At 41.1% G+C, this 72,089-nt stretch overlaps 1 protein-coding gene across 7 annotated transcripts; it reads left to right on the top strand.

Moving 5' to 3' along the window:
- The first annotated feature begins 18,439 nt into the window (after positions 1-18,439).
- Positions 18,440-47,922, top strand: tle3b (TLE family member 3, transcriptional corepressor b). Of its 7 annotated transcripts, none has more exons than XM_061739793.1 (21): positions 18,440-18,811; positions 19,187-19,421; positions 19,998-20,098; positions 20,332-20,395; positions 22,058-22,102; positions 28,669-28,731; positions 28,980-29,054; positions 34,744-34,945; positions 37,082-37,098; positions 39,598-39,720; positions 40,436-40,486; positions 40,883-41,038; positions 42,253-42,388; positions 42,592-42,764; positions 43,115-43,191; positions 43,288-43,537; positions 44,287-44,534; positions 44,692-44,839; positions 44,948-45,098; positions 46,190-46,266; positions 46,563-47,922. In XM_061739793.1, the coding sequence occupies exons 2-21, from the start codon at positions 19,398-19,400 to the stop codon at positions 46,668-46,670; spliced, it is 2,289 nt and encodes a 762-aa protein (XP_061595777.1). In that variant the 5' UTR covers positions 18,440-18,811; positions 19,187-19,397; the 3' UTR covers positions 46,671-47,922. The 7 variants fall into 7 exon arrangements, with proteins under 7 accessions (XP_061595777.1, XP_061595751.1, XP_061595768.1 ...); XM_061739767.1 differs by having other exon boundaries at positions 34,744-34,946; positions 37,041-37,098; XM_061739784.1 differs by having other exon boundaries at positions 34,741-34,945.
- The last annotated feature ends 24,167 nt before the right edge of the window (positions 47,923-72,089 follow it).

Below are 72,089 nucleotides of genomic sequence, written 5' to 3'. Positions count from 1 at the left end.
ACTGAGGTGGCACTTTGCAGAGCAACGAAAGACAATCAACTTCGGCTGGAAGAATCTCCCGGGGAATGTTGGAAGGTGCTAATAACTCTCTGTCGATGACAAAATGAATCAAATTAGATTTCTCTGAACAACAAAACCACATTAATACTTTTGTGTGTCTGAAGTTATATGATTATTCTAATGGTATTTCTGCTTAGCTACAGTCAGTTCCTCACAAGTGTGGAAAAACAACCTGATGAAAGAAACAAGATGTGTGTTTTATATGGAAATGCCTTTGATATACCACTAAAAGGTAAAACAGTTATGATCTGATGTTTACAGAGCACAAGAAAACCACAACAGTTTTACACTGGACATAAAGGTTTTTGCCCAGCATTTCACCTTTGTTGACATATATAATTTCTTGAGTACCACATCACCGTCCCTTACCATTATTTACATGCGGTCGTGTCGCATTTTATTTGTCCAAACTGAGGGGCAAGATCGGGTTTTTGAAATTGGAGTTCATCACATGACCACTTGGGCATGGCTCCATAAGTGAGTCTGTTTCCATTGACCCCATGCTAAAGTGGGGTGAGTGGAAACGTAGCTGGGGTTGAGGACAGGATAACCAGCCGGATGACCTCTAGCTCACGGCCTCAGCCTCCTGGTCCAGGAGCAGCCAGAGCAGCTGCCTCCTCCAACCAAGCCACCTTCTTCTCTGGTCCTTTCCAGGTTGGGAAACCAAATATTCCTCCATCAGATGGCCAAGGATCCCAGCAGGATTGAACTGGACCTCTGGCAGTCCTCGTTTCAGTTCCAGAACTACTAGTTTCAGATGTTGTTACTGTAGCCACATCTGAAATGAGGACAAAATGGACAGATTTGATCAGAATACGTATAAGGTCACGTGAGTTAGCATTAGGGGTGTAACGATACACTAATCTCACGATACGGTACGATACATTGAGGTCACGATAAGGATAGGATACGATATTATAGCAGTAATTTTTTAACAACCTTGCATGGGGAACATATGACTGGAAAAAAATTGTCTTTTATTTGAAAGACACAAAATACAAAACAATGCTGTGCATTTGCCCTATTGTTACAGTTTGTAATGCTTTATAACTGTTTAAGTTTTAAAGAGAAAGCCAGGCCAACAATTTTCCACAAACTGAACTAAAAGTAAATGTCAGGTTTGCATTATGCATCTTCAGTTTCATACAAGTACAAATATTTTGCCACAAACTGAATAGTTTCTCTCATGTATGACTTGACTTTTTTCTTTTTTCGGATGCACGTTACTAGTCAACACAATAGATTAACATTAATATTCCAATATCGCGATACACTTTGTCACCTCCACGACAAGTATTGTGACGTTTCTGTATCACGAAATTTTGTGGCACGATATATTGCTACACCCCTAGTTAGCATCCATTATAGGTTAGCATGAGCTAGGCTGAAACAGCCAGCTTGGTATCTGAGGTGAGTGTGTGTGTGTTCCAACCAACTACGACTGTGACCACAGTCATGCTGCCCAGAGTCTGCAGAAACTGGGCTTCAAAGCCACTCTTCAGGAGACACGTGGGTGATGTCACAGAGGGCTTGTCCTGATCTTTTTATACAGTCCAAACAACACCAGCTTTCTGCTTATGATGTGGCTTTCCAATAAGTAGGTTGCTCCTCTCTCTCCTCCACTTACAGAGAGCACCTCCCCAAAGTGTGAGGAGAAATATGAGGTGACAGTCCCTAGGACTTGCGCTCCATGTTGTGATGCAGAGCGCTCTGCTACCGTAGTAGCAGCATTAACATTGCTCTGCAATGCTGTTGTGCTTTTGTGTAGTGTTAGAAGTAACGTAAAAACTATTTTGAGATCGGAAAGGCCAGAGTGGCCAGACTGAGATGTAGCAGGAAAAGTGTCATCAATGTCAAGCCTGTGGTTTGAAAGTGAACTTTTAAAACTCCAGTTTGTGTTTTTGGGGTTCAATAACTAGTGCAATTGGTAGCAATTACTCCAGGCCTATACATTAATAATAAACAAAAAAAACATTTGAAGTGTGTCATCTGATGGGAGATAGAGATGAAAAAAGGCGAAGCAGATCCGTATAATAGTTTTATGCGTTTGCTTACTTTCGAACAGAGGTGCATGACTGGTAAGATCAGATCAAGTATAACTGAGCCGCGGATACAGCACAAAATGTCTGTGGTTTTGGTTTGGCTCCTTTATTCAAAGCAGTCAAATTCACAAGGCTGTGGTAGGTGAGAGGGGGAGTAGGAAAGGAAAGAGGAAAACCAGCTAAAAAACAAATTGGGGAAAAAAAAAGAAACATCACAGAAGACTGGTAACACAAGTCCACTTTACACAGTTTCTTTTCAGAGCTTTATGATTTGCTGTTCAGTTTTCTCTTGTTGAGCACTGGGGTGAAACAGTGCAACCGTCCTCCTGTCTCATGGAAAGGATTATCAGCTGTTTGGATGCTATGGTGCTAAAGAGAAACTCTGTGTGGGCCAGCACGTGTTTCCCTGGTGGCATCATCAAATCCCATGGCTGGACTCCCCACTTTGCTTAATATCCCTTGTCAACAACTGCTTTGGGTTCAGTTCTCGCCGCTGGTAGTCTAATCAGCCACTATTATGGGCTAAACCGTTACACCGGCCCCGAGGCCAGCTGCTGGGCATGTTTGGATGTGTTTGGATATCTGCCTGCATTGCAATGGCCTGCCAGCATGTGGGCAGCAAAGTTTTAGACTTTTTTTTTTAAACAGACGATCACAGACACATGACGTATCTTCTGAGGAGCAAGAGGGTGCTCAGAATTTATTAAAACATGTTATATTTTATGGCTACAAGCCTTGAACCTGATTGTAGCTTCTTACTTGTATGTTAGAATTAGTGAGCACAGTATGTCACTTTGGCTGTAACAACTCACAGCATCACAGTAATCAAACTAAAGACCAAGCATACTTAACTATTACTCAACATACTGCAATCTATGATTATGCTCAATTATGGAAAAATATGATAATCACTGGTCAACACTGAAATCACAATTATATATATATATATATATATATATATATATATATATATATATAAATTCCACTGACTTATTAAACATGTTACAGTTGTCAGACATAACATAAAAATGTTCAATTGTGAACTTAATTTGTGGACAAAGTGAAGTTTTATACTAAATAAAAATGATTACGGTCAAAAAACTAAACCAAATATTTGGTTTAGTTGTTTTTGCTTTTTGAAAAACTTGAGAAAAATATGACTTTGGGCATTATAATAGGGTGATGACATGCTGGTTACTCAACTATTGTAGAATAAGTAATATGTTTGTTAGTCCAGATTTAAGACATGTAATTCGGTGGGATTTTAGCTGATATATGGTTTGCACATGTGTTTTGAAAGTCTGCCCTTTGTGGAACTAGAATAACAATTCACTAACTTGATAATTCAGTTTTATCAACAGGCTTAGATCAAAATACTGCTGGAAACAATTGAATAGAGAAACAAAATACGAATGTTATACCTCCACTCCCTTAGCTTATCTATGGTGCTCCTTATGAAATAAAGAGTTTTGATTTACCAATTTATCCAGGGCTGAATGAAAACACATTTATATAAGAACCAAAACCAGATGTATTCAGGTAGAGTACCAGCTCTCATATTTGCCCGGTTCTAAAGTTAAGTCAATGTAAGTCAGTTTTTCGCTCTCTTTTAGCTCCATATTTGATTTCTACCAAACACAAGGCCATTTGGCTGCTTGCTATTGGCAGTAAAGAGCAGAAATCTGTGGGCCATGCACCTAAACATGAGGTGAAACTCCATGTTACAAATAACTTAACACCATATTGTGTGTAATTACATTTTTGCCAAATTTCTCAGCCCGAAAATCTGGACACATGAGCTGTTACCTTTCTCAGAGTGAGGGGTGGGGTGAAAGACAATAAGTGAAGGGGAGTGGGCAGCGTGCCAGACTCAGTGATAAGTGGTCTGCTGCAGCAGTGAGACTGTGGAGAAACCAGATAGCAGCATGGCAACACTCAGCACGCTAGAGGTGAGGGACAAAGGGAGGGAGGGCACAACACTGACAACAGCATTACTTTTAAGTGGACTGCTTAAAGATATTAACACAGGACACTCTTTGGCTGTGTGTGGCGCGTTAATGACACATGAAACAGAAGTGGTGCTGAGAGGAAATTTAACTAGAGCAATACGTGAAGGTGAAACTCCAGTCCCGTGCTTCTTTCTATGCTTTCAGCGTCTTTGTTTCAAATGCAGTGACGTGTCTCTGAAAGCACAGAGCAGGTTTGCAATAGAGAAAGTATTTATGTCGCAGTACTTTCCTGATACAAGTTTCAACTCATGCAACATCTTTAAAACCACTCTCTGCTTTGACTGGTTTGTCTTTAAAAAATTCCTGTGGTGCTTCCTTAAAATAGGTCGTTAGCATCTATTCTGACTCTAACAAACATACACAGCAATGGCAGCGTTTCAGACTTACTCCAGACCTCTAAATTGCTTTACACATATCACTATTTATGGATTTATTCAAAGGTATATCTGCATATAGTAGATTTCTTTTTTTAAATATTCATCCATCCAAAGATTTCTCTGGACTTTACACGGCACTGCGTGAATTTTGTGCAGTAATTACTAGAAATGTAATAATACAATCACTGAATGGATAATTTACACTGGTTGACGCAAAACCAATCTTTGACATTATTTAGGAATAATATCAGAGTAAAATGACCAGTCAGTGCTGTACTCTAAAGCTGAAAAAATCTCTATATTTGAAATTCACTTGGTAGCACTGCCCCTTTGATGGGATTTTCCCATTTTGTGTCCTTGTGGACTACATGATAGACTCTGAATTTATTGCAGTGGGTGGAGCGATGTAATTAGAGCTATTGATCAGACTAAATGATAGCCTTCACCAAGTGCTGAAGGGCATGTGCTCAGCAGGCCCTGGTGTTATCTGATGACCCGTGAATTCAGTGGCCTGGCTGCATTCTCCCAGGTGATTTACCTCATTTGATTTATCTCAGAGATGAGCAGCTTCACATGAACGAAAGCAACTCACTATGCTGTGTAGAGTACATAGTAGGTTTTTCTATAATCATGCATAAATTCTGCACACTTCTCGCTGAGTTATACATGAGTAAAACACCTCATCTTGCCTACAGTCCTAAGGCACTGCCTGTAGGGACTTGTTCCCTTGGAAACCACATTTTGCTCTGGTCCATAATGAAGTCAGTTCTTTAGTTGCTTGCTGAGCAACTGATGAAAAAAGATCATTACATGGAGGAGACATTTGAAATGTCACTAAGATGTCAGGCTGTTCTCACTTACTTTCTACATCTTTCTTTTCTTCATTTCTAATAGATTTTTACATTGTAACAGGAAGGCAACCGTGGTTAATGATGAACTTCCAATTTGGGTTTCAGAGATGCCATGAAATAATGAGCAGACATAATGACAGGTGAAAATAGAAATTCTAACTGGACAGATAGATCTTACAGAGTTTAGACTGGTAAACGTTAAAATGTTCACCTGGTGTCTCTATGAAGTACAGATGAGGAATGGGCGACTCCTCGACATCCTTCCATCCATCCATCCATCCATCCATCCATCCATCCATCCATCCATCCATCCACCCATCCATCCATTTTCTATACCAGTTTAATCTTGTACAGGGTCACTGTGGTGATTCTACCATTTCTAATGTCAATTCTCTTTGTTTTTCACAATTTAACTTGACTGCAAGTATTCCTTCATTAAATTGAATATTAATTACAGAATTAACCTAAGAAAAGTTTTGGCCCTAGACCAGGGGTCAGCAACCCGCGGCTCTAGAGCCGCATGCAGCTCTTTAGCGCCGCCCTAGTGGCTCCTGGAGCTTTTTCAAAAATGTTTGACCTTTTTTTTTCCTTTTTTTCTTCTTCTTTTTCTTTTTTTTCTTCCTGTTTCCTTTCCTTTGTAATCTCAACATTTCAACTTTTTTCTCGAAATTTTGACTATTTCCTCGACATTTCAACTTTTTTCTCAACATTTTGACTTTTCCTCGAAATTTTGACTTTTTCCTCAAATTTCGACTTTTTTCTCGAGATTGTACTTCAACATTAATCTCGACATTTCAACTTTTTTCTCGACATTTCGACTTTTTTCTCAACATTTCGACTTTTTTCTCGAAGTGCATAATGAAAAAAAAAATCTTCCCCTAGTTATAACTAATATAGCTACATGCAGCATGTGTTGCCTTCATTCTAAGGCTTATAAAAGACTTCATTTTTTGCGGCTCCAGACATATTTGTTTTTTGCATTTTTGGTCCAATATGGCTCTTTCAACATTTTGGGTTGCCGACCCCTGCCCTAGACCATTCAGAGATTAATAAAACAACAACAAGATTTTAAAATCTATTCTGTGACAGACTGGAAATCAGTGATCTAAGAACCACTCTCTTGGTCTTAGTAAGGACTCGGGCAGCAGCGTTCTGAACTAACTGCAGCTGTTTGATGGATTTTTTATGCTGTTCTCACAAAGACCTGTGAGAACAGCATTAAAGTAGTCCAGTGTACTTAATATAAAAGCATGGACACGTTTTTCTAAGTCCTGCTGAGACATCAGTCTTTTAGTCCTCTATGTTATTTAGGTGATAATAGGCTGACCTCACTACTATCTTAATGTGGCTGTTAAAATTCAGTTCTGAGTCCAGCACCACTCCCAGATTTCTGTCTTGGCTTTTGGTCTTTAGCTTTACCGCTCATAGCTGAGTGCTTATTTTTAATCTTTCTTGCTTGACAATATTATTTCAGTTTTGTCTTCATTTAACTGAAGAAGATTCTTGCACATCCTCTCTTTAATTTGATCAAAGAATTTGATTTCAATTGGATTATAGTCTCCTGGCGAGATGGTTAAATAGATTTCTGTGTCATCTGCATAGTTATGGCAACATCCGATAGTAGTTACCTAAAGAAACAAAATAGTCCCTGTCTTTTGGATACGACTCCAACCAGGTAAATACTGTGCCAAAAGGTCCCACCCAGTTCTTCAACTGGTCTATAAAGATGTTATAGTTGACCCTGACAAATGCAGCACTGAGATCCAGTGGGACCAAGACTGAAACGCTGCCACTATCAGTATTGGAGTGGATGTCATTTAGGACCTTTACTAGAGGTGTCTCAGTGCTGTGATGTGGCTGGAAAACATCAAAACAGTCGTTGAGTGTCAGGAGGTTATACAGCTGTTGAAAATGTGCTTTTTCTATGATTTTACTAAGAAAGGGGAGGTTTGATACGGGTCTAAAGCTGTTCACGAGTGACCTATCTAGTTTCTTTTTTTACCCACAGGAACCCACGGGTTCACATAAGAGCATGTGGGATTTGAGTTTTGGGGCAGAGTTTGAGGAGCCGAAAGGCCAATTTAAGCTTTGCCATCAAATTGACGGCATCAACATGAACCTCTGCGTCGCCTGACGTGCACCTTCAAAGTTTTCCGACAACGCGTTGACATAACCCAGACAGCAAGGGCTGTGACTGCATCATTTCCAGCACTTCACTTTTCCACTTTGTTCGTTCTGTTAGATTTCTGCCAGTAAAGATTACTGTTGCTCAACATTTATCAAATCCAGCTCACATGAGATGTGCTTAATTTGCTTCGTTGCCATGTTTGAGCTAAATGTAAGAAGTAAACAAAAGAAAGATCAATGAAAGCTACAGTGCAGCAGGAAAGACCCTGCACCACCTCCAAGTGTTTGGTGTTGGAAATACTGAACAATTACTGAACAACACAAAAGACACCAGATAAGCATAAACACCAAAAACAATGTTTGCCCAATATGCAAGCTATGTATGTAGTTACTACATAGATGCATAAATAAGGCTTAATCAAGTAAGTGTCAAATGTTGCTATAAGTTGACGAAGGGCTCATTTTTACTGAGTTATATTACTCATGTTGGGTTAGTACGGCAGAGTGTGGAACAGTAATCCCTGAGATGGTTTGCATTTCCACCTCCAGGTGTGTAGGTTGGATGGTTGTAGCTATTTATGCAACACGTCATACCTGTGTGAAAATAAGTCTCTCGTCAATAAAATAATAGAACCTCTAAGAAGATTAATTGAAAAAAAACAACATAAACAGTGTCAGAGAATGAGTAACTCTGAGCTAAGTCATAAAAACTGAGAAACACACATCAGTCACTTGTACTCTTCCTATGCTCACTGTTTTTTGTCTAGATTTCTTTCTTTTTTTTCTGTTTGCGCTATTCTGGCTTCTGTGATCTTTAACTTTTCATATGCTCAACTATAGTTTCTTAGGCCGCGTTCAGACTGCCAGCCAATATCCGATTTTTAGCCCATCCAGATTGAAACTGGATGACTCTTTTGAAGTCTGAACAGTCCCAAACCGCATGATATCCGATTTTTGCAAACCAGATGGAAACCACCTCCAAGAGGTAGTTTCATATCCAATCCATATCTCATTTGGGCAGATGTGTGTCAGTCTGAACAGTCCAAACACTCAGATCGGATATGACTGTCCCAGACGCTCCAAACCACCCGCACATTTCCAGTTGTGGAGCTACTCATCCTTACACAGAGAGCATGTACAATCTCTGATGTCACGTCGAAAACTATTATTTGTAGTTTGAGTGTTGCAAATTCACATTACAAGTCATGTTTTAATAGCAGAAAAAAAGGCTGCATTTCCACGTACGGTGTGCGTCGCCGCGTACCCTACGCCGTAGGATCTGCGTCGGTGTAACGCGGAACCATAAATCAGCCTTCAGTCGCGCTGTGAGCCTGAACCTGCAGCCCGTCAGCCCCTCTCCTCCTAGGAGGAGAGGTTATGGAGCGGGGCTGCCAGTTATTAATTGCTGGTTCGTTTTGTTAACTCTGAGCTTTGTTGGTTGGTTTGTTAGTTTGCTGGTGGTTTTGTTCTGAACACCTTTCTCTGTTTCTCATTTTGCTGGGACGCCGGGTCCCTCCGCCGATCACACAACTTTTGCTGTATGCGTTCATTTTTATGTCTAAAAATGATGCGCAGTGCCGACCCAATCAGAAACGGTACAGATATTTTGGGATTTTTTATATATATAAAAGAAATACATGACTTCACACAATACACGCGCTGGGTGACGCCTCCGCTCCGACGTCGTTGCTATGGCAACCCGTCAGATCAGTCAATGATGTGGCCCAGTCTGAACAGAGCCAGATCCGATATGGACACTTGCTAAAAACAGTGTGGACAGTCAGCCCTGAAAATTGGATATGAGAAGGAATCAGATATATATCAGATTTGCCTGCAGTCTGAACGCGGCCTTACATTCATTGCCGTTTAGCTTTCCTGCTGGTACCCCTCAGTTGCCATCCTGACCAACCCCAGTCTAGATACATTCTCATTTCTCACCCTGCCTTCAAGTTCCTTTTGCACCTTTTCCTCTCTAATGATGGAAGGTCTGCACCTCCTGGTTAGTTGCTACAGACTGCCAATGCTGTATGAAAACAGTTAAGAATCATCGTTAGCTTGCAATGTAGTTATTGTTTATTGCAACATGTACTTTTAACTATGTGGCACGGAAGTGGTGATCCTTAGTTAAGTGGGCTGAAGTGTTTCTAGCTTCCCCTTAAACTTACCAAACCATTGGTTTTGGTATCTTTCCAATTTTAAAAAATATAAATGCAGAACAAAACAAAGCAAAAAAACACAACTGTATCATTCTGTACCCCATAATGGTAACGTGGCTTTATTGGTCAAATCTCAGTGTGTCGTTTTTCCTTTATTCCTCCTCTCTGTTATTTTAGATATCAATAATATTATAATAAAGAAAAGGGGGTCTTTTGTGTGTTTGTAAGTCCTTGTCCAGATCACTGCAGTTGTGATATAATGCTAAAAACAAACACAAAAATGATGATAACTGTGAAACTCAGATCCAAGCAAACACCCTGAATCCTTCAGTAAAACGCCTTACTATCATCACAGGGCTCTCTTTCACTCTCCACATGATGGACAGGATAAGGTCACTTTGTTGACCTGCTTTTTCAGCAGCAGCCACTTGAATGATAATCACAAAAAATAACACCAGCCCACTAAAGAGCTTTACACCGGGCTGGCCTGTAGACCTGGTCACAATGAGTGCTGACTAAATGAGTTTATTAGTCACAGGCAGCACCAGAAACACAGCCCATCTGAATTCATTAAAACTCAGCAGAGCAGTGAAAAAAGACTCAGTTGTGTTGGAGGTATCATAAACTGTAACCTATACCCAACTGACACAGCGCACAGCAAACACTCCAACCTCATGAACCATTAGTGCCACATTCAAGGGCAATAAATCAATGGAATACAGCACCACTACAGCTGATGCACCTTTACAGAACTGCACCAGAAACAACTCACATTATACGATTAAAAACTGATTAAATGTAAAACATTATTATATACATCTAGTATTTAGGAGTAATTAAACAACTATTATTGATTGTGTGTTGCTTTTGGAATGTAAAGACATTAGTTGCAGATATTATTTATTATTTAAAATGCCTCTGAGAATGGATCCTCCAAACTGGATTATAGTAACACCAACAACTTTTCTTCATCTTAAAATATCAATTTCAGTTTTATTTGAAGGACAATTTGATCATTCTTTTAAGCGTTGTCTAGTTCATGCGGTTTCCCGTCCCTACTAAACCCCCTAAAGTAACAAAGGATTCCTATCCCTGTTGTCTCTTGAGTCAGATGTGTTTTTCTTTACAGCACAACCTCCCACATTAATGCAGCTAGTGGACATCATGGCAGATGTGACTTAAGTGTCATTTGTGGTACTAAGTTGTAGGGCTGCAATGATGGTGGATGTATTGTTGCCTCGCAGTGGCTATGACACTGGTGATGCCATTGACGACACCTACATCAACCCAATCCTGCATCATTTCACAGCAACAGAATGGCGAGAGATGTAGAGGGAATGAAAGAAATAATTGTTGACTAGTCAAAAAACAAAATGACAGATTAGTTGACTATCAAAATAGTTGATTGTTTCAGCCTTACTACCACGATCTATATGATCGTTTCTGTTCATACTTGAAAGTTGTTCTTTGTCTTGCTCTACTTACACCACCGGATACTAGGTGGAGGTACGGGCTATATTCTGCAGTGTTGTAGCTTGCAATGCTAGTTTCCTTTGGTTTACTTCCTTTATGTAACTCAGACATAGCAATGGCACAGATAAAGCATATCTTGTGTGAGAAAGCTGAGAAATGTTGAGCAACAGTAGTTTCTACAAAGCTCAAAGCAGTGTATCTTTCTATCCACCTTGAACATGACTAAAAAGAAGTAATAATGTAAAATACATGTAAAGAGATACACTGCTGCCGAGCCAAATAATCACATTTTTTAGTGGGCCCTGTCCCTTGAGGAGTTGAGGTTGTAATTTAGGACATAGGTTCGATGTAGACGTATAAATTACTCATAACGGAGCCGTGAAAATAATGGGGGGGGCCACAGGATGACTTAACCTTCACAAATGCAAAAATCCTTTGTGCCCCTTTAAGAGAGTGTTTAATTCCATTGTTAATAAATTCAAAATCCATTAAAGATAAAAACAAAAATAAAAATTGGTCCTGGTGCTTTGATGAGTTTCCTCTTTTTCCATGCCCTTTCACTCTTGTTCACCTTCAATACCTAAATCATGTGTCTTGATAGGTTGCCATGTTTTCAAAGGGGTTAGCTGCCACAGCTTCTCTTTGTTGAGGGTTGGGCTGGATTTCAGTGTGGGGTTACAATGAAATATCAGTCAGGATTTGAAAACAGGACAAATTCTACAAGATTGTTGTGATTAATGCGATTACAGTTTAGTTCTGTTCAACTCACGTTTCTCTATTATTTGATAAAATACACTTTGGAAAATGTGTTATCTCTCTACAGGAAACCCCACTTATAAACAGTCCTCTCACTTCTTTCTGTTTTGTAGACACAAAAACAGACCATGTCCCCTACATTAGTATGTCCTACCCACAGCAGGCAGTAGGACATACTAGTGTAGGGACTTAATTGAAAAAAAAAAAGAAAAAAGCCACCCTCCATTTTTTTCTGTCTTGATCCAGTGCTGCTCATGTCTGTGTTTGTCTCTTTTGATAAGGCCCTTTCATCTTGTTTGCATTGATTACAGGCTGACGAGTCACAGTGATACACTTAAGGGCTCTATTCATGTCTGCTGCCCCCGTGAAACACACTGGGTCCATTGTGGTGAGGAATGTCTCCTTTCAAGGCCTGAACTCGCCTGTGAAAGCACGTCAATAATCCCAAGTCAGTGGGCGCTTCACAATACTGCTGGGACCATCCCACCGAACACACCACTGAGGAACTAGGCCCCCGTTTTGCACTCCCCTAAGGCAAACTGACTGTGATGGCTGAAAGAGGAGCTGTTGAATGGGTGAAGTAATTAATCTCATGGATGCTCGAATATAAACGAACGGCTTCACAAAGGTGAAGTTAGTATCACACAAAAAAAAAAGGCAAAAACTTCAAGATAGCTGCGTTGCTATGCACAACCCCTCCCTTCTTCCACGCTGTCCTCCCAGGAAGGATTAAGATCCGCGTGCGTTACAGCAACAATCATTGATTCACTATAGGAACTGTGGTTTTAACTATTTGTTTGAACAAAATATGTGATATCATAAGCAGAAAAAATGCATTTTGAGTCTTTAGTGACCACTAAAGCCATTAAAAATATACAACATTTATATTTATTTTCAGGCTGGTTGGACTTGGTGTCAGGGGGGTTGAGCAAAGGAGGCTGAAGGAATCTACTGGCTCCTGCAGAGATGAGAGTAGAAAGAGCCAATCATTGCTCTGTAAAGAATTAAAACCACCTCTGCAAATAGCCTCAGTATTTGTGCAGTGCCTCAGAGTGGGAGTTTCACAGCGTCTGGGTTTCCAGTGCAAATAAACAGTGCAGAGGTCTACAAGGGCGGACCGCCCCCCCTTCTCCCAGTGGTGAAGCCCAATCCTTTGTTGCTGCTTAATCTAGGCCACTCTCTATTGACTGGGATGAAAAGTGAATCTTTGTGTGTTTGTGTTTGTGTGTGAGTGTGTGTGACGCATCCGCAGCCCTCCATATGTCAGATGAAACCTGACGATAATGTCTGTTTGTATGTGGTACTTGATTCAGAGTCTCAGGCCTGTGGAGACCACCGCTGTGTTTGCTAGTTCCCAGATAACCCACATCCTTACACTGGGCCTACACATACCAATCCCAGGAAGCTCGGTGCAGAGCAAACTGACAAATATCTGCACAACTGACCAACGGTTCTGCTTAAATCAACAGTACATGCCACAGATATGATGAATGGAGGATAATGTTGATGTGCTGGCAGTTGATCTTAGACATCTCGCAAAACCCTTCCTCTTCATCTTTTCCACCTCTTACAAAGTCATCCTCTCTTTGAACATATTTTTCACATTTGTGTGTTCATAATGTACCAGAACACGCTATCTGGTCATGTTGTCTGTAAAATGATCATTAAGGAGATCTGTTTGATGCAAGATATACTTCACTGAGATACTAAAGGAGCAGTAATGGTGCTGCAGCTGCAACTTCAATGGTGGCACGTGGTACTTTGGCCGGTCCAGGTATTCTTTCTCTAGACCCATTTTCACTATGCTTTCTCGCAAAAGAAAATCAAAACTAAAAAAAAAATACTGCTGCAAAGGGTTGGTATTTCCATTGAATGGAGTTTTTCGAATAAGGGCAATTTTCATAACTCCGTATCTCATCCTGCAGCGACGACAAAGAAGCACTGAAGAAAATGGACAAAAACATATTTAGTCTTTAACAAATTATTGGGGTCTCTGCTGAGAAAATATTTAACAGATGAAGGCAGCGGATGATCATTCAAATGATTATTTAGAGGCAAAGCCCTTATGTAATGCAGTAACGATGAATTATTAAGTAGTGATATAGCACAGCTACATCATTTCCATTATACGTTTGCATTAAACTGGATTATTGAAAACCGCCTGAAAAGACCACCTCATGAAAGCGTGTGAAGCGTTTGCGATATTTGGGTTTTATACATACTTGGGAATATGGAAACAGGACTTCTTCTGTTTTAGGTCTTCCAGTGCTCATTTTGAATAGTAATACACATACCAGAGTTGTAAAAGTGTGCATCTGGACTCATTAAGGCATCTGCTGCAAAAGGTATAAAACGTTTGTACAAAAAAAAAATACGTTTTTCTATGATAAGGTTTAGAAATTATTATTTTCTTAAAGCAAAGTCCATAAAAAGATGAGTGTAATACTTGACACGTGACACCTGCTTAGAGTGAATTTACTATATCAGAACCAAAGAAGCAGACAAAATGTCTTGCAGCCATGTAACTGTTGTTTCAGGAGCACAAAGAGTTGAAACTGTGCTTTGGCAACTGACTCACAACTGGGCATAAAATATTTAGTAATCTGGATGATGGATCTCGTTTTGTGACCATAAACCAAATATTATCCCGTTAAACATTCCAGTAAACTGTGGTTTACCACCCTTAACTGTGGTAAGGACTAACTGATACAAATCAAAAAACTGATTTTAATGTTGAGATTTGCTTATGTGTGTACTGAATAAAATACACCGGGAGTTGGTTAAGCGCCTGATGCAATTTAAATTAACTAAGATTACTCCAGATCTTATACAGAGTGTTTGTCTCTTCAAAGTACTAAATATATGGATCCTCTCTATTATAGTGGTGTAATTATCCAAAATGATAGTTCAAAAAGTGAACATCAACATATGTGGACTGTTTGCAGCCTTTAAATGATTTCCTCTTTTTCGGAAATCTTTGAAAGGATAAATAACTATTTGCTTGACATCCTGGTTCATAATTCACATGTGGTCTTTGTAGTGACAAAGGAAATGGTTGGGCAGCTTAATTATCCCTGTTAAGCTGCAGCCATCTGCTGCCCGCTGAAGCCAAACAACACACCAGATATTAATTTTGGCTATAGACTGGTTACAGATTTATTGTTGACCATTATGGGCTCATTAGGTTACTGTTACACTGGGTTCAGAAGGGAGACGGAAATTAATTAGATTAAAAGACATTATAACTGGTGATAAGACTGTAAATGCTTTTTATTCTCTAAATATTGCAATGCATGATAAGCAGACCGGATGACATGCAGGAGATTGTAGAATGCTGATTACACTTGACTTGAGACTTGGATTTGTGACGAAACACCTGAGAGCATTGCTGGCGTATACTCCTGGGGCCCACTAAATACACAAAAACAAAATCAATGTCTGACAAGCAACACTAATGTGGTTTACAATATACCATCAAATCTAACACCTGCAAATCATCTGGATTTGACAGGAATCAAAAGGGATTTAGACCAAAATCCATAGATCGTTGACAAAGTCCAGAAAAGTTGTGAAGAATCATCCTCTTAGACATCATAATGAATGATTTAATGTTTAATACAGCAATAACAACACATAGGATAAAGACACAGATATTTGAGATTTTTTTTCTATCTGTAACTTAGCCATAAGCCAGCAAGGTCTGAGGTAATTACAGCATTTATTTCCTGATTTATTGCTGGAGAGTTATAATCTTATGTTGTGGTTCAGACTGACTACTCTGGTGACATGATACAGACAGTAACGTCACGGCTAAACACACCAACTGGACAGTGTTTCACCAGCATGCCAGACAAAGTATGTCAGACAAAGAAAAGAAAAGAATGAAGTCAAACAAGAACTTTCAAATCACTTTTTTTTCTATGCCATCAAAAAAACGTTTCATGGTTTCTTGTTAATATATCGTACATATTTGAAGTTGGGCAGCTTTTGCCTCATTCCCCTAACTGATTCATGACACATAATCACCCTTGGACATTCAATTTCAAAGGTTAGAGGAAACTTCAGCCGAGAACAGGAGCGTATGTAGCAGGTGGCCACGATCAAATGAGACACCTTCAGAGTCACCCAGCTAAGGGTCATTAAGTCTGTAAGACACCTGGATGGCATGTCTCTGGAATGTGGGAGGAAACAGGAGCAAGCAGTGCAAAACAACACAAACATATACACCGAAAGAGCCTGCGAGGTGAAGAAAACCACTGATCCCATGGGCTGCCACACTTTTAAACAAAATAAGAGGTTACACAAAAGGTGGCGACTGAATTGTTCCTGACACCTGACTTTAAGCATCTATTCTAGTCTCCATCCATTTCTTTTTTTTTTTTTCTTTTTACACGCGCACCCAGAACTTGTGCAGACCCAAGTGTGTGGGCTCAGAGTCAGAGGTCAACCGCCGGCGAGGCGGAAATTATTTCAGTTGGTATTTTTCATTAAACCTTTGCAGCAAGATTAGTTGATCATTCTAATTTTTCTATTACTCCGTGATGAACTTTGCAGTTTATTAAAATATATTAAGCATATTAAAGATCAATCTAGATTGCCATAGAGCTTAGACGATATAATTAACTTTGTGCAACCCTGCTAACAATATTAATGTTGTGTCACGGCACAATAGAAATTCAGATACAGCTATGCACATTTATGTCCACAGCTTGGAAAGTCACAATGGACAGCATTGTTCACGATTTATAATATTGTCCTATTGTACCAGAAATGCATTAACAAGTTTAACGTCTTTTGCTTCTCAGAGTTCTCTAATTACAACTGAAGCAGCTCATCATTATGAGACGTTTTGTGTGAAACCCTTTTTTTTAAAGGTCTTCCAGCGAGTGTGTCGTTCACTGACATGCCCTCAGTTCATGAGTTATTATCCCAGCTGATGTTTCCACATCTGCAGGAGGGATACATTTGTTGCTTGGCAACAGCAGAAGCTCACAGCATGCTAGCTGCAGTTCAAATTTGATGCAGACTTTTGGGCACTATGTTGTGCTTCAATGGTCTGGTGAAATTAAATTTTGGTCTGAAATGTGCAAACTGTCCCAGAGCTCATCTATCTACATTAAAAGAAACAGGGAAATCATTTATATGATTACCAGCTATTTGATCTATTTATCTGGTATTTCTCGCGTATGTCTGTACAAAGTCCATACTCAGGACATTAAATGTGCCATATCATTTTAATTCAGCCTTTATTTTGCTGTTATCATAATTACTCTGGCTCTATTTTAAACTAAATCAATTATAACATCTAAGACTGCCACAGCCACAAAGATAATTTACGCCTTAGCTGGATGCAAATATTACACATAATTCAAAAAGGTGAAGGCCCTAAAAGGACACAAGGGATTATGTTGTTTTTTTCTAAAAAAACAAACAAACAAACAAACATACAAACAAACAAAAACATGAGAAATGAACCAACGTTTCAGTGAGGTAAAAGCTTTGTTTTGCAGCAAATGTTTTTTATTGAGGGGTTGGGGGAGAGGGGGAGAATCAAACTGATATTTAGCCCCTACTGGCTTTTTCTTTTTTTTTTCCTGCTTTTGTTTTATGCAGGGCTCTTTTTACCACATGGTAGTGACAGATTGTTTGAGCTGAAAGGAAAAGCCATTCGAAGCTAATTAAGCAGCCATTCCAGGCTCTGTTCGCAGGCAGGAGGGAGAGCAGCACAGGCATTTGTCAGCGCCGGACCCAACGTGGGTTTAATTGACAACTGGGACTCCTGACTGGCAGCTCTTCCAGCGCGCAGCCAATCAGAAGCCGCGAACGAGGACAGCTGCGACGCCATTGGCTGTAGAGCGGTAATGTGGAGGGGGCGTGGCCTGGAGAGGACCCACGTGGGGAAGGTTGCGCCTGATTGGCTGAGGCGCAGCCGCGTTCAGGCCGGCTCGGAGCTGTTGATAGGAGAGCTTGTAGATGCTTGAGGTCTCGTTTGAAATAGGTCGATCACTTCAAGTCACTCAAAGGACACTGCTGTAGACGAAGCGGCGTTCACGTTTGCTGCGCCTTTCTAGTTTTTAGACAGTTTCAGTTCCATTCTGCTGTTACTAGAAAAGTAAAAAACGCCCTACTTATTTTTTTTTCCTTGCCTTTTCTTCAGTTGAAAGCAAAAAGAAGTGTCGCATAAACACGTCTGTGTGAAACGTCGGGGTCCCCATAAACTACCACTGTGGGTGTACTACACTGAGCCTTTATTACTTTCTTATTACCGCTTGTGCGTTTTTGAGTGGACATAATTTGAAAGGGTTACAATTCTGTGGAATAAGGTGTACCATAAACAATAATACTGGGGCGCATAGACATATAAATTATCGCTTTTGTTTTTGAACAAGTTGTTGAAACGCACGGAGTGTCACTTCGCATTCAAAATGGCGAACATGTGACGTCACACGCTTGCCAGCCAATCAGAGGGCGAGTAGGCTGAGGCGCCCACGTGGGCGCCCCAGCCTACTCGCCCTCTGATTGGCCAGCCGGCTGGACTGGTGCGAGCAGCCCGCTCCTCGTGTCAGCGCTTCAGTCTGTGTGTGGCGGAGCGCGGAGCAGCAACGGGTCTCACCGGCAGCCCAGAGGTGTACCTCACATCGCTCGACGGTTTTCAACCTAAAAACAGCCGCTTCGCTCGCTAAAGTGTCCATATCGGGGCACACGGGGAGACTCCGGACCCCTACTGGATCTAAGGGTTTAAGTTTGTCCGCGGTGGACGGGGGGATCCGGGTCCGAACCTCCCCGCCTCGGAGCCGCGGGCTCTGGAGGGGCTTCAAGTGGAGCAAACACCACCAACATCTTCCTCTACTACTCAACCTGCGCACCAAGGATATTAAGCTACCCGTGTGGATATATTGACTTGTTTTTGGTTGTTTTTCACCTGCGCGGCGGAGGGAGGCAGCGGTCAAAGAGACAAAGGTAAAGAGGGTTGAAGGCTGATTTATGGTCCCGCGTTAGACCGACGCAGAGCCTACGCCGTACCCTACGGCGTAGCTCTGCGTCGGTCTAACGCGGAACCATAATTCAGGAAAAGCCAAGTATCCCACTGTTGCAGGTGCTATCAATTAAAAACCAAAAAAAAAAAACTTTCGGATTCATCTTCCACTATTGAATCAAAAGCATTCCCCTTGTTTTCCTCCCAGTAAACCTTTGCTGTTGACATAACGTGGGGAATATTAAACACCACAAAGAAGGATGAGAGTGACTTTCTTAAAGCAAACAGCTGAATTCAGCCTTAATGAAGTGTGAGTGTGAGCCAGCTCCTCATCCATGTGATGTTTTGTGATTGTTTAGGTTGTGGGAGTGAGGAGGTCCAGTGGTCGGGGTCTGAGAGCCCAGGAGACCCGGGAGAGGCTTTGTCTGCCGCCATCAAACCAGGGGAGGGGGCCGTGGTGATTTACCACCTTTACTGGGATTACAGAAGGAAAAAAAAAAAAAGAGGGGGGGTGTGGGAGAAAAAACACCCCCAAAACACATCGATATTCCTTTGTGTAAAGGACTCAACATGTATCCACAAGGCCGGCATCCGGTAAGTAGCTGTCACTGTTAGTAAGTTCATGCAAACTGGCTGCAAACTGCCCTTTTAAAACAGCTTAATTAGCTTTCTGAGGAGCTGCCCATCCACACCTCACTTGTTTCTTGGTCAGGGTGCTGCTGAGGCTTTCACCCTGGCAGGAAGGAAACTGGGTGATGGTGGTGTTAAAAAATATATATATATATCTGAGATTTAGTATTTCTTAGTAGGAGCAAATCATTGCAGGCTTCTGTAGCTGTCCCAGCTTCTCATAACATTTGTCATAGTTGCATATTTTTGAAGCATCAAATGTTATTTGTGCTCTTAATGCAGTGACTAAAGGATTATCTTTACCATCTGCATTAAGTATAGCGCTACTTTGTGATGGATTAAGTGGTCTGCCCTTGTTTGTTGAGTAAAAGCAGTCCTCCTCTGCAAGCTGGGGGACAGGAGAAGACAAGTCATGAAAAGATAAAGCGCTCAGTTTACCAAGAAAAAGCAGCAGCAGCAGCAGCAGCAGCAGGAGGAGGAAGAAGGGAGATCTGGTGATGTTATTTACACCTGTGGTATTTCCAACCTTACACTTTTCAGGCACCTCACCAGCCAGGGCAGCCTGGCTTCAAGTTTACTGTGGCAGAGTCCTGCGATAGGATCAAAGACGAATTTCAGTTCCTACAGGCCCAATACCACAGGTAATGACTAGCCTACTGTAAACGGCTTCGGTTTCCCAGAAACAATAGCAAGAGGAAGCTCTCGCTGTGTGTGTGTTTTTCTGTTATCATAATCTCATGCATCAAGGTGACACTTTCAGATGTTTAAATCAAAACTGGCTCGTCACCTTAAAATACCTGCTTTACATATGGTTTCATAAATGCCCTGGTTTTCAGTGTTTCTATCTGCCTTTTTTTCTCTTTTCTCCATCAAGTCTTAAAGTGGAGTATGACAAACTGGCCAATGAAAAAACAGAAATGCAGCGTCATTATGTCATGGTAAGTGCAATACCCGTAAAACTGTGAAGGTGATTTAGAGCCGTATCCTCCCTTTTGCCTCAGGTGAACAGTCACAGGTGGTGCAGCTGGATGTTTTGCCAAACCTTGTTAGATCGTTGACTCAGGGTTGTGTTTTCATTGGATAAGAATGAGCGAGGTGGGGGTGAGTCAGTTGTAACTCTAGCAGGGGTCAAATGTCCAGCTATTGATTGTGGGGTGTGACAACCCCCTGCCCTGTGGCTCTGGGGTCCTCTTTGTGACCCTTTTCCCCAACACACCCAACATGACCCACTGGGAGCTAATGACTGCTCTGCTGGCTCTGGTGCATGAATCAGAGGTTTCCTGTGTGATGTCTGGAACTGTAAAGATAATAGACAACACGTCTAAACCTGAACCCTTGTTGTTTAATCACCAGAGCATGAGTAAGATCTAATATAAAATCAGACTTATTCAAATTAACTGAATTAATTTGGCTGTTTTACTTAATGTCACTGTATACGTTTACAACTGAAACTATACAACATTATGATGCAAAACCTTACTCTTCTTAACTTTTTATGGTTTTAAGCAACATGGGTTGGGATTATTTGTTGACAAAATAAAACTTCAGTTTGAAGCTCTTGCCTTGGGATTTGGACATTTGGTTGATAGCTAAAAGAATAATCACATAATCTGATGATGAGTTCGAGTTTCAATTTCTTTAAAATTCCATCAAAAACGGTCAATAAATGACCGTCCAACTGTACAGCTCACTGGAAATAACAGCGTAGTCTGGCAGCTTGCTTTGTTGCTCTGTGTATAGCATGTTTCAGTGGTTTTATTTATTAACTAATTTCATTTAATAACGAATTTCTATGAAAGAGTTGAATATTAAACAGTTTCAATTCTTAAACAAAATCATGCTGCATTCAGTTAAGAGCCCCGTGGATATCAAATGGAGACAAAGAAGTCGGTGCCTTTTTAAATATAAAACAACTCAAAGGTTCTTGTTAGAAGTCTCTCTGTGTAGACGAATAAAGAGCAATCTTTATCTGACGTGATGCAACCTCACTCTCAGGTTGTGCACATGCTTATCTTTTGTGTACATGAAATGAATAACTTTAACTGAGCGCTGCAGGATGTTAGTTAAATATAATTTTTCCTGCGAAGAGCCAGAAGGTGTTAGCTATAATCACTGGACGGTGCTTGTTGTGTGACTGCAGAACAATACAGTCTACTTTTAGTTGAGTTGGTACATGTTGCTGGACTCATCTTTTGGTAATCATTCACAGATAGTGTTTTGTTCTTGGTTTTTGAGGTCACAGATGGTGCTTTTGCTAAAAGACAGGCAGGAGTAAACAGTCTGCTGTGGCAGAAAAACATGTGTAGATGTCAAAGTTTTAGTTAAATGTCACTGTTTTAGCGGTTTACCCCTGTACAGCATGCACATGTACTCGGCTTCTTTTTGTTTTTTTATCTAATGTAAGACAAAAAAAAAAGAGGCAATTCTATGCTGCAATAAAGGACAACTAAGACTTAATCTTTATTTTTGTTTTGTTCTGCACAATTCAAGGAGATACATTAAATTAAACAAATATTTTTAGTCTGAGCAATAATCCAGTTTGTGAATGAAAAGTTGTTACATGGTTTATGTTTTAATGTTTGTTCTTGTCTTTCTTGCAGTACTATGAGATGTCTTATGGGCTCAACATTGAGATGCACAAGCAGGTATGTAGCCACATCAGCGATGGTCTGTGTACAGCCAAACACTTGTTTTTTCTTTTCTTCTCCCCAGCGTTTAATGGAATATAAACACACACACATGCATGCACGCATACCTGACCTCAGTTTCTACCCTTATCTCTGAAATGCCTTTAGAAGGCATTCACATACTGGCTTCCTGTAGTGAAAATGCTGACAGGCTAAACAACGCTAAGGGCATGGTGCCTGATGGGGATGGTTTGATAAGATTAAAGTGAAGTATTTGGCAGACAGTCTGAGAGGATGTGTTTTTGAGTGGTTTGTTCCTCTGTATGTGAGTGTGAGCTACAGTATTTTGTCTGCGTCTCATGTGCCAGTTAGGCTAAAACCTCATTTGTTCAGTTGCCATCCTCTGCTGGGCATCATACTGGGTGCAATTGAGTTGACTACTACGGATGAAGAGAGCAAAAATATCCACTATTTTATTCTATCGTCCACACATCCATTTGAATGGACTGGAAACATGAAGGGGAGTAGACTGTGATGCAAAAAATATTTTTAAGAAACTCACCGACTGGCTAAAACAGCTTTCAGTTTACTTTCGGTCTATCACGTCCAAAGTATTTGAGGTGACTAGTCCTCACTAACTCTAAAACCAGAAAATGCACCCTGTTGAGGTGATTTGATAGTAGGGATGGAACGGTATGGGATTTTGCAGTACGGTACAGTGACTGTGTTAGTACAGTATACCACAGTATTTCACAGTGACAGTATTTTTTTGGGGAAGAAAAAGACGAGTATCAGCATCATATGAATGTAGATGCTTTACGTAAGGTAATACAACTTATATTTGGTTTATGCTTGTGTCAGCTAAATGTAATTTATATTCAGTCACTCAAGTCTATCTATCTTACACACATATTTAGATTTTACACGCTATAGTAGAGGCCTTATGTGAAGATATATATAGTATGTTTGTCTTACTGCCTTTATCATGCATCTCTCTGTGCATCTATCTATTATAGTCTATCCTTCTCTCTTTCATCTTTTTTTCTTTCTTTAGTCAAATTCGTTTTGTTCTGTGTAATTGTCTTAGTTCAATTTCGCTTTGGTATGACATCACTGCCATGCGCCAAACAAACGACTAATCTACAAGTGAACAAAGCGTTGCAAAGTGAAGTAGTGATGTCTTGTAGATCAGCATCTTCTGTAGACAACAAGACTGCACCGTTCCACGGAGAATGAAAGCGATGTACAACAACAATAACCACGTTCTTTGAATGAACCATCGTAGACCGACTAACGTGGGATTTATGATATATCTTACCTGCTTGGACTTAAGCTGTGCATATTATGTTTTTATGTGAAGTTGCGCTGGAGGCGCCGCATAATGTTAAAATAATTAATTAATTACTGTGAGCTTGGAAACCTCACGGTGTGTCACCACCGTGGCTTTACAGCACCGCGGTATACAGCGTCACCCCTATTTGATAGTACTTTGGATGAAAACTAATGCTCTATGTATTAAGCTTCTTTTTTATTCTGTCTTTGTGTTAAAGGCGTGTTGGAAAGTAGTTTCCCTTTAATATGGATTCTGCATCTGTCGACTCAGGAATAATGCTAGTGTTTTGATTTGTTGTTTAGACTTTAATTTAAGGAGTTGATTATTTATTTTTTTAAATCAACTATTTATTTATTTTACATTATTGACTGAACAACAATAACTGAGGTGCAGATAAAAATGAAATCAGTTTCTAGTTGCATCTAATCTAAATCACAAAAAAAGTTTCACAATTTTGCATCTCATCATGGCACGAATGTTTTATTACATATGTAGAAGTGTCTGACGGTGTTGTAGCATCTCATTTTCGGAATGTGTTTGTCCTGGCTGACGCCTGGTCGCCATTTACCCAGACTGTTGACACCACAGTGCTGGATGAAAAGTACTTTCTCTTAAGAATTAAAAAAAGAAAGAAGAAAAAGTCAAATTTGTCCTCTAAATGACTCTGTGTACATTATTCTCCTGAGCTGACACTGTAGCTTGAGGCTTTTAGTCAGTGATGAAACCCTTACAAGAATATTTGATTTGGTTCATGCATACAAAAAAAAACATGACAAAACTTTAGCTTGATCTCCAAATGTCCTCCTTATCTCTCCCCACTTCTCAATTTCCATTTTCTGATACAGACCTACTTTCTGCTTTCCTTGGTTACCCTTTCTTTCTAAGTTGTCCTTTCCCACCTCCTCGTTGTGCCTTCATGTGTTTCTATTGCCTCTCCCTGCCGTGTCTGCCCCAGCACCCCAGCAGTGTGATGTGAATGATGGCCCTTGTGTCATTAGTTGTGTGATATGATGTATGCGAGTGGGAGTCTGTCAGAGAGGCAGAGGGAGAGGCACAGAGCAGTGGGGTGGAGGCTTCACGGCCCTCAGATCTCGAAGGTTAATGGCATCAGTGGGAGGGGAGCCCAGTTGGAACAGCAGCACACTGCAATTTATCAGGTGTAGACGTTTTTGTTGGCGTATTGTGTGTGCGTGCTAACGAGGTGTGTTTTCTGTTTATCAAGTAGCTAAACCTGCCTGCCCCCTCTACATAGTGTTTTTTTTTTTTGTCAGCCACTTATTAACAATAAGGCGGTTGAGGCCGTGTTTGGTGGAGGTGGGGATTGCTGTTGTAGGTGGATTCTGATGGCAGTGGACAAAACAAGCAAGTAGAAAAGGTGGAGGGAGTCTGGAAAGGAGAGGCTTCGGAGTAAATGGGTTAATCGACTGTCCTGTGCATCTCCTTTGTTTGTCAATAAGCCCAGAGGAGAGCGGTGTGAATAATGCATGATTCCTGCCACCCTCCTTCCCTCCTCTCCCTTCTCTCATTCCCAGTGAACAAGTGTTTGTGATGACATCAGCAAGCGGTAAACAGACAGCCCTTAGCTGTCCCTGTTATTGGTATGACAGGAGGGAGCCTGGCTTATTGAAGGCAGGCAGCCATATTACTTGCTTCTATTGAAGGTTTATTGCAGTGTGCTGAGGGAAAAAAGACATTATAAATTCACTTTGTGTTGTTATCCCAGCCAAGCTGGTTTTAAAAGAAGGGGACTGGGCGTAAACGTACACATGGATGTGCGTATAAGTATCCCTTACGCGGTAGCTCCATTTGTGTCTGCAAACAAACATACTGTAAGTCAACTTCCAGCAGACACTCAGCTTCTCCTTCTCTGCTGCTGAGCTGAATGGTTGCTATGAAAGGGATCTGTGTGGCTGCCGGGAGGTAATTTGTTTTGACAGTGTCTCTTATGATGGCAAAGAGTGCAGGGTGGAGGTAATCACCCTCGCTTGCTGTCAATAAGTGATTTTAATTAGCGCAGCTCATTAGGCTGCCTCAGCAACATGCCCTGCTGACTGTGGTGTGGGTGTGGTGGGGGTTGCTTTGTTTTTCACTACCTCTGTTCTCTGTTGTGATCCCTGTTCATCTTGTGTGTGCTTGCATACATTTTGGTTTCAGCTTTGTCTTTGGACAATCACAAAAATAAGGATAAAGATAAATGAATGCTGAGAATTACCTTGAATGCTTCTCACTCTTTCTTTTTGTGTCTGGCTGCTTTGCTTTCTTTCACCTGAGGTAGCCATTTTGTGAATGTGCTGGGCTTATCCATTTCCTAACTTGTTGAATGAGGGAGGAAAACAGAGAAAGTGCTTTATAAAGGAGATTCTTGTCTGTTTCCTGGAGGAAGAGGGTGAAAGGAGCATAAGGAAGGGAAGGAGAAACGGAGCTTGTGCAAATGAATAATTTATACAGGATTCCTGGAATTGTTTGCCAAGGTGATGATGGTCTATCTGTCTCAAAGCCAAAACAAACTGACTGGGAGAAAACACACACAGAGTCTCTCAGGGGAGGTTGACGAGGTTACCAGTGGCTGTGAGATATGCTTTGTTTTGATAGCCAGACTAGAGGAGCTGGTAGAACAGTGTTGCAGAATTATGCTTCATGCATATGTATACGTATGTATATAACCAGCTACTTAATCTGTGCATGTCTGTACTTACAGGCTGCACAACTGAAAATGAGCATTATAAAAATATTCCCTACATAATGGCTTGACCTCTAACAAAATTAGATGTAATCTCTTGGAAAACAACTCATTTCCGTACGATTCCCTGCAGAAAAGGATGTCACTTCCTTTTTGTATCTACGAGCTCTAACTAGAATGACATGTACAAGCAAAATATTCATCATGCATTTGTAATGAACACGATACCTCTAAGCGTCTCTATCTTCCTCCGCTCTGGCTGAAAGATAATTCCCAAACAGACATCCCTGCCCCCCTTCTCATATGCCACTTGTTTTCCTCGCCAATTGAATCCTCGTCAGGGACTCTGCTCTCAACTCGGGGGCTAATGCCTGGAGCGACAAACAGCCAAATGGCTTTCAACGCACCATTGACAGAGGGATGGATAGAGAGCCTCTCCAAGCTCTGGTGCTGCTAGACTACGCTGAGTACCTGTAATTGTGGAGCCGTGGTGAAAAGCTTCTGCGGCTCAAATTCTTCTGTTTTCAGCAGCTTTAAGTGACAGTAAACTGTTTCTGCCGCTGAAAAAAAAAAAAAAAACACACACAAGAAAATAGTCCCTCCAAAGTAAAGTGGATGTGATTCAGAGTCCTGTCGGTGCTGGGGTGTTATCAGAATTATTTTCTCAAAATGGCTGTCAAAAATCTTTGCAAATACACCCAGTGCCAGTTTTTCTGCTATAACATGTGAACTGTGAACAGAGTGGAGTGATTAAATTAAAAAAGGAACAAGTTTCTTTAGCTGATAACAGCCGTTTAGGTGAGGTGTTTACAGCTTTTCTCAGGTTGAGTCATGTTTGTCACACATTCTCCTAAATTGATGAATATTCCAATAAGTGAGAGCTAGTTCTTTGCCTGTTTCTACTGTTTTATTTCTTGGCTCCATTTTTCTGTTTCAGTTTGATGTCAAATCAGGGTTTTGGTAACATTTAAGTTAAAAAATGTAATTTATTGGAGGCCTAGTCTGACAAAAAGCTGTCTTATCACAAAGTGGTAAACAGTTCAGCTAAAAAAAAAAAGCTACAGTGTATCTGGATTCCACAAATGCTTTTGGTTTCAAATATCAGTTTGCATTGTGGTTTCTTTAGTAGAACAAGCTCCATGTTGCTTCCCTTCAGCCATTTCCAGGGAAGTGGTGTGATACTGAAACACTTACCCTTCCACGTGTCGTCATACACAAGCCCTTGCAAATTATGATGCCTTATGAGTCTCCAAAGACTCCCCACCCCCTCTCTATGTCAGCTCGTCCCCCAGTGCAGCCCCCTCCCCACCCCCCGACTCCCAGTTATCCCTCATTAATTTTCCGCGCCAATCAGATCGACAGGCCGAAAATTCAATTTAATGACCTGCCTCTGTGCTGCGCCTAATGTGATTTTACAGGCTGTTCTGGTCAGAGCCCCAGCCCAATTTACATAACGATAAGCCGTGCCAGATAGCGTTGCCCCAGCAACAGAAGAGGGGTAAGATGAGAGGAAGAGGAAGGGGGGAGTGTACAGAGGAGAGGAGAGGAGATTAACATGAATGGTGTGAGGAACATTTTGGAAGATGGAGAAGAGAAGGCAAAAACCCCATCGGAGGTCAGACAGGGGTTGTGAGATAATTCCTGACAGGCCAGTGAAGCCCCCCCCCCCTCCCTTCTCAAATGAAAAGTCTAACACAGAGGCTGTGCAGGAACCTAATGGCACCTCCTGTCTCTCCTCCCTCCCCTATTCACAGTCAAACAAGGTTATGGGACTAAAGGAGTGGAATGCAACAGCGTATAAAATGGCGGGAAGGACCTCTTCAACCCACACACACCTGCTGGGAGTTTACCCCTAATCTCTCACAATCGATTAGTTCACCTCCCTCGGTTCAGTCAAACCACATTACCTTAGTGTCAAATCAGATGGTTTCACTTCTCCATTCATTGCCCCCCACACTTCAACCACTTCTTTTATTCCACTTTCCAATGTTGTGTTTCTTTTATTTCACTACTCATCTTCCTCGACTATATGGAAAGTGCAGATTTAAAAAAAAAAAAAGGAAATTGGCTCGGGCAAAATGTCTTGGGACCTCCAAGTGCAGTAGATGGGCAGGGCAGAATATCCATTTGTCCAAATTCAGCAGCCTAAAGTGCTCCATCCACATCGAGCCCTGCAGTATCATCTTGCTCTGCCAGCTAATATTTTGTGGTCGATACCAAAGATGCAGCTGATAGATGGGACCAGAGAGTTAACCTGTCTGCTTCAGCATGCCCTGCCCCCCTCTTTATGGGCCATAATTATGAAGTATGGACCTCATTAGGCACTCCCCAGCCAGATGGTATTAGCATATTTCAGCCTCCTAATGAAATAAGGCCAAGTCCTAATGGAGGCAGGGAAGAGGGGAAGTAAATTTGCTCTGAGGTGGTCCCATTTTAGAAATGCTTGGTCTACCCTGATGGACACTGAAAACAATATTATCTCATAGGTAATTAAAGTGCTAAATTCTGCAGCCTGTAGCGTGCAGTTCATCGAGACTGTTTGTCTAATGTGTCCTTTCTTCTTTCTTGCAGACTGAAATTGCTAAGCGTCTCAATGCAATCCTGGCTCAGATCATGCCATTCTTGTCACAAGAGGTGAGTGTGCAAATAACTTATAAGACTCATAAGCTTATAAGCATTCATAAAATTAGCTTATTACGTATATGAATACAAGTTTTAATGCCTAAGAAGTTAAGGTGTCAAAAAGACAATTTTTGAAATAATTTATTCACACACCATTTCTAATAATAACCCAAATGTGTTTTAAAATAGCTGGAGTCCCCATTTTTTTCTTTTTTTTAAATTTCCATCTTGAAGCTGATCTTTTTGTTTCTGCTCTGTAGCATCAACAGCAGGTGGCTCAGGCTGTTGAACGGGCTAAGCAGGTGACAATGACTGAGCTGAATGCTATCATCGGGGTACGTGGACTTCCCAATCTGCCTCTGACTGTGTGTATACCCCCTTTTTCTTCCTTTATTTGACCTGAGGGCTGGGGCAAAGCTGCATACATAGAGGAGGACCGGCACTCTGGTGCATGTATAAACTATTCAAGCATAACACATTGCACCTGTGGGTACATTTAAACTTCTTGCGCTTCAGCTGAAGTGTTGCACTGTAGGGATAACTTGGCAAAGGTCGTAATTTAAACAGGAAAACATGTATAACATGAAATAAGTATCTTTGTTTCTTAATCTACAAGCGTTTTCTCCTCCTGTATTTGGTATTTGAATGTTTCGGAGCGAACACAAACTAACAAACTAGTAAGGTCATGGCCTCCTCTCTTGTGCAGACTTGTCCCCGTCTCCAGTTGTTTAAGTTTTTGAGTTTGCAATGTTTGTTATGCTCTGTCGATATGGTGGTCACAGCTCTGATTTCTCTGATTGTTGGTTAACCAAGGCCTTTCAGCAAACAATGCTGCTCCCAACTGCAGCTCTGCTCAGATTTTTTTTTTCCTCTTGTGAAGAGCAAAGAACATCTGATATAAAGCAACACAGTTCAGACTGAGATCAGATCACAGGGTTTCTCAGATTACACTTTGGCTGCACTTTAACTACATAGAAGGTTCCAGCCAATAGATTTACCTCTACCTTTGACCCAATAGCAGGAGGAATTAAAACGGCTCAGGTCAGGACAAGTGTTTGCAACAGAGATAACAGCAGTTGTAACATTGAATAATGCTGAGTGCACTAAACAAGTGTATGGGGAAGGAGATTAAATATTTATGCTACATCCATGTATTGCTCATAAAGTAAGAATATTTACATTTATAATCTACCCATTTCTTTTGTCTACGTATTAGCTCTTACTCATTTCCTGATGGCTACCATGGATTCTACTGTCAAGTGACATAATTTACTTGCGATATTCATACGTGTTCACAAAAATCATCCAAACTCAATCCAGCAGTCAGTACGGTTACATCACGCGCACATCTAAATTGAACTATTGGCAATAATTGAGCTAAAGATTTAACTGGAGTTTCTGAGGAATCTGAATATACATGTGCAGGAAGAGAATCGAATTATTGAGTGAGGTCCGTTCAACTCCGCAACACTAGATGGCGCTACACGCCAATTAGTTAGAACAATTAGTAAACAACGCAAGCAAAGTCTTCCTTTTCTTCTTGTGCTACTGTATTGTTTTTATGCCGTGGCTGTTGTTATTCCCACTTCTGCGATCTTGTCACTTCCAGAAGGACCAGGCCAGTCAGTAGCTCGGCTAAAACTGGTTTGTGTACAAATGCTGGAATAGCTCGAATTAAGACCGCATTATCTGGCTCTAATAGTTCAATTTCAAGAACTCCAGTTTGGTTCGACTACAGCCCAACTAAGCCATGTATACACTAAGGTGTATACATGGCTTTTAAAACGTTATCTGTCGGACCTAGGCAATAATTCGACTTTCTCTTACTGCCTGTAAATGTACTAAGTGTTGGCATTTTGTCACTTTATTATTGACTGCAGACGTTGTCACTAGAAATTCACAAGTCTGTGACTAGACGATTCTCAGCCTGTCTTTCTCATTCAGCTGCTCACAAAACAACAAATGAATAATACAGAAACACCACTAGTACATTATTATTATTATTATTATTATTATTATTACTTAATCCAAACATTAATGGAGTAAAGGACTGTACCTCAAACATAAGTAAATCAGATTTTAATGTTCCCTAGACTTAAACAAGCACCTTTTTAGGGATATTTGACTTTTAAAGATTTGGTTTCCCTCCACTTTTATTTTAAAACTGTAAACCCAGTGGATTTTTTTAAATTTAAATACCAGCGATGGTCTTGATAGATAATTGATCTTTTGTCATTAGGTCACACAAACCCAAACCTGCTTTTGATTAGCGTAGGTTAGCTTAGTAACTCTTAAGGGATCAAACATAATGGGAGGAAGAAATACAACTTTGGTTTAACTGAAACTACTTTCCTTTACCATTACACAAAGATTAAAAAATACAGCTGATATATTGCCCACAACACAAGTGGTCCTGCTTTATCAGAGGTGGGCAGGCCGGTGTCAACAACATGCATGCAAGAAAACAGGCTATAATTAAGACGTGGCAGGTGATCAATCTCCATCTTCACAGTGTGAGTGAGGCAGCGCTGCAGGGCTACCTCATGATTAGAGCCTTGGAGATACTTAGGGAACATCAGGCAGCTTTCTCCACTAATTAAATCAGAAGGCAGATTTGTGTTTAGATTTACCAACACACACGTTGATATAGATGAACAGAAAATTAATCCAAAAAAGTTTGGATTTTTGTAAAATGAAAATAAAAAACAAATGCAATCACTCAGAAGTATTTAAACTATATTTAAATGAAAATTGTGAAGAGTAAAACTGTCAAATGGTGAAACTGGTATAGCTTACTTTTTGTTTTGGCTCATTTTGTTGCCAGTTTGCTTCATGCCAGTGTTTTGCATTTGAGATGAGAAACTCTCCACAATAAACTTGAAAGCAATGTGCTGATTCTGTTGTGAAGATCTAGATTTTATGTTAAATGCTGAAGGCCAAACCATGGAGACAAAGAGGCTGACACAATGACTGCCCTCCACTGTTTTGCATGTTGTTTAGTAACTTATGCTTGAGTCTGATTTGACAAGTGGCAGAGGTACAGCATTATTTCCATGCTTCTACCGTCATTTCCATGATTTCAGCGCAGTACAAGATTGTAGTTGGATGATGGTTAAGGAGTTGGCCTCAAATGGTGTGCTGCTTATCGTATATCATGTAAATACTGGCACACTGTCCCATTTTGTTGTTGATATTTGGCTAATCTGCTATATTGATGCCCTCTTCTTTGCATGTTTTTTATGAATAACATACACTTGCTTTGTTCCAGGACACATTTTTGTCCTTTTCAAAATGGTTCAACAACCTGAAATTATTGATGGATTAGTAGAGCAACTGGATTCGGAACTAGTGATAGGGTAAAAATAATTTCAATTTCTTACTGATGATGGACTGGATAAAAATAAAGATCAATTTTTAAAAAAATCTTCAGGAAAACAGCCATTGGGGTGTGTTCTTTGGTGTTGTTGCCAGGATCACTACTGGCTGAATCTACTGTATGAACACGTACCAGGTAAAATATGTTGCAGCATTTTATTACTTTGCAAGATATCTGGCCACAGTGAAATGACAATATATCTAAAAATATTTAATCAAGTTCAGACAAAATTGCAGTGAGTACAAGTTGATAGACAAGCACTCGCATACCGAGTTCACAAGCTCAATATCTCCTGTGGCCACCCCAGGCATCTACACATGCCACACATCAGGAATAACTTGGTGTTTTTTTTTAACCACTCCTGATAGGCATAGAGCCACACCCTAAAAATCCACCAAAAACTACTCATGAATACCATTGGTGGTCTTACGGCAAAATGTACTCATTACGTGGCAAACTTAACTCAGTACCTGCAGATATTTTGCTCAAAAGGTGCAGATTACATAGTAGTCATGATCTGAAATAACAGTTAATGCCACAAATACCAATCCCATCAATAAAATAATGTATCTAGTGGTGTGTTTTCATCGATGTCGAGTGTATATGTATGTATGTCTGGAAAAGGTTTCCTGTCTCTCAGTCCATCTGGTTCTATTGATGATGTTGTTTGTAGTCTGTTTGATTTGACAATTGAAGAAAATACTGAAAGTGTCGCAACATTTAGAGGATAATGTGGTGATCATTTCTAGACTTATTAAGCCAGCCTGCCAACTGGTTTGTGCTGGTGCTGTTGATGCTTGTTCCACCTGACAGTGCTGTTCTGCAGGCAGCCAGCTTCGCCTAGTTAACTTTAATTGCCTGTTTCCTGTGGAAGTTGCCTGAGCTGCTGCGGCTTTTACACATAATGAAAAAAGATAAGTGTGAAAGAAAGCTAGCTCTTTATCCATGAATATTGAATTGGAAGCAATTTATTTTCTGAATTTTTTTTCTCCTCTTTCCCTGTTCTCCACCCCTCACGACTTCCTTCCCCTCGTCTCTTCTCCTCAGCCATAGCTCACTAATGAGGCTCCTTGATAATGATCCCTGCACGCTTTTCCTCATTAGGCACACTCAATAGGGACGTCCCTGCCTCAATCCTTCGCCCACTCTCTCTTTCATTCTCTTGTTATTTTTGTGGTTCTGCCTCTCCCTGCTTGTCTTGTTCTGGCGGCCCCTTCCATTTCTCTGCTTTTGCTCGCTTTTCCTTTGTCACAACAAATAGGCTGCTCTGCACACCCGTACAATATCGATTAACAATGCTGCCCCTCAGTGGCTTATGTCCTTCGGTTGATTTCAGGTCCAGCTCCACATAATGAGCTGACTGAATAATGGCCAGCTGCTAAATAATCCTTTAAACGTGGTAAAGCCACTAGATATTCCCAATGTGTAGTTTCACCATTTTATGTAATGACTGTATGGGTGATCTTATTTAAGTTTTATCTAGCAAGCAGAATGGCAATCATCTTTTTTTTCTTCTTCTTTTATTTTCTCTTTTTGGAGAGGCAGTTGATGGATGTGCTAAGTGTTATTTAACCTTGTTTTAAAGCACTTGCTTCCCTCTTAGCTGAGTGGCTATTTAACTCCTGTCTATCTACTCTCTCTGCTCTGGTTGCCTCTCACAGATATTCATGGCCTCTTGGGAGGTGTGTGTGTGTGTGTGTGTGAGTGAGAGTCAGTTCTCCATTGTCTGTGCCAAGCAGCATTTTGCAGGAAGGTGGTAGGCTTTCTTGGTTTTCCCGTGTTGAAAGGTTTTGAGGTTTTCAAGTGTAGCCCTATTGATTTTTTTCTTTTTTTTTTTTTTTTTTCTTTTTCTCTCTCTTAACCGTCCCAAGTATGAGAGATGGAGAGTGGTTTGGGTCTGAACAAAACTGTTTGGCATCCTTTCTGGCAGACGGCATTCTGGTGTTGTTGAACTGAAAGTAGTTGACAGAAGGTCATGTAACATCAGCAAAATATTGTAAACAGTTTGAAAAGCAACAGTGCTGTATGTCGGAGTGCTATAATCGGCGAGAGCGTGATGTAAAAGAAGCATGGTCATAAACCCGGAGCGGGTCACTGTATCTCATTCATGTGCAAACCTTCTGTACAAGGCCGTTTTAGACAACTTCACATTAGTAATGAACAATTAGCTGAAAATAAAATAACAGTAATTTTTATAGTCACATATTTAGGTAATTAGACAAGTATCAACAATTAAGTAATTTTGTGGTTTCGAGTTCTCAAATGTGATAATCTGCAGCATAAATCAAATTGTTTAAATGTGACAGAACTGCCTCATGATGCAATATTGAGTCTGTGGTGTTATATGTATGTGTAGTCAAGAACATAATGGGGAAACAATGGAAATAAATGTCTTCTGTAATCCAACACTGTACAGCTTTGACCACTCATTGTTAATTATTTTCTTTTTTATAATAGTATTTGACAGTGAATGAACCAGAGAAGCATACTAACTGTGAATGTCAGTCCGCTGTTGTGCATAATGGTTCAGCGTTGATCCAAATGTGGCTAGAGCCAGAACCTGATACACATTGTGCAGTTACTCAGGGAATCATTTCCCAGCCGACCCACTTGTCGTCCGTCTTGTCTTCTGTGTGTGTTTGCAGCAGCAGCAGCTTCAGGCTCAGCACCTCTCTCATGCAGCCCACGGCCCCCCAGTGCAGCTACCCCCTCACCCTTCAGGCCTGCAGCCGCCTGGCATCCCCTCCGTGACAGGTGCTGGCTCCGGCTTGCTGGCTCTGGGTGCTCTTGGCAGCCAGGCCCACTTACCTGTAAAGGATGAGAAAAACCACCACGACCTGGAGCACCGAGGTGAGTAGCACGGCCTGCCATACAACCAACTGTTAAGAACGTAAAGAGTGTGGATTCGCTTGAGTTTTATGTATAAGGACATAATAACAAATAATTTGTACCATACACGGTCTTAAAGGGAACATTGCGACAACATTTATTTTTAATTTGTTCATGAGAGGATTTCATTAATACCCTGTGAATTTGTCAACTTTTGAAAAAAGGATGCATGTCCTTAAAGTTAAATACAACCTTAAATGAACAATGCAAGACATAATATTCTTATCTACCAAAACAAACCAAAATGTTGAAACAGTGCCTATTTAAAAAAACAAAAAACCCCCAAAAAACCTAAAAGAAACAAAATACACGCCATAACTATAGCGTGTTGAACCACCTTTGAAATAACTTAATAAGGAATAGTTTTCTGCATGACACGTACCACTCTCACATAATTATGCAGCAATACAAACAACATTGCTTTAGTTCATTGAGGTTTGTGGTCACGTGTTAATGCACAAGCTCCCACCAGCATTTCTCCCCAGTTTAACTGGGCCATTTCAAAACATTGATGTCTTTTACAACCACTTTGTTGCGGACATTGGTGTATGACCCAATTTTAGCCAATCTTTAGCGGTGGGAAAGATAACCTCATAGAATACCAGTGCATATAGGGAAGTTAATTGTTACAGCAATAACTGAAAGGTGCCCAGGTCCCATGACTGCAGAACAAACCCATATCATGGGTTGCTGATGTTTGTGCTCATATGTTGTATTGTTATCATTAAGCGTTTTCCTCTATAGCATCGGCAAACATCTCCACGATGGAGTTGTTTGTCTAAAGAATGTTTTTGCTGAGGTTTTCTTTTTGTTCAGCTCTGTGCTGTTCAAACCAGTTCTAACAAAAACCTTTCTCTTGGGAGCCCATCCCAACAGTCATGCTTATTCAGTTGCTCTCTAATTGTACTGTCATGAACCTGAACATTTTACAAGCTAACGCAGGTCTGGAGTGTGAAATGCAGCTCTTGGTTTTTGTTTTGTAATTTGCAGACTGACCTTAAGTTGAATGTGCTGGGACGTCCACTCCTGGAAAGATTGACAACTGCATTTAGTGTTTTAATCTTCCTCACTGTAGAGAGACAAACTCCAAATTCTTTGTAAATGGGCTTATGATCCTTCCCAGATAGATGTACAGCAACAATTGCTGCTAGGAGGTCATTGCTGATATCTTTCTTCCTTTGCATTACGTTAACATACATCTGAGTGCCGAATCTATGCTTTTATTGAGGTGCTCACGATGGTGATTAATCAAGTATATTTGATTAGCAGCACTTTACTGGTACTTAATTCCTGTCTGAACTGTAAGGGGATGCTTAATTTTTCCACACAGAGCTTCTGTATTTCAGCTTAATAGTATTATTTTCATTTTTTAATTATTTTTTAATTGAGGTTATGTGAAGTACTTGTGAGTAGTTGGAGTATTACCTGCAGTAGATAATTGGCACAGCTCTAGGGAATCTGGGAGGACTTCTGAGAAAAGGGCCATGCAGCAGTTTTCACCATCTTTAAAACAACAGAGATATTTACATTGTTTTTCACAGCTGTGTGCAAACCAACCGAACACATATGATCTGTCCTTAAAACAGAAGAATTTGTTTTTATGCTCAAGTGTTCATATGGAGAACTAGTATGGTAAAATGCTTACAGATTTAAATAGGTTTTCTTTTGGCTGCATATTGTAGTTTCTTATGAAAATAATTTGATGTTAAATGTCTTGTAGTTTTCAGAAATGCAACTATAAATCTGTTATATTAAGGTTCTTTTATATAAAGGCTTAAGAAGTTGTGACTTTATTAATCATTACAAAATGGAATACTAGTTATCTATAGAGTCAATACAATATTTTCCATCATGGCCAACAGTTGTTTCAAAAAAGGTCTCTTGATAATTCAATAAGTTGCTCGAATATTCAGTAAAGTGTCTTTTTTACAAGTAATAATTTTAATAATAATTAGTGGTAATTTTGGTTTTTAACAGTAGCTTCATTGGTATTCTTTGATTGCAGGCTCTTTGTTACCTTCATAACTAATTTGTCTTTTGTTTTCCTCCCTCCTGGCCCCTCATCTTTTCACTCGCCGCTGGCCCTTCCTCTGAAAGAACGAGAGTCCAGCACGGTATGTTGACTCTGCAGCTCTCCATCTCCTGTGTGCTTCTTGACTTTGCCGGGCTCTGGCTCACTGTGTTTGGTGATTAGGTGTACTTTACATAAGCCTAAGCCCACTGTTCAATAGAAATTCATGCTGCCTGTGTAAGAACACACACATTTTGTACTCTGGGGGGTATAAGCTGACTGAAATCAAATGACTTCTGGCCAAATAAGCCAGTGCCATCTAATCCAGGTGGAAAATGACTCCAGTCAATGGACAAGGATTAGCAGATCTCTACCTCCTTTAATTTCAGCACAATTAAAAGTGACTTTGACTCTCCTTCTCTTCCACCTTAACCTCTTTAGAGGATTTCTTTTTTTCATATCCAATACCCAACTCATTTTCAGCCACTTTGTCAATGTTTCAGTCTCTCCTATCGTCCATTATTTTACTTACTCTTATACTGTCTTTAAATCTCAGCTATTTATTCATTCCTGTCACTGTCTCTCTTCTGTCCTTATCTCTTTCTTCCTTCTCATGTTAAGCCCTTGTTTATTGGACTGACTTAAAGCTCTCAGTTAGCCGGAGCATAACGCTCTGTTGGATCAGCTCAGCCAGATTAAGTTCCCACTGACTGACCACTCTGAATGGGTCCACTCATGTCAGAAGGGAACCCAAACTCTTCTCCTTCTCATTTGATGATGAGTGGTGGCCTTTGGCCACCTTTCCTGATCTCTCTGCCACCCTCCTTTCCTTTTTTAATTTTTTTTTTTTAATTTTCCGTCCCAGCGTGCACAGTCTGGCCCTCCTGCTTTCGCAGGTCACCTGAGACCTCGGTTGGAGAGACGGGGTAGATTTACTGAAACTAAACAATCCTTGAAATGTTTCGGGCTCATGTACACGGACAGACTACAGTGCTGTAAAAGATTTTTTGTCTGTCAGACTTCACACTAAGCCAGACTAAAACTCTTGTTGGCGGACTTTTCCACTACAGTAGCTGAACAAATCTCAGTTTTTTTTTAACTAAGAAAGACAAAAGGCTGCTGGCTGAATTTAGTCAGTAGAAGTGAGACTCATTGTGTGGTGGCCAAGGAAGCTCTTTTTAAAGGAGATGGTGAGAAAGTGCACAATAAACTACTCAACCACAGTTCCATAGTCTGCTTCCACTTTCCACGGCTCTGAAGGTCCTTTTTAAATGTCATCCTTTTACTTAGTTTTCAGGGTGGTACCGTCTTATAGTGCTTGTCTTTCTTTTCCCCTTAGTTTTCAGATGGGATTTCAGACATCTTCCTGCTTTCTTGTTCATCATCTGTCTCTGTTTCTGGTGATGGCAGGAGCATGTTGAGATCCTTGAGAATATATATGCTTGTCTCAAGTTTGATCACCTTCATCCTCCTGGCCTTTTAGTCTGATTGGCAGTGTCACCACATCACACCAGTTCCCGGGCTGCAACAACCCTGTTTGGAGCTTCTGAAAAAGTGCCAGGCTGTCTGGGCATTCCCTCTAGTGGGGTGAACTCATTGCCACACTGCTATGCTCTCATTGCTTGCCAAGTTCCTTTCCTGTTTTTCTCTCTTGCCCCCCTCCCCCCCAAATTTCATGGCTCTTTCTTAGGCTGGCAACACCCTCTTTGTCTCTTGACATTGCTCTCTTGTCCTGCTTTTCCTCAATGGCCTCTTTCTGTCCTTTTTTTTTTTTGAATCCGTATGATTTTTTTTTTTTTTTTCTAATGAATTTTGCTGCCAACATTTTTTATTTTTTTTTAAATTTTGACTTGTCCCGGCACAATAACACAAACGGTCATAAACATGCATTATACCGTACAGTTCAGGGATGAGCAGTCTGGTTGGTTTCCTGCTCACTATTGCACGTCTCACTCAGAAGTAAATCCCTTTTTTATGTGTTAAATCAATGAAAGTTTGTCTCCGACAAAGGCTCAGATTTTATTAGATTATGTGCTGGGCTCTGTCACATCATTTCTCCGCAATCACTCAGCCTAGTCTATGGATCACCTTACAAGTATTTTGATCTTCCTGCGTTTTGGTGGGTTTGCGTTGCTGCCTCATCCATTTCCTCCACCGCTTCAACAGTAGTGACAAGCCATAGGTTTCTAAAAGAAAATCCTCCTATACCACAATTCTGTCCACGATCATTTGCCATCGGGATATTTAGCTCTGTTGTCACTGTTCTGATCAAATAAAAAAAACACATTTTGTGTAGTTTCTGCTCTTGAAGGTTTGTCAGTGTGCTACATTTTAATTTTAAAAGATTGACTGACGGGCATATCTTAGCAGGTCACTGTTTTCAGCTTAGATGTTGCACAATTTGTTTCTCCATACAGTGTTAGAGCAGGACGAGCTCATCTCCTCACATTATATGTGCAGAAGCTGCAATTCAACACTGGAACAAAGTTGTTTATAGGGCTTGAAGCAGGAATGTATCCGTACATGTTGAGTGTGCTAGATGCTGATTTCATGTTTGAGGATGCTTCTCTCTGATGCGGTTTGTCTGTGCTGTTTACGGCAGAATAACTCGGTGTCCCCATCAGACAGCCTCCGGGCAGCGAGTGAGAAACACCGCAGCTCTTCAGACTACGGCCTGGACTCAAAGAAACGCAAAGTGGACGATAAAGACAGTATGAGCAGATATGTGAGTGTTTGCTTATTCTGACTTTCTTTTTTTAAAATCACATTCAACAACATTCTTGTTTTTCAGGATACACAAAGCTAACTATAGCAAAACAATGTTTTATATAAAAACAGCTTAGAACTTATGTCATGTGTATTTATCACAGTTGTGGTAGTGTTTTGTTTTTTAAACAAGATTTAAAATTTTAATTAATTTCACTGGATTCCAGGAAAGGTTTAAGGGAGACAAAGATGAAATGGTGACTGTTCAGTTTGTCTAGTTCCTGTTAATCTGGGTGAATGCTAAGATCATTTTTTTCCTAGAATTGGTTTTCCTCAGTGCACAGCACATTATTTGAACAGGCTGGAATGCATGTGTATGTAATTCCAGCTGAGATTATAATTCACTGTGTGAAAAACAGTCTTAGAAGATGAAAACTGAATTTACTGGTGCTTAAGTGTAACTTAAAGAAAGATGCTTGTGTATACCAACAGCTGGCTGAAATGGCCCTTTTTTTTTTTCTTTTTCTTTCAAACCTATTAGAGATTGCAAAAATTGTGAAATACCTTGAAACAAACGACTGGTTTTAGTCCTAATGTACGTGGAGCAAATACATCCCTTAGCTGACTCCTGTTTACGTCTTTCTTACGTGCTTCTTGTGATTTGTTGACTGAAAAACTGAACTGTACAGTTTTATGATTTTTTTTTTTTTTACAAAGCTGTTCTTTCATTTCAGGACAGTGACGGAGACAAAAGTGACGACTTGGTGGTGGATGTTTCTAATGAGGTAAGACGGGGTTTTGAGAAGCTCCGCCACATTCTTGAAGGCTGCACAGAAACCAAACACAGCTCTCTTTTGTCTGTAGAAGCCGCAACACTTTTCTCAGTGTTGACAAAAAGTCTGTCATAATATTGGCTGTGGGCTTTGAGAGTGTGTTTGCTTGCTGTATTTCTTTTGCCATTCATGTAGAATGTAAGACAAAGAATACAAAGAGAAAAGGGTGTGACAGGTGAATGAAAAGTGTGTGTATGTGTGTGAGGGAGAGTATGAGTATACATGAGTGTATTTATCTGTGTTTGCGCATGAGGCCCCAGCTTGTTTGACCTACATGTACATGCCAGTGGCTTTCCTCCAGTCTGTTTGCTCAGTCTTGCTCTGTGTCTTTCTCACTTAACTCTCTAGGATCCAGCCACCCCTCGAGCCAGCCCCGCTCACTCCCCTCCTGAAAATGGCCTGGATAAGTCACGAGTGCTGAAGAAGGATGCTGCCCCCAACAGCCCCGCCTCTGTTGCCTCTTCTGGCAGCACCCCGTCCTCCAAGGCGAAGGACCACGCCCATGTGAGTGTGAGGGAATGAATTGAGGAGGTTAGAGTGGAGGACTGAAGCCTGAACTGACACACTAAGGGGCATTTGTCAAGTGAAGTGGGTGTCTGTGTGAAAGACTAATACCCAGGTTTAGCAGTTGGCTGCTACATGGGGCTTAAGAGGGCAGAGGGGGTGCACTCTCAGGAAATCAAACCCACTGGCTCAGTCCTCTCAATCTCCTTTATGGCTTACCCAATAAATGGTCATTTCTCCATCGCCCCAAGGCTGTAAATAACCGAGACGCAGCAGTGGGAAAACTGCTGTCTCTTCCTCCTCCATCTCATCTTCTTCTTCCACCCCCCCATTCTCTCTAAAACTCAAGGGACTAACTAACCACGCTTTAATGTCACTTTTACATGAACCATTTCACTGAAGATTAGAATACATTTATAATCACTCGGCTCCACCTTAAATGACACCCATCTTCTCTCCGTCCCTCATTAGCATCTCAGTGAACTGAAACCCTGTTTCCCAACTCCACAAGTGAAGAAAGGAGATGAATACATGACTGTGTTTGGGCTACCATTTAGCATTCAGTGTGTCTCGCTACTCCAGACAAGCTTGACTTCTAAACAAAGGCTTATGCCCCCCTGGCCCCAACACACTGACACCCACCATTGCTGTAATGGAGTGTAGATTAACTCAAGAAGTCCACTTAAGTTGTCACTTTTGGATTCATCTGTCAAAAGTTGCGTTTCCGTTACCCCTAGATTTGCACAAAACCCAAATATCGTTAAAACCTTTTTACACTTTCATGAGGTTGTTTTTCAGATGTTGATAATCCAGTTTATCACTAAAGTGTAATGGAAACACTTTTTGCGCATTTGCACTTCTCCGGAAGCGTAGTCCATTAATCTAAAGTCATCAAAATCTAGTTTCCGGCTGTTTTTGGCCTCACTAATACGAGGTAGTTGTGCTGTAACATTACTTAATCATCATTATGTATTACTGCATTACATTAAGGGCTTTGCTTCTGAATAATCATTTGAATGATCATCTGCTGCCTTTATCCTCCCACTATTTTCTCAGCAGCTGTACCAGCAATCGCAATAATTTGTCTTTAGCCACTTTTACATTGGCGAATACCTCGCGTTTAACGTTAATCTTTGTGTGAAAGAGCAAGTTACCCTTACAACTTTCAGTAAAACGATACTGAACACCATGTGGCTTTAAATCCTTTGTTACAGAATGACAAGTCGTCGACACCCAGCTTGAAGTCCAACACACCTACACCGAGGAACGAAGCCCCGACACCAGGAACCAGCACCACTCCAGGACTACGCCCTTTAACGATGGGAAAACCACCCGGCATGGAGGCACTAAGTAATCTTCTGCAACTTATTGTTTTGTTAATAATTTTCAAGCAATAATACAGTTGCTGCCAAAAACTATTGTTGTGAGATAGCTGTACTTCCTTAATAACAGGTTCTGGTAGTTGCTGTTGGCATTTATCAGATCAACCAATGAAACAAAACTGACTGAATAAAAAATCCTCACATTGAAAGTTGATGTTTTCACCCCTCCAGCTGCCCCAGCCCTGCGCACGCCTCTATCCATCGCTGGCTCTTACGCCACTCCGTTTGCAATGATGGGTCATCATGAGATGAACGGATCCCTGACCAGTCCAGGCGTCTATCCAGGTCTCATTTCACCACAGATGAGTGCTGCTGCGGCCGCCGCCTATGGACGCTCACCAATTGTAATTATCCAAGCATATTTGAAATGAGCTGAGGTCTCAGTGGAGAGGGAAAAAAAGACTGGAGAGACTTAAGCTTTTATATTCCTGATTTCCATAAAAAAGTAAATATTTCTCCTGGGATGGTTGCAGCTTTTGTACATAGCGATATGGTAAAGAGAGAATGCAGCTCTATTCTTTTCTTACTTAGTTTGTATTCAAGAGACTGTAATAAGTATTCAAGAGACTGTAAATTAAACTTACGACCAGAACCGATTTAAGCCTAACCCTGCAACCTGAAAATTATCTTGCTCTTATTTGTTTTTGTAGGTTGACAACAGTAGTTTAACTTGTTCCTTTTCTGACTCATGCAGCCAGGGTTTGACCCTCATCCTCACATGAGAGCTCCAGGCCTGCCAGCAAGCCTCACGTCGATGTCTGGAGGAAAGCCGTACGTATTTAGGTTTCCATTTACCTCCATAGTTTTGCATTCAACTTAAACTTGTGCACAGATTGGTCATACATTGGTCTTCTCTGTCCTCTGCAGAGCTTATTCTTTTCACGTAAGTGCGGATGGTCAGATGCAGCCCGTGCCTTTCCCTCCAGATGCACTGATTGGCCCGGGCATCCCGCGTCACGCTCGCCAGATCAACACTCTGAGCCACGGGGAAGTGGTGTGCGCTGTCACCATCAGTAACCCCACGCGTCACGTCTACACCGGCGGCAAGGGTTGTGTCAAAATCTGGGACATCAGCCAACCGGGCAGCAAGAGTCCAGTTTCCCAACTCGACTGCCTGGTAATTAAATATTAACACGTTACAGGAAGAGTAAATAAATTGTACTTGATCATGTGACTTTAAATCTTTAAATGTGTTAATACTGCAAATATTTTAACACTCCCAAGAATGGCAGAGGCAAAATGCGGCGATGTCTTTGAGCATCAAAGATAGCCTGATTCTCTGTCCTGTTGTAGCTGTTCCCAGATCCCAACAGACAAAGATGTGAATTATTCAGTAAAGCCCTGCACTGCTGTGCTGAAATAATCCTTGGTGGGAAAAAAAAGCCTGCTGAGTAATGATGTTCTGATTGGCCAACCCTGTCTGCCATTACCCAGCTCATTACTTCCTCCCAACTGCCTCCCGTTTCTCATTTTGATACTGGGGCTTCATGCTGTTCAGCTCATATGGCCTCCCAAACCCTTTAGGTGTGTCTGGAGTGCAGTTTGGTTTTATAAAGCCATCAGGGTGCTGTTTTAATTTGACCAGCAGCTTCTATAGTGCTGTTGATCTGTCTTCCTGCTCCATTTCTGTGTCTCTTGTTAAGGCTGACATTCACATCTTCACTATCATGAAAGAGTCGGCTGCTTCCTAAATGCTCCACTGGTTGAAAAGCCTTGAAATAATTCCCCTGAAGCACAAGCCTTGTCTGCTGTATTTGTAGATCTATTAACCTTAAGGCATCATGTTCATGCGAAGAGGGAAAAAAAAAATCAATTACATCCAGTCATCAGGATTGTGATCATACTCTGCCTTTGTTTCTGCTCCAGAACAGAGACAATTATATCCGCTCCTGCAAGCTGCTGCCCGACGGCCGCACCCTAATAGTGGGTGGTGAGGCCAGCACGCTGACCATCTGGGATCTGGCCTCACAGACGCCTCGCATAAAGGCCGAGCTCACGTCCTCTGCTCCTGCCTGTTACGCTCTGGCCATCAGTCCCGATGCCAAAGTCTGCTTCTCCTGCTGCTCCGATGGAAACATAGCTGTGTGGGACCTTCATAACCAGACTCTCGTCAGGTCGGTACTTCCCTCCAGGGGATGTCATTGTAACAGTGTTGCCAGTTTTAATTCATATAAACATTTGACCGCCAACATAAAACCCCCATATTGTTAGAAAAAACACACATCAAGGGCAGGAGGGAAATAAAAAAGTCCTCTCAATTCTGTATTCCAGGCAGTTCCAAGGCCACACAGATGGAGCCAGTTGTATCGACATCTCCCATGACGGGACCAAACTGTGGACGGGAGGGCTCGACAACACAGTTCGCTCCTGGGATCTGAGGGAGGGACGACAGCTCCAGCAACACGACTTTACCTCACAGGTGGAGAGAAGCCTCATCTTATACCTGCCAGATGAACGTCTTCACCGTCCCTCTTTAGGTTCCTTTTGAAGTTAATGATCCATCTGTGTTGCCGTACCTTTGTCTCAGATCTTCTCATTGGGCTACTGTCCCACTGGGGAATGGCTGGCCGTGGGTATGGAGAGCAGCAACGTGGAGGTGCTGCACCACACCAAGCCTGACAAGTACCAGCTACATCTGCATGAAAGCTGCGTCCTCTCGCTCAAGTTCGCCTACTGTGGTGAGTAACGTCCCAATAAGAATGGTGATGCTTAATTATCTAAGTAAAACTAGCTGAATCCTCATAGATGTAAAAACTGAGGCTGACCAGCTTCTCCTCTCTCACATCAATATTTTTAAAAGGACGGTGGAGAGTATGAAAAAATAAATAGAGTTCTACCCTGACATTTTATGCAATTATAAATTTAAAATCATTCATTATCCTGTATCTTCATATCATTAGAGCCCGAGCACTTACAGTGTGAAGGCCCTTTTGTATCTGTAGTTCTCGTTGTTTTTATTCGAAATGAGGGCCTTTTTGCCCCCCTAAACGTGCCCCAAAAGTCACCAAATTTTGCACGGAAGCCAGGCCTGGCAAAAAATGTGATATATAAGGGTTTGCATTAATGGGCGTGGCCTAATTGCTCAACAGCGCCCCCTAGAAAACTTTGTGCCTCAAGCCCCACAATACGGTTTGACGTACATGCATGAAGATCGGTACACACCTGTATCATGTCGCAACTTAAAGAAAAGTCTCTTGGAGCCATGGCCGAAACCGAACAGGAAGTCGGCCATTTTGAATTAATCTTGTAATTTTGGCGCAATTTATGCCATTCCTTCGGCAGTTAATACGGCCCGAACCGTAATGTGCACCCAGGTGTGTTATACATCAAAATGTGATGTATAAATGACGCGCATTACTTTTCTCAGTCAAAAGCGCTACCGTGGCGACGCTAGACGCCAAAAAAAGCGCCCCCCTTCATCTGATGGTCCATATTTGATAGTTCCTATTTTCTGCTATAACGTTTGGATGGTTTCACATAGAGACTCGTGGGTGGTGTCATCGGACTCTGTTTTGACTCCTTCACCTTAATTGGTGCAAATTAGCCCCGCCCTTCTTCTGATTGGTCGATAATTGATAGTTCCTGTTTTCTGCCATATTTTTTGAATGGTTTGACATAAAGAGTCATGGGTGGTGTCATCGGACTTAGTTTTGAGTCTTGATCTTTATGGGTAAAAATTGCATGCGCGAGGGCCCGTTCATCGCTGCTTGCAGCTTAAATTGGTGATTGTTATTGTAATTAAACCAACATTTGTGCTTTATGTCTGCAGGTAAATGGTTCGTGAGCACAGGGAAAGATAATCTGCTGAATGCATGGAGGACTCCTTATGGTGCCAGCATATTCCAGGTAAAAACAAACACCAAAAAGTGTACAACAGCTGACATAACCTGAGTACATCATTTTGTCTATGCATTTAAAAAGTCCTAAACTCAAATCAGAGCCTCAACTACTGCTGTCAGGAAAGAGTTATTACTGAATCTGATAGTTGTAAACAAATACTTAATATATGGCTCTTCATTACTCACTCAGCACATGTTTGACGTGCTTTAAAACTGATTCTGCTGTATTAGTGACAGGTGTGCACAAAGCAAAATACATATATTTAATGGGAATTGATGCCTTGTTTATGTTTACTTCCACAGTCGAAGGAGTCGTCCTCTGTTCTGAGCTGCGACATTTCAGCAGATGACAAATACATTGTAACAGGGTCTGGAGACAAGAAGGCCACCGTCTACGAGGTCATCTACTAGAGAGGAGGCTCCTGCTCTGCTTCAGCACTTAACTGGGACAATTTTTATAAACTTCCCCCTGACCAAAAGTGGACTACAGTGGATTGAAGCAGACGATGCATTTCTCAAATATTTTATTTGTTGAACTAAGGATGCTCATACTGGAACATCAACTTTTTGATCCTTTTGTTTTACAGTTGCACATTTTTGTGAGTTCTGAAATTTGTTTCGCTTGGATTATCTGGATGTAACCCAGTGAAGCAGAGCTTCATTTTTGAGGAGCTCAATCCCCAGACATTGTGTGCAAAGTGTACATATCGATTAAATAAGACATTTTATATATATAAAACGTAAATATATATATATATTTTCATGTCCTGGGTGTACTTGTGATAGTTTTGGCCCACTCTCTCATGAATGGGAGACAAGACTTCTTTTTTTTTTTTTTTTTTAAACAATACTATTTCTACTCTGATCTTAAAGCACAGTCGGCAGGCTTTGCTTTCCAGAAAACAAATGGAGCAGCAGGAATCTTGAAATTTAGTGTACTTTGTGGAGATTTTAAAATTGCCTTTGTCACAGTGCTCTTACGTGGACGATGAAAACGTGGATGAATCTTCAACCCTCTGACTCAGATGGAGCGTTGGCTGGATTTGGACCACTGTGGGATCAAATGGGACACAATGATTCAGAAAAGAGACGGATGTAAATTTCTTCTCATATGTATAAAAAAAAACTAACTAGTGTACTGGTCTGTCTGTGCTTTCCTTCATTTGTTTTGCCTTGTTCAGTTGTGTGAGATGGGGATGTTAAAGTTTAGCCTAACCCTTGGACCTCAGATTGCAACAGGCACTTACTGTGTGCTTTTGCTAACTTGACGTAATGTGGATGTTGAGTTGTTTCACTAATTTCTAGTCCGAATAAACTCCAACAGTCCATTCTGTGCCATTGGAATCGCTCTACTCTGTATCTCATCAATATTCCTGGAATACGGCTGTGACGGGGAAGCAGGCAGATGCAACACACACACACATGCTCAGTGCCTGTAAATGCTCGTGAGGACTCGGATGTAAACAGAAGTAATCAAGTTGTATGGTGAATAATTCTGGTTTGTACACTGTGCTCTTGATCCTGTCGGCATTTACCACCACAAGATTTTAAAAAGGCTAAATGCACCTCTAAATCACACCAAAGTATGTAGCAAATGCTGTAAGCACTGAAAACAAATGTACAGTTGTTAATAAATCAATAAAACTGTTGTTTTTTTTCTAAATGGCTCATTTCCTTTGAACCTAAGACGCATGTCAGCTGGTGCCATATATATAGAGAAGATTCAGTCTTCAACAAATGTAGGGCCTCCCTCCAGTTTACAGATTTGCAGCTGAGGGAATAATTCATAATGTCTTCACAGTTACGAACTACCAACATTTAGATTTAGCTATTTTTTTTTTTTTACAGTTAAATAGTAATGTGTTGTAAGAGCAGTGTGGCTGCACTGCAGGGCCTCATTTAGTCTGCATTTTTACCTGAATGTGCACCACAAAAACACTCAATTCTACCTCCAGCTTGTGAGGAGAGTAAACCAGTGGTGGAGGATTAATTGAGCAGCGACGTCTGGCTCACGTCAGCGGGGCCGTCTGCAGCCGTCCTGGCTGGTTTCTGTGTGACGCTGGAGACGCAGAGCATCTTAAAACTGTTTTGAGATGAAAAAAACAGTTTGTTAGTTTATCTTACTGTACTTGCCGAGTAGTGAGCACACCGACACCTGAACACGTGTTGAATTCAATTTAAAATACCTGACATGGCCACTACAGTTCACTTGACTAATTAATACAATTTAATTGTAACTGATTTTACTAAACACCAAAAATGTAGGTCTCCTCTGCATTCACAGACTCTAGTTTGTTGCTGTATTGGGGTCACAAAGGAAAAATGAATTGTTAAGCAACCTAATTCCCATTTGAATAGATGATTACTGATAATGGGAGCAGTTAAATGTTGGCTCTGAGACATAAACGTGAAACATCTCTATCCACACACACACACACACACACACAGTCACACCGATATGAACCCAGAGAAGTGTGACTGAGTGTAGCACTGAGCTGAAGTCAGCGGTGTGGAAGACAAAGAGGCTTTTATTGTGACTTTATGGCTTTGTTTCCACACGGGATGGTTTGTGGTTTCAAGCCTGCTGACAGGAGCTGTGGCAGAGGAATGAGACATAGCTCTAGATCAGTGTGGCTAGCCAATCCACACACACACACACACACACACACCACGCAACCAACAGAAACACATTCAGCCCCACATTTCACACACTCCCACACACAACCTCAGAAAAAGACATGCTACTTTGGGAATTGATGGCGATATCAGGGGTGACTGAAATGTGACTTGGATAAAAAAAGAAAAAAGGAAAACAAAGCCAGCCAGCTTCTAACAATCTCTAACACTCTTCCTCTGATCACACACTCATGATATATTTACTATAAAAGTCTGTGAATCCTGTCGTAGGGACTTGCTGCTCTGAACAGCTGCCGTGGCCTTTGTTTTTCTCTCATACTTTCTCGTTCTGCTCCCAGCACAGGAGGCGAGCACATTCATTTTCACTCTTGTGGGGGTGCTGGCTGTAAGGCTGTGATTTCTGACTGAGCCTGTGAGAGATGGGGAGCGGGGTGATTTCAGCCGAGCGTGTGGGCTGCAGGCGTTGCATATATGACTCAGCCAAGAATGCATACATGGACATATTTTACTCAAATACCTTCACATAACTTATCAGCTTGAGGACCTCCAGCTGATCTCATGCATGTACACTTGTTTGTTGGAAATGTCAGTTTAGCTTCATATGTTTGGGGAGAAATTAGACTGCTGAGTGGATCGTGTTGCGTCCGCAGGATGCTTTGCTATCGCTGAGTACAGCAAACAAGGCAAGGTCCTGACAAAATCAGGACTCAGGGTGGCTTCTTCATTTTAAATAAACAAAGTGGTGAATAGGAAAGAAGAAAAATCACCAGTTACATTACATCAGTTTATGAAAACGCTGTCTTGATTGCATTTATTGATTGTTCACTGCTTTGTTTTGTTTTTTTCACTTGTTTCATAAAATACTGTAGGCTTTAAGCCAATCATGTTTCCCAGGAAGGTTTTAGTTTTTAGTATAAAAGTTGTAGGAGATTACAGATGCAGCAATCACAATTTTCTTGGCTGATTCAAATTTCAGAAATTCATCCGCTTCTGACCTGCTCATTCTAGTTTTTACCGACTCTGTTCGTCTTTCTAGGAGCTAAAATCAACAACGCACAAAACCATTTGTCTTTTTTTTTTGCTCTAATCAAAGATTGCGCCAGGTTACATCACCTTCTCACTCCGTTACGGGAAACCCAAAAATAAACTGCTTCAGATTTCTGCACAAAGGCATTTGAACAAATACATTAGCAAGAAAAAAGTATGAAATTAAATGAAATTAACCAGACTTCTGGTTTAATTCACCACAAAATATGATCCAGTCTTTATCTAAATCACAGTAATCAACAAACACAATGTACGTCAAATAAGACATTAATATGATTTCTTTTGTCTTCAACAAACACAAAAATTCATGGTGCCCAACAAAAAGTAAGTGACCCCCCCGCGGCTCGATTACTTCAACAAAAGCTCACTGGAGTCAGTACTTTGCACACCTGCAGACTAATTAATGGAAGGAGTTTGAAGGTGTGGTTTAGAGTTGTTTTTATCAAAGACGCTACAAATTTGAGGGTTCCTATTCCATAAGCAGCATCTGCTGACGTGGACCATGCGCTGCAAAAACAAGAGCTTTGAAGGCAATCTGTTTAAGCCTGGAAAGAAATATGAAGCAATTTCAAAGTGTGTAGGCATCTATCAGTCTATAAATGTTTGTAAGTGGACTATGTAGTACCGTTTCTATTCTTTGTAAAAGTAGAAGTCAGTCAAAATGAATCCAAAGTCACAATCTTGAAGACATCACTGGAACTGACAGACGTCTTCTAGCCGACCGATTGAACAGGAAGGGTGTCTGTGGCCGAACAGCGTGGAGGAAGGTTCTGCATGCCTAAAGTTTGCCAGGGAATATATTGGCGCTCCACAACGCAACAGGAGCTAGGTTTCGTGGACTGATGAAACATACGTTGAATGGTTCAAGAAAAAAATTCAGCACTAGTCCGTGATGTTGGCCACACTCAGAAACAGTGTTTTTCTTTAAGTAACCTCTTCCGCTTCCACTGATGTTATTTTTGAACACCTCCTGGATATAAACAATAGCTAGCTTTGGCTTGAGCTTATTCAGTAAAAAAAAGTCCGGGCCAGGAACGGGCCCCGCTAGTGCCAGCATGTGTAGCTGTGGCACTGCACACCTTTGACAGGAAAAATGATCCTGAGCCTCATCACCAGTCATTACCCGTGAAACCATGAATTCACTCTTCCATCAGTCACACAGTTGGGATATATTAATAGTATAGTAATTATGGCCATTTCACAATCAATGTGAATACACTGTTGAAAACAACAAATGTTTAAATTAAAGGTAATATTCTGTGAATCATCAGGAAAACTCAGAGCAGATTTCATGGCAGCTGTGGTGTCTGTTAGTCAGAGCAGTGTCATGATTTATTGTCATGAGTTTGTGCATTTGTTTCTTTGAAGTTGGACTACCAGACTTCCTTGTTCACAGGCCTAAAAGGACTCTGGACAGCCGGTCATAAATGTTTCAGCGAGAGTTCTGTTGACGATAAGCATGAGAGACCATACACTCACCGGCCATTTTATTAGGTCCAACTTCTTGATAATGCAAATTTCTAATCAGCCAATCACACGGCAGCCACTCAATGGATTTAGGCATGTAGACATGGTCTAGACCAGGGGTTCTTAACCTTTCTGACCTTGGGGCCCAATTTTTTCAGGACAGAGTGGCCCGGGGCCCATTAAATATTAACACTGTATAGCAGGGGTATTCAACTTTAAGAGGTCCATTTAGAGAAAATGTACTCAAGCGAAGGTCCAGAACATCATAATATATACATATATATGAGTGAATATGTTTTGATGAGACACTGGTTTTGTCCCAGTGGGAAGACTGAACCAGGATGAATCTGTCCATTCCGGGTTGAACTTCCCTCTCTACCTGTTAGGCTTCTCATCTCTGTAAGAGTCAAGCTAATTACTGTATTTTGACGACCATATGGAAAGGAGCACCACCGTAATTTTTTGTGTCATTTCTGGATTTAAAACGCGCCGTGTGGAAAGGCGCCGTCAACACACACACGGAGCGCCACCTTACAACAACACACACACAAGTGTGCATATTTAAATTATATTTCATGGCCGTGCTGCAGCCGTGTCACTTTCCAAACGCTTTTGGAGTCCGAACAACAGTCCAGTCCAGCAGACACGTCAGCCCTGCATCTACATCTACAATCCTTCAGCAGTAACGACGGAGCCCGCCGGCGCCGCCCGAGCGGCACCGACCTCCGCGGCCGCGGGGACGCGTCGGGATAAATGATCACGCCGCGCTCGCTCGCTCTGGGCGCAGACCCAAGTAATCGATCCCTGATCCTGGCAGATCTAAACGTACTCTGTGCAAAATGAAGGGTTTTCTCTGTAAAGACACACCATTTCTCTTACTATTACACGTACAGCTAGCTGAGTGTCTTCTCCTCATTTGGTCGGGAGTTTCAATGCAGTCCCGCGGCCCACGCGGCCCACACGTACAAAACTGATTTCTTTTTGCGGCCCACTAGATGGCGCTCGCGGCCCAAGTGTGGGCCGCGGCCCTATGGTTAAGAATCACTGGTCTAGACGATCTGCTGCAGTTCAAACAGAGCATCAGATCGGGAAAGAAAGGTGATTTAAGTGACTTTGAACATGGTTGTTGGTGCCAGACGGGCTGGTCTGAGTCTTTCAGAAACTGCTGACTACTGGGATTTTCACACACAACCATCTCTAGGGTTTACAGAGAATGGTCAGAAAAAGAGAAAATATCCAGTGAGCGGAAGTTCTGTGGGAGCAAATGCCTTGTTGATGCCAGAGGTCAGAGGAGAATGGCCGGACTGGTTGGAGCTGATAGAAAGGCAACAGTAACTGAAATAACCACTCGTTACAACCAAGGTTTGCATAAGCGCATCTCTGAACACACAACCCGTCAAACCTTGAGGTGGATGGACTACGGCAGCAGAAGACCACACCGGGTGCCACACTGTCAGCTAAGAAAAGGAAACCGAGGCTACAATTCACACAGACTAACCAAACTGGACAACAGAAGATTTGAAAAACGTTGCCTGGTCTGATGAGTCTCCATTTCTGCTGCCACATTCGGATGATAGGGTCAGAATTTGTTGTCAACAACATGAAAGCATGGATCCATCCTGCCTTGTATCAACGGTTCAGGCTGGTGGTGGTGGTGTGATGGTGTGGGACGTATTTTCCTGGCACACGTTGGGCCCTTTAGTACCATTTGACCATCGTGTCAACGCCACAGCCTTCCTGAGTATTGTTGCTGAACATGTCCATCCTTTTATGACCACAGTGAACCATCTTCTGATGCTACTTCCAGCAGGATAAAGCACCATGTCATAAAGAATCATCTCAGACTGGTTTTCTTGAACATGACAATGAGTTCACTGTACTCCCGTGGTCTCCACAGTCACCAGATCTCAGTCAATAGAGCACCTTTGGGATGTGGTGGAATGGGAACGGGGTGGATCCGCATCATGGATGTGCAGCCGACAAATCTGCAGCAGCTGCGTGATGCTATCATGTCAATATGGACCAAACTCTCTGAGGAATGTTTCCACAACCTTGTTGAATCTATGACACGAAGGATTAAGGCACTTCTGAAGGCAAAAGGGGGTCCAAGGGGGTACTAGCAAGGTGTACCCAATAAGGTGGTCAGTGTATTTCTCCAATTTTATCTTCCTTTCATTGGCTCTCTGTTAAATTCAGAATATGAAGGCTCATTCATGGTTCCTGGAGTTTCCAAGAGGAGAACGGGAGTCAGAGATTTCAGTTATCAGGATTCTGGGTCGGACAGTGCTCCATGGATAATTTATCAAAGGTAACAGAGGGTTATTTATCCGAGTACCCGTCCTCTGATTTGGTTATCTGTTGGCTCTCAGTGATGTCTAAAACACACAACATGTAAAGATATCTGTCTGCTGTCTTGGGTTTTGTCATTGTTGTAATGTTCAAGGTTTCCATTAAGAGCCATTTCATTCAAGTCATAAAAAGCACTTTACTCCAGTTTCTGCTAAAAGCTGACTGCTCCAGTAAAGGCCTCCAACAGCTCTGAAAGGCTCTGCTTGTAAAGCAACACGTTTTTGTTCTCTTGACAGCTGAGAGATTTTCCTGTGAAGGAGAACAGATGCAGGTCGCTCTTCCTCTCTCCCCTCATTCTCTACTCGGTCCACTGCAGCGGGAGGCCAAGGGTTTTAGCTGACAGCCGTCTGATTTCATCTCTCTTTTATGGCACTGAGATGAAATGGAGAGCAAAATGATGAGCCTTTTCTCTCTTTTCTCACAAAGACAGGCCCTTTATGTTTTCATCAGCCACTTTCACCACCTCCTCTTCCTCCTGCCATCTTTTCAGCCGCTACAGCCTCAATGGCTTCCTTTCCTGCTGCTTCGTGTGATGGCAGCTCCTGTGAGCACATCGAATGGGCTGGACTGAGTGCATATGAAGACAAGATGCAAGCAAACAAACAAACAAACGGGGAAAAAAAAATAAGAGGCTCTCTTGTCTACCTCAGTTTCTGGATAACCAAGTGCTCACAGAGAGCAGAGGGAGATTAAAGGGAGGCTGTAGAGGCAGAAAGCACTGCTGCTTCAGCTCCCAGAGATCATTTAGGGTCCCTTTGAAAGCATTCAGGACTCACTCCATCTGACCTATCCTTAAGATGAGCAGCTTTCATCAGTCTCTGCAGGACACAAGAGCCCACTCAGGATCACCATCTCCAATTGCAGAAGGGCTTTGTGTGTGTGTTAGTGCGTCCAGTTTTCATATTGCTATGTATAATTCAATGCTTTTGCTGTTATAAAAGCTTTTCCCTCGATCTTTGATCACGCAGAGTAGGAAAAGGACAAAATAAACCGGATTCTTTATTTTGGAAAGCTATTGGCAGGCTTTTAAACTAAAAAAAACTAACATAAAAAAAAGTAATCTAACACTCACCTACAAGGGGATCTCGCGGTTCACACCTGTTTATATGAACTGGGTTGTAAACCCTTGCACCCTTTCGAGAGCATTGCGCTCATCATAAGAACACCAACTGGCCTCGTCCCCCCCGTACATGGAGATCCAGAACCAGACGGTTTTCCCACGTGGTTCCTCAACCATGGAACGAGTTTCCAGTGGCCACAAGGGCAGAGTCGCCCCTCTTTATATTTAACAAGCTCTTTACAAACTTTTCTTTTGTTATGGCACCAGCTGCAAAGTTTTTCATGCTCATATTCCCGTTAGGGCTGTTCAATTAATCGATTTTAAATCGTAATCGCGATTATGTAATTAGAACGATGTTAAAACGTGAAAATCGTAAAATCGATTTTTCACTTTTTTTTTTTTTACCTTGTCTGCACACATATTAATGATTGATGGAAATACCTCTCAATACCTGCGACAAGTGCCCCATCGGAGAGGCTCTTTAGTGTAGGAGGGGGCGTTGTAACATGCCACCGGGCATCCCTCAAGCCAGATGCGGTAGACCGGCTCGTGTTCCTTGCAAATGTGAATAGCAAATGTAATGACTGACATTACACACCTCTACCTCCTTCATGGGTTGCATTATTATTTAGCATGCAAAGACCCAGTTTAGTTTAATTAGAAAATGTCTTGTTTTATTTAATTGGAAATATAACTTACTGTATGTTTGCAAGTGCTGATTTGCTGATTTTTTTTTCAGAGATAAAACTTTATATTTTATTATATTTTTAAAGACTTTTTTCAACTTATTTTACAGAGTTTTGCACTTTATTCATTCATTTTTGGTTTAATAAGAGCAAAGTTTGCACTTAAAGCCCAATGGGGCAAATGTTCAATAAAAAAACAGCATATTTGAAATAATTTCTTTGCCTTTTGTCAATTCACAAAATAATCGTAATCGTAATCGAAAATCGGATTTTGAGAGAAAAAAAATCAAGATTTTATTTTTGGGCAAAATCGAACAGCCCTAATTCCCGTTAGAACAAAAGTTGCTTATCGATCAGCTTTTATCTGACTTAACACAGTGATGGATCATTTCTTTTTGATTGCCCCTCACAAGTCACCAGTGATTACACTTTCACAACGGGACCGTACCTGAAGCACTGAGGCCGAACATGATCACTGCTCATTTTAAATTGACCTCCAGTGACCTAACATCTTAAGGTAGGGTTACACCCACACACGATGCAGATTAGTTCTCCAGATTGCTCTTTACGCTGATTGTGTTTCAACGGAGAATTAGCATTGTTTCACTGCCATCTGTCTCTTTTGTTATTGTTAGTTTAACTTTAATGTAATGAATGCCTCTCGAGTTGAAGGTGGGTCACATGAAGCGTTCAGAGAAACAAGCACATCAGAGGGTCAGCAGACTCCTCCATAACACGTCACGCTCTCAGCAGATGGAAAGAAAAAAAAGAAAAATCCAGGAAGATGTAGGACCTTTATATCAAAGCAAATCCAGTTCAGTTTCATTAATTTTGATGATCAAGGATCAAACACAGCACGGGGTATCTATGGCTTCAAATGCACTTTCATGATGACAGCCTGTGATGTCCGTAAACGCAGAGACTATTTATAACAGATAAATGCTAGTGACTTGGGATTTTGCTTAGCGTGATCATTTAATCACCAGCCACTTCACCAGGTATACCAGATATACCTCATAAAGTACATACATACATACACAAAGGCATATCTAATAAAATGGCCAATATGATTTTAAGAATCATTTTATGCACCAGGATCAAAGATCCAAATAAAAGCGTGAGAAAATATAAAAACACAAAGAGCATCTTCTCTAGTTATTGGATACAGTATTAACCATAATGGAGAAATTAAGACTCCACATGAAAATAGTCATCAATGTTGATTTAACCTAATTTAGATACTATTTAAGATCTGACATTAAGGTTTTCTTGACTTTCAAAGGTTCAAGACTATCTTTTGGCCTATTTGCGCAGGACACATTCATGATGGAATAAATACAAACAATGTCTATGATGGGATATCTGTACAGATAAAACTCCAGTCAGAACAAATAAATCTACTTTTTTGTGATTTAACAAAACCACACGTCATGTTTGAAGCTTGAACTCTTTCAGCTCTCTAAATATATGTGAAACTTGCATCGGCTGAATCAGAAGTCAGAGACCCGAGTAATGAAGTGTGGAGCAGAAAGAGTTTTAATTGTTTTCAGTGTAACACAGGGAATTGCACACTGCAGCAGGCAGCTGCACCACTAGCTCACAGAAACAAAATAGCAGAAACCAGATCCTTGCTTAATGATACCTGTAAAAGAGAAAGTCAAACACTCACAGCAATCGTTTTAAGTGGCAAGGTGAGCACACAGGTTAACAAGCTCAGCAAAGCAAATAATTGCTACAAATAAGCCATTAGCACCGTGGAAGGACTAAGATAAAATATGAAGGAGTACTAATTTAACAAGATTATAAACTTCATTCCTTCTTCCTCAATCAATTTGAGCAGTAATGAGAAGGGCCTCGGAGATAATGAGGATCACAGGGCAAAAGTACCCCAGAGAAGGAACTCTCAGAGCGTTGCTGCTCCTGCACCAACACACACCCAGAACACTTTACCACGCAAAAAAATGCATGTTATCATGAGGACTACGTTTCCATAATAACCCTTGATCAAATTACAGTGTCAAGTGAAAGGGTACTATTTTTTCCTACCAGTTAATCCGTTAAATGAAAAAATGCTTTTTGGAGGTACATGTGTACAGTAAATCCATCACAGGAGAGTAATGAGAAATCCAATGTGTTTCCTGATCAGTATATGCATCATGACGATGCAGGCACCAGGAACGCATCTTCAGAAACCTTTTTTTTTTCTCACCTCTAATTTTGAGACCACAAACTTCAAAACTGTAACTCAAGTCCAACGTTAACTCATTCTACCCAGGAGCCCCCGGTACAGAGGGCAAACGTCATTTAGCCTGAGATTAGGCCGGGCGTGTAGCTAGATCAGGCACTTTCTGTGGTCGAGGAGAGGTTTCAGAAATGTCATACAACCCCTAAAGTACACACCAGAGAGAAAACCGTGGAACCGTTTTGGAGAAAATATCCAGCGCACCATAAAGGCTCATTTATGGTTCCGCGTTACACTGACGCAGAGCCTACGGCGTAGGGTTACGCGGCGACGCGCACCGTACGCTGAACCCTACGGCGTAGGCTCTGCGTCGATTTAACGCGGAACCATAAATCAGGCTTAACACGGAGCTGTTTAGAGCCTCTTTTGTTCTAATCACCGGAGGACAACTGCTAAGAAGACCCGCGGCCACTGACTGGACTTAAGATAAGGGGACACTGCTGCTTGCATGCCTTTATTTTTATGATTGTTTGTGGTTCGGTGTGCGCGCGTGTGTGTGGAGACGGCAGAAGTGTGTAGCGGTTGGGTTGGAGGAGGTTGGGAGGAGGAGCGGGGCAATGATTGACAGGAAAGGGGGAAAAGGAAGCGTTTTTCACGGCGCAAAAAAACACCGCCATAAAAAGCCAGGAATGGAGTACTGGAGTGAAGTTTTTCTTGTTACACCCTTTTAGACACATTTGAGGGATGTTGGCCAAGACTTTTAATAGTGTTAAAAGCATGTTAAAAATGATGTCACAATACCTTTCAGCCACTTCTACGACAGTGTCTTAAGATTTACCTGTAGAAGGGCCCTGGATAGCTCAGTGTGAGCAGGCGCCGTACGTACAGGCTATAGTCCATATTGCACCCCTGCCCCCCCTTCTCTCTACCCGTTTCCCGTCTACCTACTTTCTCAAAAAGGGCCACTAGTGCCACAAAAACCTTAAAAAAAAAAAAAAAAAAAAAAGATTTACCTGTAGATAGTGTTGCTTTAAAAACAAATCATTTGTAGTGCTTTAAAATAGGATTGATTGCAGACATTTTCATCTCTTGATCATATGGTGGTCTGACATGCTGGAAGTTTTATTTAACAGATAAAGTGAACTCATGAAAACATATCAGACAGTTGTTTTTAATTATTGTTACCATATTTAATTTAAGTCAGGGGTGGGCAATCCTGGTCCATCGTCTTCAGCTTGTCCAAGTCTGCACAAGTCTGTTAATGACACAGTCACTTGTATCATGGTGCAATGAAGCAGAGAAACTTCTAAAACCTGTAGGACACCGGCCCTCGAGGACCAGGAATGCCCACCCCTGATTTAAGTAAAAATTAACATTCATATAAGTGAACTCCACAGTGTAAACCAGAAAAAAAGGATTTTCCCCATCATGGTTGATGCTGCACCCAAATACCAGAGACGATGCTGTATTGTGTGTCCAGTATTTTCTTATCATTCTGTTCTTTGGATCTTTACTTTTGGCAGCAGGAGTCCATAATATGGTCATAACCACCAAACTCTCAAATCACCACTAGTTACTGCAGTGTAGTATTGTATATAAGTAATATCATTGTTAATCTGAACTCCTCATGTCACAGGGTTTCCTTGTAAAAGTGAATTTGAGGCTATGCACCAATCCCCAGCTCTATCACATACTGAAGTGTCCTTGAGCAGGACACTGTCCCCATTGCCCCGGCCTGTCATGGATCATAGACTGGGGCTCTCAAAGTGCACGTGCCAAGCCCAGACAAATGGAGAGGGTTGTGTCAGAGAGGAAATCCGGCATAAAACGAACGCCAAGTCAATATGTGGAAGACAATGATCCAGTATTGCAACCATAAAAGGGGATATCTTAAAATAAAAAGTAAAAAAAGTCAGCTTTGCTTTATTTTGTTGAAGTGGAAAACTGCTCAGAACGATGATTGACTGGTCAAAACCTTAAAACTGCAATCAAAACCAAAAACCTAATATTTTCCTGACCCCAACAAGTAACTTTTATTGCATAAACCAAATTAAACAAAGAGTCCGATTGGGTTTCTGTCATGGTCATGTCCATTCATCTAGAATTGGGCAGATCACAGATATCTTTCTCAAACAAACAGATATAGCCGAGGGAATGTGGAACATGTATTCTTTTGTAAAGATGTGTTCATAGTATCTGCTAAGTTTTGAGAATGTATCTTAATTATCTGGCTGATTCGGACAGGGGTTCCCAGTGTGTGTTGGATGGTGATAACTGCTTCATTGTGTGGAACAGAGACTGTTTGAGTCTTTCAGATTTCTCTTGATGTCATCTGAGACCTTAGAAGATCAGACAGAAAAGCAGCTGCCCTCTGTTCCTAGATGTACACCTTGACCCTTCATAATCACTGCAATTATTCACATGTGTCGACGTGGCCTCTGTGACTACAAACATGTCACAAAACTCTGACTTTAACACACAGCAGACAAACACACACATTCATGACATTCCAAGTAGATTCAATAAACAGAGAGGAAGTGGCCCGGTGTCCTGAGGGCTGCCCTGCACCCGTAGTCAGCATTTCAACCGTTGTTACTGGGCCAACCAAGTACCCAACACGTATAGCTTAATGGTGCATGCAACACCTGCAAAACAGTGGATGTCTTCACCTGTAGTTGTTACAAATCCTCTAGTTCGGCTGCAACAACCGGTTCTTTATTATTGTTATATATCTGTTAAATTTCCTACATGTTTTAACTCGCGCGCTACTTGCTACTATGCTAACCGGTCTCAATCATTGGATCAATACAATCACTTTTTTACATTTTATATGATATTGATGAAACATTGTAAATATATAAAGGTGCAGTAATGTCATGAAATGCATATTTTACTGTTTCTTTTTAATCAGTGTGTGTTTATTTGTGTTATTCCGATTTTAGTGAGCTGTGGTGACTTGTTTAAAGAAAAACAGTTCGTTGTTGCTTTAGAAAATTGTTGGATAATGTGTTGTTAAATATATGATTTAAAAAAATCTATTAAAAGAAATACATTACTGCCCCCCCTATAGGAAAACAAAGGAAGAAGAGGAGGAAGGAAAGGTCACTAGAGGTTACAGGAGAGGTGAAATGAGGCCGGAAGGCTGACAGAGGAGGAGAGGGGCTTTGTGTTTTATGAACAAGTCATTTGTTTGTGCGGGTCACAGTGGTGAATGGACCAGTGGAGAGGGAGCTGCCAAGTTAGTGTGACAGGCAAATGAGCCTGAGCTGGTTCCTGGGATTTCTATGGGCTTTATGCAAAGCAGGGAGATTCTGAAAAACAGGAACTCACATCAGCCGCCAAAAGACCACACTGAGTGTAGCATTCGTTTAGAACCTGAATCCAGTCGGGGAGGTAAGCCACGTTTTGTGACTTGTTTTGCATCAGTACATTTTGCAAAGTATGATTATCATGGCGTGTAGAGGACTTTCTTTTTTCAGTTCTCCCCCAATATTTAACAAACAAATGCATCAAATGCTATAGTCCTAAAGCTGACACATGAATATCCACACCCATATGTTGCGAGGGCCAAATTTGATTCGTTGGAAGTGAAACCATAAAATGAGGTGAGAGAAAAAACATTTGGACGTTCAAACATTGTAACTTTTTACACTACATGATCTTTGATGACGCAGCTGTAAAGAACATCTGCTGAGTCAAGTCTGTCTGAACCTGGTTCACACAACAGGACAAATATTCCAAACACACATGGAAATCCTACCAAATCTGCAACAGAATTGTTAAAAAAGGAAATGCAACAAAACAGTCAAACCTCGTATCTCAACCTTATTGAAATACTGTCGTAGGACGTTAAAGGAATTTTGCATTAACAAATGCCCACAAATTTCACTGAACTGAAGCAACGTTACAAAGAAGATTAGGCCAAAATTCCTCGACAACAATGTGAGAGGCCGATAACTGTTTCAATCCTACGCAGGGTCACGGGGGTCTGCTGGAGTCCGTCCCAGCTGTCACTGAGACAGCGTGTTACTTCTAATTACTGCTACTAAAGGTCGTTTATTATGCTATTGAAACATGGGGTGTAATTAGTTTTTCCTGCACTTTTGTTGAGTATGGTAAATAAACACTGGTAAGGTTGCATTTACCCAATTTTAAGACCTGAAACTGAAACTCAATTGCTTGAAGTCAAGGTTGAAAACCTTTTTATTTATTGCTGCATTTCAGTAATCTACCACAATACACTACAACCTTCATTTATTGCATCTCATATGTTTTATTCTTTTTAACTTATGTCTGTCCGTCTTTAATTTCTGTTTTAAACTATTTTACTTTTTGATGCAAGATCTTGTTACGTAAAGTACTTTGGATTGTTTGTTATATGAGATGTGCTTCACAAATAAACTCGCCTTGCCTGAAGACCTGAAACTGAAAGGGAGTGTACTTTCTTCTATACGACTGCATCTGTTCAGCACTTACAGGAAGCACTTTTGTTCGCATGATAGTTGGGACCTGTGCTATTATAAGCAGGATAAACAACACAGGACTCTATTTACTCATTTTAGGCCAACCTTTGTTATAGCTCAGACCCTGACCCTGAGTCAACTTTATCTAAGAAATCTATTGTAATCTATTCTGGCATTACAGGGCTGGATTAAAGAGTTAATGACACTGCTCAGGACCTCCATGGACCTCCGTCACACCAGTATCTACTGTGGTAAATTCTGGAGGCGTAAAGTCCCCCACCTCAACGGAGCGTTCTGCAGCAGGTGTCTTGTGATTCTCAGTTTTATGTCTCTATTTTTCAGCCGCCGACTAAGCAGCTTCTGCCTCCTCTTGAGTCGCTGCATGTTGATGGAGGGGATAAAACTGCAGATTATTTTGTACTTTCTAGAAGCATGCTCCACCCTCTCAGCTCCGTGCATCACAGTTTTGAAGTTTCCCCCACGAAGCAAAACAACAACTTTCCATCTAACGTCTGAAAATTGTAAATTCTGATGAACACCAGCTGTCAGGCTGGACGCGAACACCTAAGGCAGCTCTACACCTATACTAGTAAATCAAGGGCTTTGCCTTTTAGCGGCAGCTATATTTTCAGCACAGCAGTCCAATATAATACTTTAACTGTTAATAACACATTCATCCACCTGTCAACGTAATCCTGGACTCAAAAACTGCATTATACAACATTTTCAAACTGCTCTATAATTCTAATCAGTTAGTGCTGAATTCAAGTTTGGACTGTGAGTTTATTTTTCTAAAGCTCTGATGGATTGTTATTTGAATCTGGCAGTATAGAAAAAAAGTGTGCTTCCTATTAATGAAGAATTAAATCTAAATTTGGAGGTGGAGCTATACTGAGTGCAGTCGTAAGAAGAAAAAAAACTGAAAAAACACGCACAGCCCTGGAGGTTTGTGGACATATCCGGGCCTAAGTGCATCTGTAAGCACTCGTGTAAATTCAGACCTATTCTATTGTTAGCTCTGCTTGTGAAAAAAAAACTTGCCTCAGGAAACAGGCTAACAGGTCATTTCCACAACTGCAGAAGAAAAGCCCTTCCTTTTCATGTCTTGAGTTTCTCTCTGTTTTACACACTCACAATGACGCGCGCACACAAATACACACGCGCACAATCACAGCATATTCCCTTTCCCTCTCTCGACCTGTCTCACACACCATTACCCCTGTGAGGCGTGGAGACAACCCGAGCCAGTGGGGAGGAAGGGGCAGCATCATGGGTAATGTCAGTAGACACATGTCAAAAGTACAGCCCGTGTCCTGAAAAAGCTGTGTGTGGTGTGACAGCGGTCCGCCTGCCGCTAGCCCTGCACCCCCAACCACCACCTTCCACTCCATCCAGCTGACATAAATGCGTCCTGTGTCGACCCAGAGGGGGGGGAGAGCAAGAGAGGGCCCAGGTCATCAGCACTGCTCTGCTAGGATAAATGCTTTTCCTCCTGCTGTCTCGACTCACTGCACAACCATTGTCCTCGGGGGTGGTGTGGGGGGTGGGGATGAGGGGGTGGCCGGGTAGGTGTATGTTTGTGTTTCAGAAAAGAAACGTGTGATAGAGCAGTTGTATATGTACAGTATGTGTGCATTTGTGATGTGGGACTGGAGTAGTAGTCCACTCAGCATGCAAAAGTCTCTCAACCAACTCCTGACCCCAAACCAATGTCCATGAGCTCTGAACCCGCAATCAAATGATTGGCTTTTCAAATAATCAAATCACAGCCGAAAATCACAGCCAATGAAAAATTCTTTCTTTCTTTCTTTCTTTCTTTCTTTCTTTCTTTCTTTCTTTCTTTCTTTCAGGCTCATTTCCTTCCTTCCTTCTTTCCTCCTGCTCTCTCCTTCCTTCTTCCCTTCCTCTTTTCTCCCTTCCTTCCTCCATTCCTTGTTTTCTCCCTTCCTTCTCCCATTTCCTTCCTTCCTTCCTTCCTCCCTTCCTTCCTTATTTTCTCCCTTCCTTCCTTCTTTATTTCCTTCTTTTCATTCTTCCATCCGTCCGTCCGTCCTTCCTTCCTTCCTTCCTTCCTTCCTTCCTTCCTTCCTTCCTTCCTTCCTTCCTTCCTTCCTTCCTTCCTTCCTTCCTTCCTTCCTTCCTTCCTTCCTTCCTTCCTTCCTTCCTTCCTCCCTCCCTCCCTCCCTTCCTTATTTTCTCCCTTCCTTCCTTCTTTATTTCCTTCTTTTCATTCTCCCTTCCTTCCTTCCTTCCTTCCTTCCTTCCTTCCTTCCTTCTTTTCATTCTCCCTTCCTTCCTTCCTTCCTTCCTTCCTTCCTTCCTTCCTTCCTTCCTTCCTTCCTTCCTTCCTTCCTTCCTTCTTTATTTCCTTATTTTCATTCTTCCTTCCTTCCTTCCTTCCTTCCTTCCTTCCTTATTTCCTTCCTTCCTTCCTTATTTCCTTCTTTTCATTCTCCCTTCCTTCCTTCCTTCCTTCTTTTCATTCTTCCTTCCTTCCTTCCTTCCTTCCTTCCTTCCTTCCTTCCTCCCTCCCTCCCTTCCTTCCTTATTTTCTCCCTTCCTTCCTTCTTTATTTCTTTCTTTTCATTCTCCCTTCCTTCCTTCCTTCCTTCCTTCCTTCCTTCCTTCCTTCCTTCCTTCCTTCCTTCCTTCCTTCCTTCCTTCCTTCCTCCCTCCCTCCCTTCCTTATTTTCTCCCTTCCTTCCTTCTTTATTTCCTTCTTTTCATTCTCCCTTCCTTCCTTCCTTCCTTCCTTCCTTCTTTTCATTCTCCCTTCCTTCCTTCCTTCCTTCCTTCCTTCCTTCCTTCCTTCCTTCCTTCCTTCCTTCCTTCCTTCCTTCCTTCCTTATTTCCTTCTTTTCATTCTCCCTTCCTTCCTTCCTTCCTTCTTTTCATTCTTCCTTCCTTCCTTCCTTCCTTCCTTCCTTCCTTCCTTCCTCCCTCCCTCCCTCCCTCCCTTCCTTCCTTATTTTCTCCCTTCCTTCCTTCTTTATTTCTTTCTTTTCATTCTCCCTTCCTTCCTTCCTTCCTTCCTTCCTTCCTTCCTTCCTTCCTTCCTTCCTTCCTTCCTTCCTTCCTTCCTTCCTTCCTTCCTTCCTTCCTTCCTTCCTTCCTTCCTTATTTCCTTCTTTTCATTCTCCCTTCCTTCCTTCCTTCCTTCTTTTCATTCTTCCTTCCTTCCTTCCTTCCTTCCTTCCTTCCTCCCTCCCTCCCTCCCTCCCTTATTTTCTCCCTTCCTTCCTTCTTTATTTCTTTCTTTTCATTCTCCCTTCCTTCCTTCCTTCCTTCCTTCCTTCCTTCCTTCCTTCCTTCCTTCCTTCCTTCCTTCCTTCCTTCCTTCCTTCCTTCCTTCCTTCCTTCCTTCCTTCCTTCCTTCCTTCCTTCCTTCCTTCCTTCCTTCCTTCCTTCCTTCCTTCCTTCCTTCCTTCCTTCCTTCCTTCACGTACGTTGTGCGTGGATTTAACACAGAACCATAAATCAGTTTTACACAAAAACGTCATCAACAGGAATTTATCGTTTTTACCGTGAGATACAAATTCTTTTCGTGAGGAATTTTTTTGACGGTTTATCGTGAACGGTAAAATATCGCCCATTCCTACTGTCTACACACTCCCCTGACCAGCCATGACAATCCACACATCACTTCAGTACATGAGCAAAAGTAGGACGACAACGGGACGGTACAAATGCTTAGGTAACAATCTCTGCTTCTCTGCTCCTGAGCTTTTCACAAGTTTTTAAAACCAGGCAGTGAGAATTGGCCTGAAGTTAGGGATACCAGTGAGGTCTGACTTGTGGTGGATCATCCACTTCACCCAAGGTGTGTCATGTGGCTGAGCTCAGTGTTCTGTGGCCAAATAAATTACTTTCACACTAAACTTGAGAAACATCCATCCATTCATCTTCCATGAATCCATTGCGGAGTCAAGGACATATGCTGGAGCCCATCCCACCGCACTATGGGGAAAAGGCAGGGGCAAACCCTGGACAGGTTGCCAGTCCGTCACAGCTTGAGAAACATCAACTACCTCATCCAGATTTCACCCACAATGCATATCATTGTCACTGGCTTTGGTTCAACAGTCCCACCGATGCAGATTTCTCCGTAAGGTGGCGTTCCCTCTCTGGTCCCTTTGTACTACTTTTTTTTTCTTTTTTAAACTTTACATTTTAATTATCATGATGTTGTGTGTATGTGGGGGAGTGGGGTTTGTGTGAGGGGTGTGGACCCTGTTTTAACTTTTTAAATTGTACAATTTTTAAACATGTACTTTGTGCTTCATATAATGTATCAAAAGTGCTTTATAAATAAAGTTTGAATGATTGATTGATTGATGGCGGATGTTCGTATCGGGGTCCAGTCACATACCTCTGCAACAAACCATAAGTGAGACAAACACACCATGCCAGTTTAGACCTGGCTCGGATAACATGGGTCTGTTGGGGGGACGGGTATGTAGGTACAGTAGGTGTGTTTTGACTGAGGGTGAAACGAGTAATATTACAACACAAATAGGATGAAACCCTGTCAATGGAAGTGGGCTCTACCGTCTAGACTGCATATGCCCTGATGACTTGAATCTGTGTATGAAGAATTCACAACTCTCATCGGTGGCATCCACACGTCTAAATCCAACCAGAAATTACAGGATATTCAAGTCCACAATTATTGCAGTGCTGCAGAGCACTGATGTGAGGTTAGTTCAGAAAAATGGAGACAACTTAACTTTCGATATCACCTCTCAGAGAAGTCCTTGGAACAATATGCCCTTATTTATTACAATAGAGTTACTCTCCGCAAAAGAGAATGCTGCTCCTGATCTGCCTCACATTTGTAATGAAGCTTTTCCTTCTTTTACAAAAATGTACATCTATTGATTAGTTTTGCACCACTCAAACAAAGATCAAGTATGTGTAACTCCACCATTTTGGATCATTGAGCTACCAAAAAGATCTGAATGGGTCTACAGGAAAGGGAAACGGAGCAAATAGAAAAAACAGCCTGTCAGGAGGTGTCAGCAATGTTGAGTGTGAGACAAATACTGTACTTTTGACATAAAGCTCCTCAAACTTTAATTTATTTCATAATATGGGTTCTCTATTTGATACTAGTTATTTGAATACGCTGGTTTCTTAACTCTAAACACAGCTTTAATACACAATAGGCTTAAACTTAAGCTTTCATTGTTTTATAAATGACACACATGGTCATTTTTCTTATACAATATTCTATATTATTATTCATAATTTGTAAATATAAATACTATTGGAGAAAAAGGGCATCTCTCTGGTACTAGTTGTGGAATTAAGATGTGAAGAAAACACGTTTTACATTTTCTTCCAGAAAAGTCTATGATTCAACTTTTGAAGTACAATACCCTAAATGAGCTCCACTTCACAGAAAAACATGTAAGAGAAGAATTAAAATGATGCGTGAAATGCTAAACTGAGGATCACTTTATCTTTTAGTTATCAAGAACAATCCATCAACAAAACCACCTCATGTAGAGATGGAGTGTGCATGAACTCAAGTAACCTTTCATATTTTCCTTTCAGCTTCTCCACAGCAAGATTACAGAAGATGAAGAGCATTATAAGAGGCACGAGTAATTGCCCTCATTTCTGCTGCAGACAAAAGCCAGTGTTCTGACTGCTCTTCTATAAAACTGTTGAGTGTCTCTCAAGGAGTCTTCAAGGCAGCAGAAAATTGGATGTCTCTTTGTTTTCCATGAGAACTGCAAATCTAAAGATATTATGATTTTTCTTACTTCTAAAAAAGATTGTATTGACAGAATGCCTGCTCTTTTTATTTATTTCACAGGAAAGAGTTTTCTTTTACTCATACAATTATTGTGAGCAAACATTGCAGTCAATCTGCTGCACACCATGACAACATTTGTTCATAATGAGCCATTTTTTTCTTATTGTGAAATCAAGAAGACAAAACAAGGACAAAACAATACAGCAATAAAAAAACTAAATCACAACAATAGACATATGCAATCACACTAAAGACCAGAGGATTTAACCTGTCAAACACTCACAGCTGCAGGTGTATTTTTGTTGTTTGTGTGTGTGAGTGTATGTGCTATATACTGCTAAAACAATAACTATAACAAAAACCACCATGCAGCATTTTCAGAAATGCATTGTCTCAGACCTACTCTCTATTAAACTGTTTCGGTTACTTTTGGTTATTATCGTTGATTATGTGTTTTTTATTTATATTTTAACTCCCGTGTCTTAGTAGCTCACGAACAAAACCTGATACCCAATTTATATTCATACAGAAAATAATTTAAAAAAATTAGCACCCCCTATTGTAATTCTGTGTAATTTTATGTCAAAAACATGGCAAACAAAGAAATAAATAAATACATAAAAATAAAATCTGATTATAGTGGGTCTACTATGAAAATAAAACCCAGACAAAGAACTATTTTTCATCATACCATTATATTTTTAAGAAAAAAAGTATAGCAAAAAGGGGTCAAAACGAATACTTAAATAACAACATTGGCAATTGTTAGTGTTCTATTCTTGATTTCACAGGATTGAAGAAAGTAAGTCTTGTGCTGGTAATAATCAGAACTTAATGAACTGATCATCAGCAGGTTTGCAGGTCTTTATTAAAATAGACATTTTGTTGTTTGTTGGTCTGGAGTGTTCAAGTGAGTTAACACAATGCCAAGAGGGGAAGACGTAAGCGTTGTGTTTCATTTTCTGTCAGTCATTAGTTAAGGATTGGATTGACCTGGATGGAATGGAGTTGAAGTGCACTAAATTGAATTAAATAGCATTTGAAAAGTTTGTTGTAATCAGTTACTGTCTAACTGTACAATTTTTGAGCAGATGCATTTAAGTTTTTGTGTGTGTGCTACATCATAAATAAATACACAAGATGTATTGAAGCTTGCGTGTGTGCGATATATTATTATCCAATGGCCAGTAGTCTGCCCAGATTGTGTGCTTCTGCTTTGAGAACCTAACCCCAGTAACCATCCATTTGTCAGATTTGTCTCTATTCCCAGTCATACATGAACTAATCCCTCAGTGACTTCTCAGTAAGCTTCACTTCCATTACAAACCCTTGTTTGTGTCATGCAACACGCCACTTTGTGAGACACCATCTGGTCTACTTCCATTAAAAAAGATGTCATTCAAACAAGCAGGAGCAAACAAAATAGCAGCAAAAAAGCCACCCCAAAAAGCTAAAAGAAGATGAAAAGTCCAAAATTTGCCCCATTACCCATATTCTGATCCCAAACATGATGTCCATAATAGCAACGTACTGATCACTGGGGTAAAACCAATCCTAACCCAGTTTGTATTTGCATATGAAAGGATCTGATTCAGAATATAGCTTCCAGAGAGATGGCTCTGGCTCTGATATCAAGGGATATTTAGGCTCCATTCAGTCATCGACAAAAGAATGGCCAGACAGTCGAGGAGGGAGCAATGCTTGCTGAGCCGTCACAGAGCTCATTTGTCCTCTTCTGTTTACTTTAGCCTTCACTCTATTTTTCCTTTCCTCCAAAGGCTGCCAGCATGGATGGTTGGGTGACTGACTGAGAACCTCCTTCCATTGCGCCGTCCCAGTGGGAGAGATAAATAGTAATTTGAATTGTTGTCAGAAAAAGGTTTTGATTTGCATGCATTTATCAGTCAAATCAGACCTGCTGACAATCATCATCAAACTGTCACTGTCCTGCTGAAAAGAATTATTCATTTAGTGTAACCCCTTTCAACTGTTGTCTAGTTGTGTGTTTTTGTAAGGGATAAAAAACACTTGGGTTGTACGTGTGAAGTGTGAATATATACATAAAAATGGCTTCTTTCACTGTTAAAGTCTAATTAGGCTCCAGTCGGAGAAAAAACAATAATCTGATCTGTGCCACCACCCACCCACAGCCTCATGTGTATTTCCTGGGAGGCTGTTTGAAAGGAGTAGTATTTGTGTTTGTAATTATATGGGTGGATTAAAAGAACGTGGAGGCCAAATGCAATAGCTCTGTCATCTCAGAGATATAAGGGAGGTCAAGTTTGTGCTACGCGTCCCTCGGGTATTAGAAAGGGTGCCTTCAGACTGGCGAGTGGAGAGAATGAACAAGTGGCTCCAGATTGAGACGGTGTCATGTAGTGAAGGGCGAGATGAAGAAGTGAAGAGAAGCGAGGTAGTAATGCAATTCCTTCGAGACAAGACTCCCATTCTGATATGTATACTCTGCATTAGGGATGGGCGGTATGGACTAAAAAATGTATCACGATTATTTCTGGCATTTATCCCGATAAACGATAAAAATGACGATAAAAAAAAAAAACCAATTCAACTCCACCTTTGTAACTATAAATCTATCTCGCTCTCAGATCCGCCATGTTTGTCATCATTCTTTCTTTCTTTCTTTCTTTCTTTCTTTCTTTCTTTCTTTCTTTCTTTCTTTCTTTCTTTCTTTCTTTCTTTCTTTCTTTCTTTCTTTCTTTCTTTCTTTCTTTCTTTCTTCTTTCCTGCTGCTCTTTCCTTCCTTCTTCCCTTCCTCTTTCTCCCTTCCTTCCTCCTTTCCTTGTTTTCTCCCTTCCTTCTCCCCTTTCCTTCCTTCCTTTCTTCCTTCTTTTTTCCCCTTCCTTCCTTCTTTCCTCCTGCTCTCTCCTTCCTTCCTTCCTTCCTTCCTTCCTTCCTTCCTTCCTTCCTTCCTTCCTTCCTTCCTTCCTTCCTTCCTTCCTTCCTTCCTTCCTTCCTTCCTTCCTTCCTTCCTTCCTTCCTTCCTTCCTTCCTTCCCTTCCTTCCTTCCTTCCTTCCTTCCTTCCTTCCTTCCTTCCTTCCTTCCTTCCTTCCTTCCTTCCTTCCTTCCTTCCTTCCTTCCTTCCTTCCAAAAATCAGCTTTACACAAAAACATAATCAACGGGAATTTATCGTTTTTACCGCGAGATGACAAATTCTTATCGTGAGGAATTTTTTGACGGTTTATCGTGAACGGTAAAATATCGCCCATTCCTACTCTGGATTGTTGTAAAGTTATAAGTAAGTGGTGGCACATGATACCCACAACATATAATCAATTCATTCTTCCTAATATCTCTATTTATCCCAGCCAGCTTGTGATACATTACCTATCTCAACCATAGTAATATTATGTAGATGTGCTTGAATGCAAAAAAGAAAACCCTCTGAACATTCACAACAAAAGTCAAGAACCACGCCACCTCGATATGAGCAGTGGATTATTTTCATCCTCTTCATCGTGGGGTGGGGCTTTCAAAACATCAGACTTAAATTCTCTAGAATCCATGATATCATTTTATTTTATTTATTTATTTTTTAAATCAAGTAATCAAGAGAAGTTTCAGTCCTTTAAAAAGCAAGCTGGGAGCTGATGCTGGATAGCTTTGGTCTCGACCCACTCAGATGACACCGCGCATGAAGAATCATCATTCATCAACAGCTCATGTAACTGATGGGCAAATAATTACTTTGGGAAATATTTGTCAAAGATTTCAATTTACAGAATTACATCAAACCCCCTTTGCAAAGTTAATTTACACTTCTATGATGTCAGCATTAACACAAAAAAGTATAAAGAGATCTCAAAGCAATACATGCTCTCTGCAAAATGACATCATTTCTAAACTATGGTTAGCAGTTTGGTCTTTTAATTTTCAACAACATCCGAGGCATAAAACAAACAAACATATCTTTTTAGTTTCTTTAAAGTTTAGTGTATAGAACAGATTTGATCAACATATTTCAGCCTGTGACCTTCATAATAGTCATCAGTCTTTCAGTGCTGGAACACAGTCCGCTGTCCAGGGTTCTGAAATAGTTCTTTTTGTGCAAGAGAACATAAACGCCAGAGTTTTGGGGGATTAACCATAAAGCTAAAAAACTACTTGTAACAATCCAAATTGAATACTGCCTTTAATACATAAACTTCTTAATGACAA

Source organism: Cololabis saira, chromosome 2, assembly GCF_033807715.1.
Source record: "Cololabis saira isolate AMF1-May2022 chromosome 2, fColSai1.1, whole genome shotgun sequence".
In the NCBI taxonomy this organism is placed as follows: domain Eukaryota; kingdom Metazoa; phylum Chordata; class Actinopteri; order Beloniformes; family Belonidae; genus Cololabis; species Cololabis saira.
The sequence above is the reverse complement of the archived record's forward strand: the minus strand, read 5'-3'. Positions and strand labels throughout refer to the sequence as shown.

What these genes read in the sequence shown, in the direction of transcription:
- tle3b (XM_061739745.1), top strand. Translation starts at nt 19,398, where the DNA reads ATGTATCCACAAGGCCGGCATCCG. An exon ending in CCTATGGACGCTCACCAATT is followed by an intron (nt 42,765 to 43,114) that starts GTAATTATCCAA and finishes TGACTCATGCAG; the next exon opens with CCAGGGTTTGACCCTCATCC. An exon ending in AACACGACTTTACCTCACAG is followed by an intron (nt 44,840 to 44,947) that starts GTGGAGAGAAGC and finishes CCTTTGTCTCAG; the next exon opens with ATCTTCTCATTGGGCTACTG.